The sequence below is a fragment of the Anopheles coustani genome, chromosome 2 (assembly GCF_943734705.1).
Source record: "Anopheles coustani chromosome 2, idAnoCousDA_361_x.2, whole genome shotgun sequence".
Lineage (NCBI taxonomy): Eukaryota > Metazoa > Arthropoda > Insecta > Diptera > Culicidae > Anopheles > Anopheles coustani.
In genome coordinates, this window is record NC_071289.1 from 21,962,883 (window position 1) to 22,034,971 (window position 72,089).

The 72,089-nt window shown below is 45.7% G+C and overlaps 2 protein-coding genes across 2 annotated transcripts; one reads left to right on the top strand and one right to left on the bottom strand.

The window, feature by feature from the left end:
- Positions 1–24,523: 24,523 nt before the first annotated feature.
- Positions 24,524–27,829, bottom strand: LOC131263368 (T-box protein H15-like). The gene is made up of 6 exons (XM_058265556.1): positions 27,562–27,829; positions 27,487–27,528; positions 26,118–26,299; positions 25,872–26,002; positions 25,218–25,748; positions 24,524–25,133 (listed from the first exon to the last, which is right to left on the bottom strand). Exons 1-6 carry the CDS (start codon positions 27,827–27,829, stop codon positions 24,524–24,526), a joined length of 1,764 nt encoding a protein of 587 aa, XP_058121539.1.
- Positions 27,830–43,660: 15,831 nt separating this feature from the next.
- Positions 43,661–45,070, top strand: LOC131264083 (endochitinase-like). The gene is made up of 4 exons (XM_058266371.1): positions 43,661–43,888; positions 43,959–44,471; positions 44,540–44,722; positions 44,786–45,070. Exons 1-4 carry the CDS (start codon positions 43,661–43,663, stop codon positions 45,068–45,070), a joined length of 1,209 nt encoding a protein of 402 aa, XP_058122354.1.
- Positions 45,071–72,089: the final 27,019 nt, after the last annotated feature.

Here is a 72,089-nt window from a genome sequence, read left to right on the forward strand (position 1 = left end):
GTAGTACCCTCGATCGGTTTCAATCTGCGTGAGTAATTTAGTCCGTCAGTTGCATCGGTGTCATAAGTTAAAGAGCCAACATAAATCACGTCCGTGAGTGCGTGTCACGCCGATGTCACTTAGCGCAGCGGACCACTAAAATCCACCTTCCACCCCGCGAGTGAATCCACCAACCACCGGGACGAACGTACTTGTGGAAGAAAACTCCGCCGTCTTTAATTTTTCTCGCAGCTTTTCATTCCATTTCGTTCGGGGAACACGTTACGTCAAAGGTAACGCACTTTCGCTTGTCTTTCGCGTGCGGGAAAGACCTCCCTACACATCCCAGATTCGGTTTGTAAGAATCCGGAAAATCTCATAAATTATCCCGCGCCGTGTCGGGTCTGTGTCCGCGCTGCCACAAGGAAACGTGTGGTGGTGTAAATATGAACAACACATCTAACACATCACTTTGTCGAGTTGTCAAAATTTTCGAGTGAAATTCAGGTGCTCCCAAGGCATGACACCCAGGACAAGCCGAGCTTGTTATGCTGCCAGTACCGATCCGTCTGCAATCCGACTCTGCGTTCCCTTTTCCCCTCCACCGTTGGATCTTCAACCACCGGTTTGACGAAAGAAAAACCTCGACGCCAAGCACAGCAAGAAAAAAAGAAAAACACCAGACTGCCTCATTCGATCAATGAACGAGAAAGACGAAGAAAAGTCATGTAGGAAAACTCCGACCAAAGAAAAACCGGTGAGTGGGAGGTCTGTGGCACCAGTCGGTCGCAGCATCCTTAAAAAAATGCTCCATCAAATTACGAGCATACAAGGTCGAAAGGAGAAAAGTTCATAATTGTTTGGAAAGATAAATCCCTCCGAAATGGAACTCGAAGCGGCCAAATGTTGGCCACCCGATGGCGGCATTCCGTAGGAGTCACCGCCGACGGCGTTACTGGCGACGACGATGTGAATAATTAACTACAAAATTATGTGTCTTAATTACCCTCGTTGGTGTCCTTTTACGTCTGCTTTGGATTGGGGGAAAATGAATGGGGCAACCGATGGGGAAAGGAAGAAAAATTATGTTCTCATTTTTTTGGTTCTAAATAAGTCAATGCTGCGATTCGGAGTTCATTTATGTTAAAGGTGGTTAATTGTCGAAGAAACAATTTCTTGAAATTATACTTCAATTTTTACAAAACTTTTAAACCCTGTTTCAGATTTATGAATTGATTTCTTAGACAATCAGATAAGATCGAATAGAAAGGGATTTTATTTATTTTCATCACAGCCAAGCCTAAACAAATCTTCTACACCTCCTGAGAGCCTGCCAGAGAAGCATTAGACCACACGAAAGCGAAAAAAATCTACAAATCCAACACGACGATCGCTTCGGTGACTGCTTGACACTGACATCCGTGGAATGTGTTTCGCGGCGGCGGATTTACGCACCCGGGAGCGGCAATCTGCGGGCGGCAACCCGCCGTCGACGTCGTTTTCGTCGGGCGAGCGACACGCGAAGGTTTCACTCTGCGCCAGTGTTTCCACTTTTCCTTCCCGACGACAAGCAGCAGGAGATCGCGAACGGGAGGGCGGCTGTGGGTGTGTGTGTGTGTGTGTGGTCTCGCAGGAGCGGCAAGAGCGGGTGGGGTTTTGTTGTCGCGAGTGACTTTGTGACATAATTATTGTTAAAATCTACCACCCAGTTGAACAGTTGTTCAATCTCTTTGCTTTTCCCCCGCTTAATCCGTCCGGCGCGCCGCAATCATTTCCCAATTTTTCGTGGAAGTCTAGTCTCCGATGAGGGCTCCGTGTGCGGCAAATGCCAGGATGGCTTCTGAAATGATATGCCCTTTTGCGAAGTTACTCGCAAACCCCCAGAAGCCACCACGGCGAGGTTTTCCGTCTCTGTTTTCCCTTGGTACGAACTCTCCGGCGAACCCGGTAGCTTCGTTTCGCGAAGGAGAAAGTTATAATTTGTATGTTAACAAGCGCACAAATTTGTGGCAGGAATTACGAGCAGTCGCACAGACACACACACAGGACGCACGGGCGGCCCACGTCCAACGTGTCGCAATTGGAAACGATCCGCCCGACGAGTTGGGCTGGGTGGGTGGTCTTGTGGGAGGGTTCGGCTGTCCGCCTGTCTGCCACTTTACTGTCACTAAGTTGACAACTCTTTACGTGTTGGAACGAGAAGTGCCGGTGAAAAACCGCACGGACGAACCGGTTGCGGTAAGTCCTAGGCCTTTCGGGTTTTTGGGGGCAAGGCAATCGGCAGGATAATGTAATCCGCACTGGGTGGGGAGGGGAAAAGTTCGTCCTCCGAAACGGGCGGGGAGGGGTGTTCGTCTTTTCTATACAAACACACGTTTGTGTTTTTTTCTTCCCGTTCGTTTGCGTTTGTAATGAGAGAATGAATGACAAACATTATAATCCTCGTCGGAGAATAATTTATTGCGGCGTGAAACATTCATTAGCTGTGAATATTCCATTTGGCATGCGTCTGGGAGTGAGTGTGATTTTTACTGTGTGCGGATTTTTCTTTGCTTTTCCACCCCGCCTAATTCAATTTCGCTTGGATTCCGAGCCATTGGATGAATCTTTTCTTTTGAGCGTTAGAGATTTGATTTTAAGGAATGTATATTTTAAGAAGATAAGAAAGAAGCTTACTTTTTTTAAAAATACAATAAATTGGAATTGAACTTTCAATACTAGTAGATGCATTGCCGAGTAAACTAGTTTTAATAAAAATAAACTTTATCAGTTAGACAGAACTTAACAAAAAAACAGACTTTCCACTCCGGATATTTACGAGTTGGATGAGAAGTTATTTTTTAGGAGAGGAGATTTTATTGCACGAAATGTTGATAAGAATTTCCTTCTTGCTAGAATTTTTACCTCTAAGAAATTATTTAATGACAAGAATAAATACTTTTATGCATTCGTTGCTTGAACAATGAAGTAGTGATTTACCCTTAAGCCACTCCTCATGAAATGCTAGAGCCAAAGAAAGTGATCCTCCTTGCATGAAGTATAAGGGTGTAAACTGTCTACTATCAACAATCTTCCCTCTGTCGCCTGAGGTGGATTGATTTCCTTCATCAACAACCGCTACGAACAGTGACGACCGACGGTGGACTCCTTCTCTCTCTATATCTCCACTCGGGAAGCTTAAACGAACCGTGGAAAATAATTTCCTTTCAGGCGAATTAAAATCTACTCAACGAGATCGGTTCATGAGATCCGTTCTTTAGGCAAGGCGACCATTCCAGCGTAGGCGGCTCACCGCGTGTAAGATTGTTCTTTCGCGCACTTCTATCGCTATCCGGATCGATCATCCCGGTGGAGTTCCCTTCGGTGACCTTATCAATCGTCCATCCATCCGAAAGGGAATACGTCCCGGGCGGGAAGTTTGTTTCGAAGCGAAGCCAACGCGACGACGGACCTCAGAATTCAATTAAACTTTCTCGCGCGAACGGACGGAGCCGGTGTGGAGATGGCCTCCCGAAATGAGCTTGGAATGCTGTTGGAGCTGCGATTCGCCACGCCTGTCATTTGCGCTTCATTAGAGCGGCCAACGGCAAGCGTGCTCCCGGGCGAGCGAAATCTCTTCCATCCCCCGATCCGCATCCAAAATCCTCGCGGCCAGCCGAGGACCAAAGGGATCCGGCGGGAATACCGTCGATGATGCGATGGCCTCGAGGAGCCGCCGAGGATTTTGCCGCCTGACACTTTTTCAACATTAATTCCCCGAACACGCCGCGCTCCGGATGATGAAGCTTGATTGCATCGCACACGCACACAGTGGGCGAGGGGAGTTGGGATGCATTTGCATCCTGCTCCTGGAAAAATCCGGCCGAGCAGATGATTGACAGGCTCAAAGGAGCGGCTGAAAGCGCGCATCAGAACTAATTGAAAAATGCTTCAACGAAACCGAGCGATCGTCTGTCCGATTCGCCCTCGGCCCTCGGGTTTCGGTGCGCGGCGGTTGGTCCGGGCTGCGTTCGAGGAGCTGGGAGCGGATTTGCGCGTTCGGTTGTTGCACGCGAAGGCGCTTTGTTCCGGTGTCAAAACATGTCTTGTTTTGCCCGGGCGCGATTGCACCGGCGATTGCGTTGACGCGATGCAACACCACGGCCAGTTGGCCGCCCACGTTGGCCCGGGTCTCGAGGGGATGATATGGGTTTCTTCTGCTCGGATGGATGGTGGAACGAATGAGCAGCAGATTTTCTGATATTAGAAGCAACGAACTTTGGAGAAGTTTACATTCGTAAGATGTTCTACGGAGTTAACTTATTTTGGATGATGTGTCTAAGTATCGTATATGTTAATGGACTACCTTTAATCGACAATTGGAGATAAAAAAAACACAAGTTATTTGAAGGTAGTTGATTCCAATACAAAGGTACATCGATTATGTATTATTTACAAAATATTATGAAGGCCAGTTTTGTGTCTTTACGGCTTTTGACCTGAACTTCAGCACTAGCTGTCAAAAGTACATTTGTTGCCATCTTTTTCAGTGCTTTTGCAGCTTTCACGACCTCCTGATGCTCCGTTCGTTCTTGGTAACATTAAATTTTTATTCAATTGGTAGTAATTGAGAGACATTAAGGGAGCTTAAAAGTAAGTCTTCAAAGAAAGAACAGCGACTTTAGTGTTATCTTCTCGTTAATTGTTAGCCACAATATGACATTTTTTGGCAACTTTATGCCTCCAACGCATTGAATATTTATTGTAGCATGGTTCAAAGGGACATGAAGAACCGAGTTACATCCATGATTTTCGCTTTTCCGAAAATATACTTCACCAGAACTCTGAGCCGTTATTTCTGGGTGGCTAACTTATATCTTCGATATTCCCATGTTTCCTATGATTTTCTTATCTATTTAACCAGTTGAAGTGACTCTTTAGTTCGAAGAACGGAGTCGTTAAGTCATCTTTTCCTTCGGTCTATCGCCTCAGCCTTTGAGGTCCCGCTGCACGGTTTGTGGACGGAACCGAGACATCTGAACCAACCTATCGTAATTTTAATCTTTCTCCATAGACAGATTACTAAACAAAACACCATCCGCTGAGTTCGGCGTACGAAAAATATCTCAAAAACCCTTAAACACGGCAACTCCACGGTAAAGCGGAATGTGAGAACAAACTATCGAACTTAACTGCTTCCTTGTTTTGAATGTGAGAAAAAACTACCGAACTTAACTGCTTTCTTGTTGTCAATTCAAATGATAAATGTGTCAAATTTGTTTTGAAATAATACTTTTGATGTTGTTTTCCAAATAAAGTTGCAAGCGTTCCTCGTACCTAAATACTAAAAATTGCTGAAATCAGTTCAGTTAATAGGTTAAACTTTGATTTATTTGTTAAGAAGATTATTAAGCAGTAAGTTTACATTACTTTAAGCGTAATGATCATCCTCCATGAAAAACACTTTCGAAAATTGTTTCTCCATAAACGAAGCTCCGTGAACCCCAGCTTACTGACAGTCCAACCACGTGGGACGTTAATTTCCCATCGGTTTCACTTTCCAGCTACCTTCGAGCGCAGTCCATTTCCCTTCAAACACTGGCGACAATGAGTGAACCCGTGTGATGTCGGTGAAGATGATGATGAGGCTGTTGATGTGCATGAGCTAACACACCATGAGCGACGCCATTACGCTCTCCGCGCGCTGGACGTCATTCGGGCGACATCATCGTAAAAAGACGATTCGTAATGACAATTAACGATTATAATGTGCGGTATCCGTGGCAGAGTCCGCTCGTCCCCATCGTAGATGTCAGCTACATCCGAGGCCGCATGGCATTTTGTCGCCAAACCCGAAATAATGCAAACGGCCGGCTGACGGTCGTATCTGATGGTCAAACTCGCACCCGATATCATAATTATCCGATAACGATCTTTCCATCCGACCGACTCTCTGCCTCCACTTCAGCGTTCTTTGCTCTTTTCCCTTCGGCGGGGCGGGAACAGGGTCGTTTGAATATTTGTTTCGCCAATTTGACGAATTTTCCCTTTTTTTTCGTTCGCTCCCCTTCATCATCGTCAACCGATCGGGGCTGTAATGGTACCCGTATGTGTCGCGGGCTTGCGAGGTATGGATACCCGTTTTGTAACCGATCGGATGGAGCAATTTTCCGACTTCCTGCAGCAATTTGTCAAACCGTTGAGCGGCTTCCAAGTGGAAGAAGCTTTAATTGAGGGAGGCAAGAAAAGGAGCTAGCGGATGAATTCAAACGATACTTTGTTTGGATAGTAAAAGGATAGGAGATTGCATTTTTAAAAAAGGTCTTCGACGTAAATACACACACATGGCTTTCATTAAAAAAAAATCCTCCTAGTTTCATTTTCCCTCAACTACCTTTTTCGGAAGACTCCAGTTCGGAAGTCAGCAGTCAATCAACGATCCGACGCGAAACACTGATACAAACAAAACACTCAAATTCTTCCCTCCGGCTGCTTCTCCTCTTGCATTTCGTTTTCTCCCTTTCACTTGCTTCCTCTCCCCTCCGTTTGACAATTTACCACCCACATGCGCCAGGGATTGTACAGCACGGCTTAACATCTTAACACGTGTATCAATATATCACGTGACAAACATAACAAGAAGCCCACCGTCGAAGGTTCGGCTGGAAGTAATGATCATTTGAAACTTTCGGCATTCGGCTGCTGATGCTGATGCTCATTAGCCGACTCGGGGGGGTTTTCCATTTCCCATCCACCCGGAAGGCGGTAGGTTGAAGTGTTTGGAAATGGGATGTTTCAAATTTCCAATTTCATTTTCACAGCTCGAACGGGCGGGAATGATTTCACACGAAGATGATAGCTAGGTTTCTTCAGCTCGAACTTGTTCTAATATCATCGACCAAACACCAGCATTCGGATGGTTCGAATTGTTCGACCACAGCAAGCGCCATAACTCATCTGGAAGCGTCAAAACGCAGCAAGTGGTCATTTAACGAAATGGGGAAAAGAAACACATTTCAACGCAAGCCTTTTAATACCTTGGTGGTGTCGAGAGAGTATTAAATAAAAATCGCCGGATTCCCAAAAAGAGGATGTTCTTCTTCCTGTTGTTTTCAAGCAATCCGCCCGGCGGAACCGTTTTGTCCCCAGTTTGTGTTCACAAAAAACACATTTTGAACCAGTTCATGTGGGTTTTGCGTTGGTTCATCTGCCCCGGACCAAATGCACACGGGAAAGGAGATTGGGAATGGAAATCCGCGTCAGTGGCGGATATGGGGAAAAAGATAAAACCAAAATTAAATATTCATAAATGGGCAAAAAGCGCACCACCATTCTACCTCACGCGGCATGGAAAGGACGGAGCGATCGAACGAAACGAAAGAAAAAAACTCAATATGAAACCTCGCGCACAAAAATATTCAAGTGTTCAAACGGGAACGGGGACACCGACGCCGGGAGGATGTGCATTCTGGCGCAGGAACAGGATCCCGGCGAATCATTAATCATTTTGTAATTAAAGAAAACAAACATATATCATCCTCATTAGTTAAAAAACATATTAATAAGAATTATTGATGATGCTCGGCGTTCGATTTCGATCGAATGTGGCACAACGCGGGGCTCGAGGACAGCTGAACCGGAACCCGGGGGCGAATGACAGTTTGGCGCGCACGACGAGTCGGAGAGGAACGCAACCGTTGGCCTCGTCCGCCAGCGATCCGCCAGTGGTTTCAACAGACTTATTAAGAGACGTTGAAAGACTCGTCCAAGAATATCTCTCGGGAAGCGATGAAGGAAAGGGGGGCAACGGATGGCCAAAGCTGCGGATCAGTATTAGGAGCAAATTAGATGATGTATTAGCAACGACAAGGACAGGTCAATACGACTAAGCTGATCATTTTTCATCGACTCGCTGTCTTTGGCAATGATCTATTTCTTGAAAGTAGCTACTTCTCTATTCGATCAAGTGATTCTCAAGCAACGTTCTCATCCTAAAATTATAGTAATCCTTATTGTAAATCGATCAACTAAATATGAGTAATGTTTTATCTGAACAAGATACACAAAACTAATCGATAAGAAATACTGATATTTAAATAATTGCCTAGAAAATCAACTGTCGTATTTAACGAGATAAAAGTCCCACATTTATGACTCGCGAAGAACCATTAATCAATTCAACTTCTTGTCTATGCCAACTTCCTGCACTACAACTCAATAAAACCCGCAGATCCAACCGAAACATATTTGTTTTGTCCATCCTTCGACAAGTTCTCGACAACAAACTACCGGCATTCCGGTTCCAGTCGGTTTTCCGATTCCGACGAAAAGCGTTCCCTGGCGCGAGGCTGGAGTTTCACTATTTCCCGCTGAGAATAGTTGGAGAGGGTATGCAGGTCGAGGAAGTTGGCCTCGGCGCAACAAATGGTTGACGTATCCTTCCCCGAAACGCAGCAGGGTGGCGCGAGCCTTGAAGAAGGACTGGGAGGATACCTGTTTCAATCAACTGTCCTGCGTTACAAAAGGGAGAAAGGAAAAAAATCGTCTGCTTATGTGTTTTTCCCTTTGCGCTTGACGAAGATAAATGATTCGCCAAAAAGATGGTGGTGGGATTTGTTGTGACCGTAGGATTAGAATCTGCTCCTCCGAAGGTTGGTTTGATTTTCACCTCCCACCAAACACCGGTAGTTGAGCTGGCGTTGAAAGTGTCTGTCAGAAAACAGCTGGACAGTTCCTGCCCGCATCCTCACGCGCGGCCACTTACCTCCGGCCAAAGTCGGGAAAGTCTTTCGCATCGTCGAACTCGCCGCTTACCGTTGTCGTCAGTTAGTGCAATAAAAACCGCCATCCATCAGCGCGGCCGGTGCAGTTGTTGTCTCTCGCCGAGGAATTCCTTACCACCCCAAATTAACTCATCTCACCGACGGGCGAAACTATTTCACCACATTCCGAATAATGTTTTTTGGCGTTACGCCGTGCCGTAAGTCCTGCCTCATTTAGCACGAAACCCGAGCCTGGCCTTTTGCTCCGTTCGAGGTCGTGCAATTAGGAGAAAGGCCTCCCCATCTGATGGGGGGAGAAGAACACATAGTTTTAGGGTAGGTAGAAACGGGCGGGGGTGAAATGCAGTGTTGAAATGCACCTCGAAAGATCGCGAATTTTCACGCGGATGCGGCATTTTCGGGTAATTGGCCGTAAAATTCGTCCCGATGTTGTTCCTCCGCGAGGGGGGGGGGGGGAGAAGGAGTGACGGGTTGGATTTGCGAGTCGATGATTGATTGAAGAATGGATTGCAATTCTTCACGCGCACCCTTCCGCTTCTTGCCGAAGGAAATGCCTCAGTCTCGATGTCAATCTGCTCGCCGAGTGAGTTCATCTAACGTATCCAACGTTGCGTTTTTACTTCTCCTCCGGCCAACGTTGTCTTTCAATGTGCAATTCCAAGGTTCATCACTCACGTCTGTCGCACCTTCACGCATCGCTGAGGGTTGCATAAAATCACAAGCCAAAGACGCTCCCACTGCCGTTGTGCCGTTTGTGGAAACGTCTTCGTGCCTTTTTTTCCAACAACAATCTCATTCTCGAGCGTTGGAGCAAATAATTTGCGTGTCCAAGGGCCAACACCAATGCGTGGTACCAGGCAAGAAAAACCTTTCGTGCGGCAGTTCGTAAGGAAAAGCAAGCATTCATCCGCACAATTGCACCGTTTCTTCGATGTCACCATGCGAGGAAACAAAAACCAACGGAAACCCTACGAAACACATCAAACGCGATTTGTGATTGATTTGCTAATTGGAACTGCCTGGTCCCTCCCCCCCACCCCTCTTCTACCACGGTGCATCATCCCCCGCATGCACAAAGCACGAAACGTTTAGCAGCATAAGCAAACCCGACGGAAAATGCTAACAAACTGAACGCAAAAACGCCGGAAGGTCTCGGCGGGCGTGCGCAGTAAAGCGACAAATTGCTTTCAGCCATTGTCTTTTGGTCGTTGTGTGTTTTTTTTGTTCAACTGCCGGCACTTCCTCCCAAGGAATGGGGTGTGAATAAATGTGTTTGTTGGCCTGTGCATCTCCGGATCGATTTGGTTATGTTTGTTTTTGGTTCTTTCTGTGCCGTATAATGTAGTTTTTCTTGCGCAAAGAACCCTCACGGTTGCGAATCTTTTTATGTTGTAAGTTTTTGAAGAGACGGGATTTAATCTGGTTCATGGTATTGGAAATATTTCATTTAAAAAGAACATATTTGAAGCTCTGAATAATGATTAGAAAATCTCTTAGATTAATTTAAAGACCTACTCAAAAAAAAGAAAACATTTTCAATTTACAAAACAATTTCAGACTAAAAAAGAATAAACAAAAAAATAATCTAACCCAATTTAGAACTATAAGGTTGTAAATATAATCGGGAAAAGTATATGGCGAATAAACTTAAAAAAATGCTCTAAATTTGTCGTCACGACCGGCGGCTCTAGAACAACTCCCTCGAGACACAACCTTATCCAGACACAGGCTCATTTATTATCTACTCACTGCCTTCCGGTCAACCTGTTTTCCACGGCACGGCCGACGGAAAAAGCCCCGAGCTGCCGAGGCTAACAATGTTTTGATTCCATTCATTAGTTCCGTTCTAAACGGGGTTTTCAATCCTTCCGTCTTTGTCGCGCTGGTTTTGGAATGGAAAGAAAATCTTCTCGCTTCCCGCTCGAGAATGGGGTTGGAAAAACTTTCAACTCCCTAACCCGAACCGGGATAGAAAGGTTATTCGCTAAACGGCGGTTGAAATGGGCGGAAAATACGTCCTACCCTTGCATTCGTTCCTAGTTCCTGGTTTGGAAGCGTTAGCAAAGGGTAAAGTATGCAACTTTTCCCGACCATTCCCTCACCAACTCGCTCCCTCCCTTTCCCCCTCTTCGCAATCGATGCCGGAGAAATAAGGGAAACAGTTGCGAAGGCAATTCATTTTTAAATAACTTTGTCGCCAAGGGATTCGGACGATTTTCCTCTCCCCCCTCCCCGGTCCGGGCAACTCTGGCAACCCCTTTTTCCGCTGCTCGACGCTGCTGCCACCACCATCATCACCATTGGACGGGAAAGATGGCACGAAAGATCGATGAGCGAGAGACGAGTGCGCCTTCGTCAGCACAAACAACAACAAAAAACAAAAAAAGAGGGACCCGGCCCGGACTGCTGACTCGGTGGAAATGAAGTGATCCATTTGGAATGATGTTATTTAAATGATAATTTCGATGTCAACATTTTATTTTATTGTCTCGTCCGCCCGTCCGGCGCAGCGCGTACCGAAACGCGCAGCCTATCGTAATGGGTTGGGATAAGATAAGGCCGGAGAAGGACAGAAACAGACACCGAAGCCGACCGTGTGTGTGTTTGGATCGGGTTTTGAGTTTCATTCGATCCAAAGTCACAGCCTTCCTGGCGGGCTGACGGTACCCGGGCTGGTCGGTTGATTTCTGTGGTGCCACACAAAAGCACATTACGGACATCTGTTTTTGATTGTGGAAGTTTCGGGGAAAGTTTTCCCAATCCGCAAGCCGTTGTTTTGCAGTTGATGAAAGGCCGTTTCGCCGATTGGACGAGCGTGGTAGGAGACAAGTGTTTCCCGAGGTAGTGCGGGGTAAAATGCTGACCTCGGAGGATGATAGCATCTGGAGGTCATTTGATGAAGCCAAAATCTGCCATCATTAAACGGGAGTGTGGTAGCCTGGATCAACATCTTCCTTCATTCGGAATCGTTTGGAGGTCAATTATATTTCATTGCTATCACTAAGGTAGTGGACCCGTTTAAGATTAATGAACTTTACCTCGGTTGGTTCGAATGGTTGTTAATTTTGTACGTTTTAGGAAAGGGATAGCAAGCGAACTCTATACAGTGATGCCTTTCGTTCCAAGAAAAATCATAGTTCAATTGGATCATTCGATACGATTTAACCCGTTGCTGGAAATTAATGAACACGTCCTACTCGAATCAGAAAATAAGGCAACATAGGCTGACATAGTAAGCGTTCATGTAGCCAATGCCAACAAGCGTTCCATCGTGAGTGAAATATTAATCGCCTCCAAATATGATACCAAATATTGATTGTTGAAAGATAACGCAAATCGTTGCTACCGACCACCTTTCCGTGGGTTTGTTTGAACGTTACGGGGGCTTCCAAATCTAACGCCTTGCCTTTCCGACCGAATGCGTTCGGTAGAAGAATAGTTTAAATACTTCCAATTCCACACGGCTAGGTTTCGAAATCGTTTGCTCCCGATTTCGAAAATGCTCCACCAATGCTGCCAAACCAGTTGGTTTTCCTCCCCAGGAATGTTCCTAACGTTCGTTAGGAGTGTATATTTCTTCATTCGAGCCTGGCACAAACTCAAGCGAACTGGCGTTCGGGTGCTGACCAAGGGTTAAAAGAAAGAAAAAGCCACCCGCCGAGCCGATATTTCATCGCACCAGAAGCAGAAACATTGACCCAGAGAATGCGGTGATGGTGAAGCAACCATCCAACCAACCTAACATGCCAGAGTCATAAATACCCCAAGAGTGAATATCATAAATGACACCGAGCTAACGAAAATAAAATTATGGACTGCAATGCGACTTTAATTTAAATAAGCCAGGTTTGTTGAATGGCGACGATCACGATCGAGCAGATCGGAATTTTTCCGAGAAGGCACACTCTCTGCGTCCAACGCAAGGATCTCGTCCTTGACCGTGCGTCCATCAAAACGTCGTCATTGTTGCGACCGATCCGTCTCCGACGCTCCGCGATCAGCTTGCATCGAAAGCCGACCATTCCAGGAGGCCCACATCATCAACAGGCGTTCGAGAGCACCGGGTTGAGCCTCATCATGGATCATAAAAATGAAAAATAAACTCCAACCTTTCAACGGGACGGCGGGCTCATCGCACGAGGGATTAGATCCGCCACGGACCCCCTGCCGATTCGTTTCGGGAGTCGGCAAAGGGAGTCATCGCACCGAACGGCCGGTTCCACAAGTCGATAAAATTCAATTTTCAAACAACAAAACTCCTCCGAAGCCACCTGAACCTTGCCGGATCCGAAATTCGAGCGATCGAACTGATCGAGCGACTTTTACGCGAGCGCAAGTGAAGAACCTCTAGACAATTTGTTTGACGTTGCAAGTGACGTTTATCAATCTGTCAGACAGGCGGGTCGGCTCGGGGTAGGGGAAGAGCAAGAAAACAAATACACACGAAGAAAAACCGTGTCCCAACGAAGGACCGCGTGGTGTCCATCACGGACGAAGACGCGCGAGCCAGGGAAGAAATAAATGTGCGTTAATAAATTACACCGTTTGTGGAATTGTTTGTTTTTCCACTTGTTTCCACCGGTGACGAGTGTGTGTTTGTTTATACGGGTATGTTGAGCTTCTTGATGCTGAGCATTTTCTTTTCCATTCGGTTCTTCTTTTTTTTCTACCCTCCCGATGCCACGCTCCACCGGGTGATTCGGGTAATCGATCGGATCGCGTCCAGGAATGATTCTCGCTCACCTGATGGATGGCTCTCGTTTGCGCGGAGTGACTCGGTCTTTGTGGTGCTCATGTCCAATTTGGTGCGGATCGTTTTGTTCTCGGAATGAAGCTGAAAAATGGGACCAATTTACGGGAATTTGTTTCACTTGAGTTTGGCAGCATTTGTTATTGATTCCTTTGGTCTTTTTTTTCTTGTTCAGCGCAACCTGTTCCACGGTGGGCGCTCGGGGTCACCTTCGGGGGTCAAAGAGCGCCATCGATTCGGTCCGGTCGGGAGTCGGAAGGGCCGCCTCTGACGAAGGAGGCAGTTCGATGAAAATCTGTAAATGTAGGTGATGAACGCGAGCCTAAAGCAAGACGGCCCCTTCGAAACGACCTTCGACGGTTCGAGATCTTGAACGGGCTCAATAATTCATCATTAATTTCATCATTTCAAAATAATCCTGGCGTTCCTGTGGCGATGTAGAGGGCGTGAAAAGTATTCCGTACATTTCTTCGGCTCTTATTTCAACGTTCGGGATGACACCGTGGCACGCCTTTGGCCTTACAAAAAAGAAGTTTCAGCGCTACTGAAACCATTGGTGTTTCTGTGCAAATTCATTTCTTCCAGTTCCTTCCGCAGAATTCAAGAATATAGTGCAACAAATAAGTTCCTCATAAATAAAATCCGAACAGCAGGTGGTTCACGGTCAACGGCCGTTAGTGTTATTGAATAGTATTTCTTTCTCGCTTTCCTTCAAAGCATTCACTTTACTTTCATGCTGGTTTCTTTCCTGTCGCGTGCTTTGGGGAAGAGTTATCGAATGACATTGCCACACAAATTATTTCGCATGGGGCAATATTTTCTCACCACTTACGGAGGTGGATAATATCGTAGCTTAATCGGATAAACATGTCATCAACAAACCTGGCTGGGGGGTAAAGCAAAGGTGTGCCATAATTTCGGAAAAAGGTGACAGTTTTGTGCATTCGCTGCATGTGACGCTTAAAAAAGGTAACACCATCTAACACAGCGGTATTTCAATGTAAAATATTTAATATGTAATTTGACTTTGCACAGCAAAGTTCTCACTGCATTGAAACAGGAACCACCGTTCTCTTCAAACACAAGAACGTTAACCTAACGTTGGATTAGGAAGTTCTCGAACTTTGCATCATGAAATATTGCTTCGATTTCCGTCACTTTTTGTTGATCCTTTTCATTCACCCATGGCAAAGAATTTTCCCAAGTCATTGTCTCAAGTCAAAAAAAAAAGAAAAACCTTCAACCCACGATCGATCCGGGGAAAATCTGAAAAAAAAAATCAAGGATGGACAAAAAGTCACACCCCAACAAATCAACGTTAAGGAATGTTAAAAAAACAAAAGCCATGGGAATAAAAAAGAAAAACACCAAACTTCATCGCGCTTCATCGCTTCCAAGTCTCATAAATCTTCGCCACTCGAGTTTTCCCTTCGAGTTTTCTCCTTCCTGCTTGTGTTGCGATCGGCACCGACCCACACCGCTCGCTTTGATTTTCGCGAACGACGCCTCACGCCTCTCGCCCCTTCCTGTTTCGGTGCGAACCCACACAAGAAAAGGACACCCACGTCGAATGCACACGGACGAATCGGAATCCGAGCAAGTTAGTCCACATTTGTCACTCGCCCTCGACCTTGCCCGGGGATAAACCTCCCGGCGACTGCCAGCCCGCGTATCCTATTACCGAACTACTTATCATGCCCGACCCGTACGACCTTTTTTTATATAAGGGTTCGTTTTTTATTCCTCGTTGGATAATAAAGCTTAACTAGTATCACAGTTTTACAGGAAAATCAACTACTCCCTTCTCTAGCCCTTACGTTGCCCCCACACAGCATGCACCTACACGGTAGAGCTGTGTGGGGGCGGGCATCTGGCCGTTTAGCCCTACTAACGCACTCCCCAATCGGGGCCTCTCTTTCCATTTATTTCATGGCCTGACTGGCCTCAATGCACTCTTCCTGTGCGATTCGCCCTCTGGAGCTCGTTTTGTCGCTCACGTCGAGCGCGCCGGAGGTTCTCTTCAGCCTCCCGTAAGGCTGCTGCTGCTGCTGGCTGGTTTTCGATAGCCGCGTCGTGCAAATTGAGCGCAGCTACATTTCTTGCCATGGTTGCCGTGTACACTGCTGGAGGCATCCGGTGTCGTCTTCCTCGTAGCCGCCTGATGTTGTCCAGCAGCTGCCGTGCCCGTCTCCTAAAAGCTGTCCTGGCGGGCTCCTCCATCGCCAAGACTCTTCCTCGGAGTGTCGGATCCCGGCCGAAGCGACCCGTTCTTCGGCGCTCCTGAGCCGCCGCGATAGCTTCCGCCCGCACAGTGGCTCGCTGTCTGGCCTCCGCGGTCTCTCGCGCCGCCTCGGCTGCCCGCTCCCTGGTCCATTGTTGCTGCAGCCTGGAGCAGATGATCCTCGCCGCCTCGGCTGCCCGCTCCCAAGCCCCCGGGCTGTGCAGCAGGTACTCATTGAAGTTGTCCGGAGTCGCTGGCTGCATGCCATGGCCAGTCAGGAGCCGTTCGCGTACCTCGTCGAAACGAGGGCACTGGAAGTACACGTGCTCAGCCGACTGGTCCACGCCTGGGCAGTCCGGGCAGCCCGGGGATCGAATGAACTTCTTTGAGGCAAAGAACTGACGGAAAAATCCGTGCCCCGTCAGCACCTGCGAAAGATAGAAATCCACACGTCCATGTTTCCGGGCCACCCAGCGCTCCACGTCCGGGATGACGCGGTGGGCCCATCGGACATATCTGCTCCCTCGATCCGGGTCCTGGGCGAGGTCGTCCCAGGTGTGCTGCCATCTCCGGAACGTCTCGGCCCGCTCCTGCTTCCGAATCGTCGCGGGGGCGTCGGTGGCAGCTCGACGGCGCTCGTGGCATCGGTGATCCTCCTGTATCAGCTCCACAATCGGCAGCAGCCCAGCAACAACGGTGGCAACGTCGTACTTCACCGTACGGAACGTGCTGGCCACCATTTTCGCTGACCGATTGTGGACCCGGTTCAGCTTGCGCCGGTTGCATTGCAGCTCCGTCGCCCTCCACCAAACCGGGGCCGCGTACCGCATCATCGACGTTGCGACACTGGCCAGGGTGCGTCGCCGAATGCTGGACGGTCCGCCGTGGTTCTTAAGCAGAAAACCCAGGGCCCGGCTGATCCGTGTCGCCTTCTCGGTGACCGCCTCAACATGGAAGTTCCATGACAGATGGTCTTCCAGCTGCACACCGAGATAGCGAATGTGGCGTTTGGATCGCAGCACGGAGCCCCCGACGCGAACCGGCACTTTCGGGTGTCCCATCCGGAGGCTACTCACCATGACCATCTCGGTCTTCTGCAGCGCAAGGGACAGCTGGTGTTCCGCCATCCAGCGCTGCACCGCTAAAACAGACCGAGTCGCCAGCGATGACGCCTCCCGCGGTGTTCTGCCCGGGACGGTGAGGACGAGGTCGTCCGCAAAGCCGACCAGCTCTACACCGGGGGGAAGCCGCAACGAAAGGACCCCGTCGTACATCACATTCCACAGCGTTGGCCCAAGGATAGAACCCTGCGGAACTCCGGCGGTAATGTTCTTGGACACCGTCCCGTTGCTCGTCGTGTAGTTCAGGATCCTACCACGGAAGTAATCCCCGATGATGTTCTGCAGCTGCCTGGGGACTCCCTTTTCGCTCAACGCCTCGCCAATTCGGGTCCAGCTGGCGGAGTTGAACGCGTTGCGCACGTCCAACGCAACGACCATGCAGCAACGCCGGTCGCGCTTGTTGGTGCGGTTGAAGGCCATCGCGCGCCCCCCGGCCAACCCGTACGACCTTCGGTTTCCCAGCGTGTCCTGTTTCGTCACGACCGAAAGGAAGTGTTTTCTTTGCCATCCTTTTACGGTTGGCTAGTGTCCTGTTCTGCCGCCCGGGATTTATTTGCTGCCTTTGCGTTGCAGTTTGAGATAGGAAAAACATAGGATGATCTAAAAAGCGAACGACGGAGGAAAATAAAAGTCCTTGAGATTGTGTCCCACACAGATTAGGGACTTTCGAGGAGGGATTTTTCAGTTTTGTTTGGTAAACTTCTTTTCCCAAAGACGAAGTAAGTTTTCTATAAATGTTTCACCTTCGTTAGCACATTTGGAAATGGCCTATTTCAAGGAGTATATAAACAAAATCTCCAAAAAGTGTGACATCTTTTATTCTAACACTCACGTACACATCTTAACGGCACTGGGTTCGTTCATTCCAGAGGTCCCACATTCCAGACCACCTTCGTCCTTCTTCATCATTTTCTGCACCTGCTTTACCTCCCTCTTTCAACCGCTTCAGAAGCACGACGTGCAAGCGCATAAATATTTTCATCTCGTTGGAGTGTAAAATTTTAATAAGATCGCGTTTTTCAACAGCTTCCAACGCGACGCTCTTCCACCCTTCCGTGTTTTGCGGCGAGCATAAATTTGTGAGGCGCGATGATGATCGTATGTTTTTATCACGTTCGTGTGTATGTTTTTTTTTCGCTGTGCTCTAGTTTTCTGGGACTGGGCCACGACACTTCCACTCCCGTTTTAGGCTCAAATACACGCACACACATACATACACAACGGTGAAACACGCGCCCACCCGACGCGGCCTCGATGTTCATGCTTTGGTGGCAACGGAACGCATAAATTATGTCGGTGAAAGAATCCCGGGACTCGGGGACATTCGGTTTCGGTTCGGGGACGGGCCAGGAAAAGATCGTTCCTGCCCTTTTCCGCCGCGCTCTACCACACCTCGATGCACCCGAAAACATGCACACACGCACACTCCAGCTCCTTAGATGGTCTAACATTCCCTTGACGTCACTTTCCGTCCAGTTACCCATGCCCTCTTCCGCTTTCCACATGTGCCACTTGATCGTACCGACCTTTGCGAGGGCCCTCGGAAGATTTGTTTGTTTGTTTTCTTGTCGGAAGGGCAGAATGGATGTGTGTTCTGATTGTCGGGCGAGTATGTTTCCTACCGCCTCCATTCAAAACGTGCGCACAGGCGATAGGAAACGAGCTCGATCTTTTGCGATCGCCGGCGTGGGTGGCACGTCGAGGGTGGTCGTCGAGCGCCCGGGCTCGGAATGTGAGGATCGTGATAATTATGACGTGTTGCGGGATGCGAAAAAGGAGTCATTAGCTCTAAACGGGGCTAGAAAGATCGAAACGGTTTGCTGCAATTGACACATGGTTTGTGACGGTCATGTGGTGCGATGAAGATAAAGTGCCACATTTTAAGGAATCGCTTTTTGACACCAGAGAGTTTGCCTCGGAACATTGTTTTTCCCTTTGAAGTATAAGTGTTTAAATACATTATTTCAATTGTAAAACAATTGTTCTGAAGTTAATTTCAAAAGAAATATTAACTAACCATTTTAACCGTTCAAGTTACTTTGTTACATATTTTAATTATGCATTCAATAAACATTCATGATAAAAAGAATTACAAAACAACATAAAAAAACTGTTTTACGCGTTTTTTCTTTTATGATCTTATTCAAAAAACTAAATTAACAAAGATACTTTGAATAATTTTTCCTCAAAAATAAATGTGAATCTGGAAGAGTTCTTTTCATTTCCATAAACGATGGAAGTATTTATTAAAAGATTATAGATTTAAAAAAGTTATAACCTTTACATTGACATCTTTTATTTGCTTCAACTTCAATACATCTATCAAATAGTAAAAGTAAGTAGTATAAAAACAGTTCTTTTCTTTTTCACTAATTTTGATCTTTTCTGAGTCTGAGTGAATTACAAAAATGTGATTTTTACCGCTTCATGATATGGTGCCACCAAGCATCAAAACGCGCTCGGATCAACTTTTCCCACGCGAAAAATGGAAATTGTAACAAATTAATCCCGAGGTACCGCCCTCACCACGGCCCGGGCCATCGATAAATCAATCTAGGGCCCTCGCACTTCCACCAAGCACCAGCGAAACCAATACGGAATCAATTGAATTCGTTTCATCCCCGGCACCTGACCCGGCGCCTCGCTGATCTCTTCCCATCAATCTGTGCGACCGGGCGAATCGGGGGAAAACGGGAAAGGGGAGGGAAAAACAAACTTAAACCCTCGGCGTTAGGTTTTTTCCCAATCGAAAAGAATTCGCCCGGATTTCTCTCCCGGGAGCCGCATTGTTGCCAACAATCACGTCACTTCTGGTGTGCGTGTTTGTCCGTCTCGCGAGCGCGTGTGGAAAACCGTGAGTTCGAACACCCGGGGCCTTCCGAAAGTAATCACCTCCCGTGGCTTACCGGGGTACGAAGGAAAAATCCGGTGCTGCCGAACAAAAAGAAATCGAGCTCAATTACGAAGTGCCACTTTACCGCTTAATCCTCGCAGAACAAGTGTTAGACATTAGCTAAATTGATATAATTTATCGCTTTCCGTTCGGATGTTTCCTTGGGTTCATTTTTCCTGCGTTACCACCACCCTTGGCTCCCTCGTAATCTGTGTTCGTGTTCGTTTTCCCAATTTTCTCATCTATCGTCGGCCGTTGTCCTTGTGCCCGTCCCTTCCCGGTATCATTTCACGCCTGTTACGGCGGACCTGAGTCTCATTCCCCTTGCGCTGGCAGGTCTCGTTACCGAGGGGTGCCGATTGTTTCCCGCTGGTTTTGGTGTGATTTTTGGCTTTTCCGCAACCTAAAACAGTTGATTTAGGCGGGTTTCACTTGCCGTTGGATTTTCTGGACCCTCTTTGCTGTTTACTTTTCTCAAGGATTCACTTAATGACTTTACACCATACATTTCTGGTTGCGATGTTTTTGGTATATTGTTTATTTGGTTTGGCATTATGTAGAATTTTTAGTTTATTTCTATTTTGTTTAGTATTAGCTTGTATTAGTTTTTAAACATAACATCTTTCGACAAACAATTTTTGAAGTTATCTCATTATCGATTTTTATGTTATTTTTATGTAGTTCACGTTCCAGTTTTAAAAATAGTTTTCAAATATGCCAAAATAACAAAAACTATTCAACAACGGTTAAAAAAGAGCAAATTGTGCGAAACAAACTAATCAAATCACGCTCTCATTCCGCGCGAACGATTTCGGGCCATCATCGCGTCCGGGAGTGAGGATAGTTTTTCGCCTTCCGATATGGCGACGTAGACAAACGACGTTCGGCGTTCTTAGCCTTCGTTCCAACGTGCGCCTTTTTCGGGCGTCGACTTTTGTCACTTCATAGCATCCAATTTGCTGGCCGGGTGCTAAAATGCACTTACCGAACCGCGAACGCCACGCACACAATCAAATTCCGTTCGACGGACTCGCACAGGAAAATGCGCTCCCCGATAAAATCTCGATTTCAGCAAATTCAACGCTGCGAGCGCGTGTTCCCGGCAAGAGGATAAATTCGTTGCGGACAAAAAACCCAACCCGGGCCGGGGCTGATAAATTGAAGCCTTTCCACGGTGCTCTGGATCTCGGGATCTCCGGATGCGTCCTTACGCACCGTGGCCGTTAGGGCTCGTGGCTCGTTTTCGCTTTCGCGACGACAACCGGCAGCGAGGGCAATTCACGCCGCTGCAGACGACTGGACCGTGGTATTGGCCACGTCATCATAAAATTGCATTCCTCCACCTCGTAAAAGGCGGCGAGCGTAGAAGGACCTTCCAGGGCTGGTTTTCCCACCCTCCCCTCCGTCCTCGTCACAGTTCGGTACGTTTTCCACGGCCGCGTGAAAGCGAGTTTCGCCACCCTTTGGAACGGATTCTTCCGGCTCGCCTGCTCGGAACCGGATTTTCCCTGGTCGTTGCGGGAAAATGCGCCAATCACCGCAACGCGGCGGAAAAAGCAAAGTGGTACATCTCACGCCTGCGAAATTTATGAGAATCAGCGCTCTGCTTCGCCTTCGGTTTCGCACCCCGAATGGCGAATGGTGGCAACTCTTGCCGTGGTGCGTTTTTTTTTTTGGGTGCAAAGATGAATCTTTTCCTCCTAGAGGTAGAGAAAGTTTTCTTTCAAATCAATTCTAAGCGAATGGAAATTTTACAAATTAATGCTGAACATTTTAAAAATCATAATTTATTAGTCTCATTCGGTACAATTGTTCTAACAAATTTGAAAGAAAATTTTCACTACCTCTAGGAGGAAAATACGTTGTATAAAAGTAATCGTTTTGCAAAATCTTATGAACAAAACAGGCTTACTTTTAAACTCTTACAGATCATACGTACATTAATTTTAAATTCTTTAAAATGAGGAAAACTCTTCTCTATCGATGATTCCAATACTTTACCGTTACCCGTTAAGATAAATCCGTCACAACACATCCTGGTGGAATAATTCTCCAGCTCTCACGCCAACCCAAAAACGTTCCCGACCGGGCAAATACTTGCACCAGAATAAACAAGTTCACAAGATTCCAATTTATATTTTTGTCGCCTCAACGGTATTATCATCAGCGCGAGTTTTGTTTCTCTCGTTGTGTTCTTCTGCTCCTTCACACTCACACACACTGTGTTTCTCTCTGGTCGCCAGTGCCGCCATTTTCTGCTGCATCGTGTCCAGGGTTTCGCGAAACCAGCACGCAATCCCTCTAATGCACCGTGGAGGAAAACAATGCCAGCAATCAGGTCGCGTTTTGTGCGTTCGGGAACGTACGGTCGTTTTTAGATAGAATTGGCAAATCCCGCTTTTGCCGAGTGAAACGATAACACTTTTACGCTCGTAAAATTTTATTAATTGAATAATTGGCTCCGTTCGCTAGACTCGCTTCGAATCCCGCCCGGGATGCGATTTTGGAGTGCGTCTAGTGAAAATCAAATGCTTTAGTAATGGAAACCATCCTCGAAATGACTCGAAAAATTAACGCAATTTCAAACGGTGGTCTTATTTGATATCGATCGCCGAAATGTTCATGCCGGGGGATGAAGGAGGACATCCACACACTTATCGGTAACGACTGCTGGACATCGTGTTAGCCGCAGCGATGATGACGATGATCTCTTCTTTTTCCTATCACTCAAGACCTTTTCCTAAACAGGAATGAATAAATGCCGAGTGTGTCACACGCCCTCCGCAAAAAGGATACGTAAACAGAACGCACGGACACACGCATCAGATCGACGGATGCACGCGTCAAGGGCAACGCCTGGCCAATTATCTCGCCAACTACTTCACGCCGAGATCTCCGAGGTTTCATAAATCGGCAAGGACATGCCCTTCCGCAGCCCGGCATGCACTGGATGCGACACGTGACCGGACAAATTGCAGATAAGTATGCCCTCGCACTCCCGCGGATCGAGCCCTACCAGCCCTTCCCAGCCGACGATGTTGCGGATCTGCTGATTCGTCCTTTGGACGGACCGATGCGACCCTGACGAAATCGAACGAGCCTTCGCCGAGGAAAGGTGAATCGAATTGGAATTATCTGTCCTTTCGCTCGTTTGCGAAGGAGAAATAGCTTCACGCTAAAAATTAGCCTCGAATGGCCCGACAGGCCGACCTCGACACATGGAGCCCATAAAAGCGGGCCACGAGCCGAAGACGGGTCGCTGCCACGTGCCACCGCGGGTGAGGTTTTATGGGGGGCGAATTGTCCTTTCTACGGTGAAGGGAGGGACAGGTTCGTCGCAGGCAGTTTTAAAATTAATGTCTCTTCCCGGTTTATGTTATCTATTTCTCCCGAGGGAAAGTAATTTGCCCAGGGATGAACCCGGGGAAGGTTAAACGCTTCCAAACGACGCTCATCTCCGTGGTCATCAAGGACGAAAAGGACGCAAGGACACCGGAAAAACAGCCCGGTTCCTTCGTTCAGGGTTATATAAAACTCGAGCTCGGCATAAGGACGATCAACACAAGGTTAGAATAGGATGGGCCAGCTTTCTTCAAAAAAATTGATTGTGCATAATTACCATAAGGACCTTGACTCGGCGTGTTTCCAAAACTGTAAATCGACTCACTCTGATATTCCTCAAACAGCGAGTAGCTAATGAGTATACTGCACTGGATTGGGCAAATAAAATCATCTTGAATGTCACACACGTCCGACGGAAAGGTGATTGTTTTAATTGCTCAGAAGCTCAGTGGGTGATAAAGTTATCGAGAAAGCGTTAAACACAGTGAAAATAAACCATTAAAAGTTATAGCCGAAGAAATTGTGGAATTCGAAGAATCAAACCGGAATCTTTGTTCGAACCGTACATGAAATAGAAAATTTGAAATAAGTCCTTGAACGAATGTTTTGTTAAAACTCCATTCAGTAACTACCTTTAGATGGTTAAACATGGCGAATCAAATATGTGGTTTGTAGTAACAACTAGAAAAACAAATTTGAGAATTTGGGTATTTAAAGTTTACATACATATAAATCAATTCGTCTACTTTTTTATATTTCAATGCAATTATGTTCTTGATTAACTAAATTGTGGATTTAGATTTTAATTGTAATAAATACTAAAATATTGAAAACAGTGCCTTATGCAATAAAACATTGGTGAAAATCAAAGAATGTAAACACATTTTGCAAAAATAATACATTATTTGGTCAAGGCAGCAGGTCATATCATTCACGACCAAATCCCACATTTCTTTTGCTTTCTTTCATTGTAATAGTAACCATCTAAAATCAATTACGATAAATAGAAACGCGTAAACTTTTCTTGTTCTATGATTTTTAAATAATGATTTTTATTTATCCATATGATGATGCGCGTGATTTTCCTTTGCTGATTAACGTGCACCTGAACGTGCCTATATGTACAGAGTACGGAGGAGCTGTATGTACAACATTGAACTACAACACATTCTACCGTCGCCGTCTTCGCGCTCGGTTTTCATAAAGAAAACGCGCGATCGAACGGGTTCTGGCGGCGTTAGGTTTGGTTTTTACTAAAATAATAATTATAATAAACAACCACTATAAACGAACTCACTAAACTCAACTGAAGCCTCTCTAGTGTCTGTGTGTGTATGTGTGCACAATACTAATACTAATACACTCCGAAGGGACTCGGACACTATCACGTGTGCATTTTGCTGCTCGGACACTTTCGACCTTGCACCAGCGCTTCTTCACTCTCTCTATCGCCCTCTAATGCGAAGGAGATCGTGAGGATCCGGGCGAACCGGAGCGTGTGGCGGGCGAGTGGTGCGGGTGGCCGGGGTTTGGTGGTGGCGCGGGTGAGGAAGGATGCTGCGGGATTTGGTAGGGCGTGAAGCGGGCGAACGACTTTGGTCGCACCTCGGGAGATACCGATGGTCCGGACGATTGCGTCGCGGAAGGTGACGAACTCGGACCGGAACCGTTGGCGGCGGCTGCAGCGGCGGCAGCGGCGGCGGCGGCGGCCGCTACTCCCTGCATGGCCGGGGTGTGGGCCGGTGGGGGTGCCACGTTCGGGAGGAATCCGGGTGGCAGCTGGGTCGGCCACTGGCTCTGCCAGAGTGGGCCAAAGTTGAGCCCGAAGTTCGGACGCTGGTGGTAGAGCTGTTGGAGCATGAGCTCGCTGTAGGCGGCCTGAGGGTTGCCCCAGAGGTGCAGCTGCTGGCGGGCTTTCTCCAGGAGCACGGAAGGATCTCCGGACTGCATCGAGGGTGGTAGACCGCCGCCTCCGGCCCCGCCGAGCTGTGCCATCACCTGATCCGGAAAGAGGCGCAACGGCGAACGTAGATGTTGCTCCAACAGGAAGGACTCCATCGGATCACTGTACGAGAAATTAACAAAAGATAGTATGGACCCGGTTAAACAGAAGCCCTTTAGAAAGAACCCAAGAGTTCCCCAAACTTACCGATCAAAGTCGTTCAGCCGTGATGAGTCCCGGAACCCTTTGGCGAACGGGTTTGAGTCGATCTTGAGCTTCGTGATCAGCTGGTTCTGGTACGCCGTCACCGCCGTGAAGATCGTCTCCGGAAACACGAACGTCTTGTGGTCGAGTTCCTGCAGCTCAGCAGGGCTCGTAGGAACCGACTGGTTAGGTCCGATGCGCACCAGATGAATGCGAGGTTGGTAGCGATGCATCGAGTTCAGCACAATCTGGCCCGTCTTGTCCATCTCGTTGTTGGTGAGCTTGATCTTCTCGAAGGAAATCACTTGCCGCCGGAGTGCGTCCGGCCCGAGGGGAGTATCGGGATGAGAGTAAAGCCGAGCCGGTGGAGGTGGATCTGCCTTTCCGGCCACTAGCCAGGCCGAGCGATGGTAGGCATACCGATATCGCCTGTTGTCGAGTGGAATGATGTCTAGGAGGACCGCGTACCGGTCGGCCGCCGTCTGATGACGCATCGGACCTGAGAAGGATACGCGAACAGTGGGGAACATCCGACTGCAGAGGAGAAAACACCAACCATCAGATATTAGAACTCTTGATATAGCACAAACTACCAAATTTGTTATTCTTCAAAATCTTTTAAGATATTTAGAGACTACTATAGTCTACAACACCTACCGTCCAGTTTTGGTGATGATCATCTCGGTTCCAAGCTCGTTGAACTTATCCCACAGCTCCTTCGTCTCCAGATGACACTGCACCGGTCGCAAATCGTCCGAGTTACAGGATCCAACGATTTTCGGCGCTTTCTGCAGATGGCAAAGAACAAAATCACCCGTGAGTCAAAGCAACGTTTCATCCAGCTCGTGTCTATCTTTAACTTCAATCAAGAGTTCGCCTCTAATAGACGTCACCTCTACCTACCTGCGCAATTTCCGGCGACAGACGATCCTCATCCGAGACGCTAGCCGGTGTCGATGCCGTCCTCGAGTGGGTTTCGCGTGCCTGCTCTGTGCTTTCCTCCGAATCGCTACAGTCCTCCACGTTCACGTTGATCTCCTCTTCGGCCACCTCCGACGAACGCTCCGGTGTGCGCGAGCGGGGTCCTATACGGAGGCAGGAAAGCCGAACCCGGGGTTAGCATTTGTGGTCACCGGATTGTTATTGATAGAAAACGACATAACCGCTCGAATGATCGATTCGGAGGAACGGCCCGCGATCACCCAGCCCGTTGCCTTCCGTTTCGAGGCTTGAAATACATTTCTCCCTTCCTAGTGGTTTTGCTGCGTGTTATCCGACCCCACGACGTCCGAATGACCTTCTCTAATAGGAGTTTCTGTTTTATGGTTATTGGCAAGGGCGACCAAAGGCGAGCATGTGTTGAAGCTTGTTCGTCACTGCTGGCAGTCTCTATCAATCACGTGAATGTTTATTTAGGTTCGTCGTAATCGAAGAAGCTTTAAATTGGGATCGGGTTGCTCTCTTTTTACTAGTATGTTGATTTTCTCGTATACACATACGAAGAAGCATTCAACACAGAGAAATAATTTCATTTTTGAGAGATAAAATAAAACTCTATTATCCAAATTAGTATCTACATAAATTTATGGTTTGAGGAAAATCTAAACTTTGAGGTGTTCATTCTTTGTGTTTGACATAAAACTTTTTCTCATGTCACTCAAATCTGTTAAAGGTATACATGTTTATAGTAGATTTTCAAAATATTATCAATGAAACATATTCAATCAAATCTACAAAACCTTCAATTATTATTGTCTGTGGAAGGAGAGGTAATGCGAGGTGCTTAGAACTTTATTTAAAAGACACTAACCGACTTCCTCTTCTCTAAAACATAGTTTCTTTTAATCCTTATTTGGTAAATAATTTGTCTTAGATAGAAAATTATCAAATAGAAACAGAATAATACCAATCAAATGTATTTTCATATCAGATATAAGAACATGATGAAAATGTCTTTACAATTCCTTACAGGAAATGCACTATAATTTTGTGTAGTCAAAAATTATCCTCAAGTTCAGCAACATTTTGTTACTAGGAATCCGAGCAGATATTCTAAGGTTAACCTTCGTATGGCGTTGGGTTTCTTTTTCGCGTGTTGCAGAAATACCCGTCGGCTTTTGGAGTCTCTACGCTGGAGTCCGTTCAAAAATGTTCCGAGCTTTTCTAGCGAGTGTGATCGATCGATTCACATCCCAAACGTTTTCCCTGCTTCCCTTTTTCCAGCCCCTTCGAGGGCCGTTGGAGGAAATTCACAAGCGGAAGGATTACTTACGGTAATTGCTTTCTTCGATCCTGGTGTTGGCCGCCGCCGCCGCTGCCGCTGCGGAAGCCGCCGTTCCCGTGTCACTGTTGTTACTGTTTCCATTGTTGCTGTTGTTGTTGTTGTTGTTGTTGGGATTACTGTTGCCCTGGGCCATGATGGCCGCGATCGAGAAGTTCGTTGCACTTTTGACCGCCGTGAGGGCGGCCGCCGCCTGCACTGCCGCCACCATGGCTGCGGCCTGCGAGTGCGGATGCTGCGGGTGCAGGGGATGGTGGTGCGGGTGCGGTGCCGGCGGGGGCTGCAGCAGATGGTGCGGGTTGTGATTGTTGCCGTGGGCCGCTTCCAGAAGCATTCTCGCCCAAGATGCGTTCACGATGAGCTCGTGTCCTTCGCTTTGGTTTATGATTAGTTTAGTTGCTCGACAACACACACACACGGAAGATTTATTTGCAACTGTTGAGACTGCGTTCACTTTTATCTTATGCACACGCTCTATTTTTTTGCCAAAAGAGCTATTCACCTTCAATTATTGTCGCAATCATTTGCACCAAGTTTTCTTGAAAATCTTCACCACCACTTGTTTCGAATTAATTCACTTTCACGTCACTTCAATTTAAGGACCTTGTCCTAGCAAGGGCACCGATTCGTAAAACGGAGACTCAATCCGCACAGTCGACTAAAGTGTCTGCGTTCCGATGGACTGCTAGTTCGAGCGACGGTTTCCCAAGACTGCGACTTCCGACTTGTCTCCAGCGAGTCTCGAGCGTATGCAGTCGGGCGCCCCGTGGAAAATGCAAACACCAACACCAGCTCGCCCACAAACGATGCACCCTATCTCTATCATTCACCGTCGAGGACACAAACACAAGTTCACAAAGCCCACCTTCCAAGCCTTCGAGACGAGGTTACGCAGCAGAGCCGTGCCTTGCTAAGGGGGGAAAAACGCGTACGAACGGACTGACAACCAGTTCGAGACTAAACTTCATTCATCATCGCGAGGCGTTCAAAACCTTCGACGACACCCTGGTTATGCTGGTGGGACCCTTGCGTGCGAAAAGGGAACGGTCGGATACGGGCGGGAAAAGGAACAGTAGAGGATGGTTTTGGTGTTTTTTTTTCGTTTTCTTCCTCCTTCGAAGGTGTGGTACACAAACAACACACTCGCACAAGAGTGTTGTGGCTTTTGAACGGATGAGGGAAAATGGGAAAACATGTGCGAAAGACTGAAGTAGCAGTGTTATGTTGAGAAGCACTCACACACCCTCACGGAGCGCGAACGTAAAGTAGGGGAATTCGATGCACCGGATTGGAGTAAATAAAGGCCGCCGTCGGAAACTGGTTTTCCCGGCTCCGCCCCGTGAAACAGAAATGGCGAGTGAAGAGATGGAAGACAAGGAAACGCTTTATTTATTTCTTTACTATTTATCTGCTCTCTTCTGGCGATCTTTGTTTCCTTTTCTCTCCTCACTTGTCTCGCTCTTTCTAATGGGCTGAGAGGCGGCTTATTGAAACTCACCACATTTTGTTCTAGTGTATCCTAGCGAAGTGCGACTCTTGTCGGGACGAGTGAGAAGCAACTTCCGTGTGAGTGTAGAGGGAGCGACGACGGGCGTAATGAGATCGAGGAAATGGATGGAAACGCGTGAGGAAAAGCACACACCAAGCGAGGGAAGACAATTTGCGAAAGGACCTTCGCACGCAATGTGGTGGGTTGCTTAAAAAGCAATTTATTTCTCATCCTGCCGAACCCGATCCCTTTACCGAGCTCGTTTGGATGTCGTTGTCGTTTTCATCGGTTTTATTTTATGATGGCCTGCTTGTTCTTTTTCCTTTCTCGCTCACTTGTTTGAAGGGTGTGAAGGGTGTGCCTCGAGTGGGGCAGGGTTTTTCCTCCCATCACGTCTTTTTCCTTCATTAGTTCATCATCTCATCAGCAGCTCACACACTCTCCCTTCTCGAGCGGACGGTCGTGAACATTATTCACATTTCGAAGCCGTTTGCAGCAGCTCGTTTTGTTGGCATCTTTATTTTCAAGTTTTTCATTTGTTAAAAATGAAATTCTCCTACTATTTCTTAGTTTCCATTCTCTCAGTTTCTTTTCTTCCAACCGTCCATGGTGTCCTTCTGTTCTGTTATGACTTTTTTTTATATTTTTTTGACAAGCAAAACGTACACATGCATCGGTTTCGTTGAAAAGATCCTTCAACGTGTTATTTTTTCCTTCGTTTCAGCCAATCCCTCTCGTCCTCCGATTCGATACGCTTCCCGCAACGGGTGATCCGTGCCCTGCGGTGTTTCGCTCCTGCCGAGTGTTTCCTGATACTCTCGCCGACTTCAGACGCAGGTTCAATAAAACGTTCCACCGAAGACGTTGGCTTCGATGCGGCCAACTATTTGTGGCTTGCCAGGCCGGGGTTTTTAGAAAGGATGACGGCACCAGGGAGTGGCAACACATGGTGCCCCGGAAAAAGATATGACCGAGGAAAACTGGCCCGTATGAAAATATTTACCGACAACTGTTTGTTTCTATTTCAAAGCCCATTTCGTTACGCTGTTGTTGTTTTTGCCGTTCGAACAAATATTATGTGCCCTTTTCATATTGTCATATCTCGACTTTTCGATCGATCGATTTTACTACTTCCTTCTTTTTTCTTTTGTTCGACAAAAGCCTGCTGAAAGTTGATTTAATATTAATATTTGTCCACCGAAAGGCCCCGGGGCGATCCCGGGTGGTGATTGAGTAATGACTTTATTCCGCCGAGGAATGCGAGAAGACGTTAAAAACACGAATGAAATAAAGCCAAGGAAAGCCGTTCTCGGAGACAAACGAGTTTCCCGCACGGTTATAACTGATTGAATATCATCAACACATCGTCCCTGCCGCGTGAGCGCAAGCGATTCAGGTCCTTCCGTGAGCTGCCTGTTCGGTAATTATCGGCGAAAAAATAAGCTCTTCCCGCTACCGAACGAGCGCCCGCTGAAACCTTCCTCTACTGTGCAACGTGTGAAAAATAATGTTGCAAGGTTGGCTTAACTATGGCCGTCGTGGTGCAGGGTGGAAAAACGAGTTCCACAGCGTCGTTACGACGTAAGCATCCAACGACAGCTCTCCAAGGTAGCGAGCAAATGGATAACGTACATGATGGAACACGCTGGAAAATGCTCACCGGACACAAAGAGCACTGCACTATGTAACTAACACCAGCACTTGGGGAGTGAAGTAATGTGTAAGAAAAAACCTGCCCGTAATTGGCTTACTCAATCATGGAATTGATATATTTTTTAATAAATTGCCCTTCGATTGCTTCGGGCAGTTGTTACCTTGCGTGACAGAGAGTAATGCAGAATTTAATAAGATATATAAAATAAACACAATATTTAGTTATTCAAAAGGTTTGCTTCGGTGCTACAAATATGTCTTTATAAATAAGCCTTGTGAATATTTATAAACGTTTAATGGACTCGTTTATTTCCCACCGAAAGGTTTTCCTATCAGTTTTAATATTTTGAATGTATGATAAACAAAACTATATCACGTCAAATAGTTTAGAAAATGTTTCGTCCACAGTAAACATTCATTTTTACAAAACAGCAATTAAAGCTGCACCGTAGAAGAGATAATTACTGCTGGGTTAGATGATTTTCCACGCCTTTCATTTAAAATTAAACACCCCTACCCGAATCATTGGAACGAAAGCGGCATCTTTAACGTTTCGACGAAAAATCCTTAATTGCAACGAACACCGACTAATCTCGAGTGCTTCCTAAACGAAAGAAAAAAAAAGGGCCATCGGAAGAGTTACTTTATGGTCTCACGGAAAAGAAAGGTCGACCTGCGAAGGAATGAAGTGGTTTAGGAAAGTAAAACTCCACACAACAAAGCCCAAAGCCCCCGCCGAAATGCGGGTTCCGATGTTCGCAATCTTTGATCTGGAAATTATTGGCTTCTGGTTGGAAAATAAAACAAAACGCACCGCAAACAGCAACATCGCCCGTAAAGATAAGGGAAGGTTTCCTAATTTCTTTTTAATAATCTCGATACCCATCGTGGCCCGAACGTTTTGCGATATCGATCGGGTTTGGGTTTTTCGGGGTGAGTGGAAAACGACGCCGGCCGGAAGCCATCAACGGGCTCCGGGAGACCGCGTGTCCACCGATTTTGCAGAAGTCGGCGGCTTTCAGAGAGTCAGCGAGGGTTGCCGTTTGAAAGACGCACCTAGGATGATGTGTTTCGTTCACGCCGCTCGCGGAGATCGACGGCTTCAAGGATGCTTTGAGGTTCATTTCACACGATCATAAATCGACCAGCATCCATCGCTGTCTCCTTTACTCTCGCTTGTCGTGAAAACCTGTCAGTAGGATGCACTTTTCATCGTCGCTGCCCGTCGTCGCAACGCCTCGAGATTCGTCCAGCGGCGGCCAGAGAAAGGAGCACCGTTAAGAGACACGAAAAAGCGCGATCACCTCCGAAGGGATCGCGACCGATTCGGAAGGGCGCGAGTTCGGGGAGGGAAAAAACATTCGCCTGCCCTGTAATTAGCGAGCCGCCGATCGCCGATCGGATCGATGAAGGGGCGAGCTGAGGGTTTGCTTCTTTTTTCCACGCTGTTTTTTCTTTCGGTTTCGGATGCGCTCGACATCGCCGTGGGTCGTTCTCACCTTTCGCCGGGGCCTCTGGATCGACTTTGTTTCGATGGCCAGCTTCGTTCGGTGGTGCTCTTTCATCCATCCCGCGGGAGCCGTGCTGCCCTTGAACAAAAAAAAAAACAAAAGAAAAACTCCCGCAAAAGGAAACAAAACCTCAGAAGCCACAAGGAACAAAACAAAAGACGACAGCATAAAAATGAACGCGATCGCGAACCTTCAAAAATTCTCATGCTTTACACGTTTAGAACGTTCGTTCTCTTTGGTGCCTACTTTTTCTTGCGCGTTCTATATTCCTGTTCTCACTCACCTTCGGCGGGGCGATTACAGATTAACGAAAATCGGTTGAAGATTTTTTTCACACCTCACCCGAGCGGCAAATTAATGTCTTCCGTCGCGAGGGCTGACATAATGGAACGCTTGATCGGCCCGACTGCGAGCCTGTTTTGGGGTCATGATCGCGGAAGTAGACCACTAGCCTATCCGATTAGGTGTTGACATTTTAGTTCTAGGAATGGATTGAAAGCATGAAGAAAAGTAATATGAACCTGAAAGACCCGCTCTTGATGACAAATTGCTCGAAAATGTGTAAGAAAGACTGGTGAAATCTCGCGAAAGTATCTATTATAGGTTGGTTTCAGGTTACATACGCAAAGCAGTGTTTGCAATGTTATTTATAGGATTACTTCTTCTAAGGTGAGAATCAAATTACTCACCGGACTATAGAGGTTTAGCTTTTTTTATTTTAATCACCAGATCAGAGAAAGTAGTGAAGTGAAACTAAAAAATAGACAAGCAGTGTCGGGTTAAATATTGTATGCAACGTTGTTTGACACATTATTTGTATAACACCATTTAAGTATTTTTGGCCAAATATGATCGAATCAAATGTTTATTACATACATCAATTTCCAAGCTTAATTGTATGTCATTCTTCATCAAATTGATACTCGTTGATTTACAAATTTTAGTTCAAACGACCTTATTAAGGAACCCACATGTTTTATCACATGATAATTCTATTCAATTTTTATGCAATCTTTTTGTGGCTCATTTAGGATAAAATAAAACAATGTTTTAAATTGTATTTTATATCGAAAGACAATTTTGAACCTTTTTTCCAATAGAAACTGGAAAGATTAAGCAAACATGAGAATGAGACACGTGAAAATATGGTGCTCAAGCACATAAATAACGCTAATAAATTTCGAATAAAGATTCTGTGAGCCATTCAAATATAAAAGACCACCGTTGAATGAAATTAAATTGTGCTATTTTATGGCTAGAATCATGTGGTAATTGTGCTTGATTGTTCGGCGCGAAGTGACATCACCAACAGCGTCTACGGGAGGAACTGCATTCCGCATCTTCGCCGAAGAAGTGGTTCGTCGATCGTTGATGACCACGACGAGGTCCCCAGTTTGCAGCAACGATTATACCCCTCCAACACCCCAGCGCAAACAGCAACACCATTTATCACCCAAACAAACGAACGAACGAATGAACAGGCGCAAGGCACTGACGGCCAACGTCTGCGGGTCTCGACCACTTGCCTGCTGCCGAAGAACCCGTGAGATAAGAACCCAACCGGCCTGCGACGAACCGGCGAGGGCCGGCGATCGCTATCCATCCGGAGGCCGGTGACTCAGCGACGTCTACCTGGATAGACGAAGATGGTGAAGAATGGATACGGTACCGCGGCACCGGACTGCGCGGCTTATCTCGGAAACATTTGTTTACAACCGCATTGACAACGATTACGGCTACCGGTTTCCTCTTCGCGGAACGCAACGGAAGAGTCATCGGGCGAGCGCGAGCGAGAGGGCGCTTTGGAAGGAGCGTTCCTGCAACGTTGATCAAAGACAACATTAATCTTAGCGCGTTCCGGTGAGGGCTTACCTGCTCCGTTCCGCAGCGCCACAACGGTTTTTGTCGGAGGAAATCGCACACGGGGCAAGGGTTATCGCGCTCGTTTGCACTGCGAAAGGCCATTAATATCGGCGGGAAACCGTCCAACCGGCCTATGCGGTTTGCCATATTACGCTCCGAAACCAGAAGAATGTTCGATCGTGTTGCATCGGTGACGAGAGGTGGAACTGAATGGAGGATCGCTTCCATCGAGGAAGTGAAGAAAAGGTGATTGTCGACGAAAATTTAGAGGAACAATATTGTCGTGTTTCAAAACTAAAGGTTCAAACAAAATGTTCCATATGATTTTCTATGAAAAGAGTGAAAGTCAAGTTGAAAATGTTAAAACATTTAAGGTACCACCATTTAAGGTAATCCTTATCAAATTGTTTCTGATAAAATTAGCAAACAAAACACGAACCTCGCTAAAGCTGAAAATTAAAACCGGGAGATTTGGTGGTTTTTGGCTCTTATTAGACGAGGACTTTTATTGTCAGGCTATGGTAGGACATTTGACATAAAAATTCTGACCACTCGAATAATATCCCAAAGTTCTACCAAATTGTTTTTGCAAAGAAGTAAGGCATGCTAGATTTCGATTTTAAAACAGGTTCCGTACCTAAAATAATCCCATCAACGGACGAGTTTTGCATCAAACGAAAAAGGGGGTTAAAGAGAAAGTAGAAAAAACCACCAATAATTCGGCTGTAGCAATCAATATTTCACAGTAAAAACATTATGTTTAACAATAATAGCGTAACCCATATATGGGTGACGTGTTACGGAACGTGTTAAGGAAGGAATGTTTCTGCCAAACGCTATTTGACAGTGAAAGTCTGTGCGTAGATGACAGTTAAAGTTCTCATCTAATAAGGATGTTTTCGTCTAAGAAACGTCAACAAATAGAACTTAATGTCATCTCGTGCCGAATGACTCGAAACTCATTTTGACATCAGGCCATTTCACTCACTTTCTCGGGCGAGTGCAACCTATCAAATGTCGAACAGTCCACACCAGCAGGACATTTGAGCACCGGGAAAACATCAAAGCGCACGCACCGCTTTTGCGAAACGACCTCGTCCTCGTCCTGTGCTGAAAGTGTGCAGTCACACGACGCAACGCGCCTGTTCGCGAGCGAGCGAGTGCACATAATTAACGCATAATTTGAATAAATTGTGAACATAAAAATGTCGATCCTTGATTACCCTTCATTACACGCTATAAAATCGAGCTTCTTATCGCGGCCGGCCGATCGGCCCCAAATCGCCGCCCCTCGATGCACTTTCGTGCCCGTGTTTTATTACTGCCCTCGTTCTCGCCAGCCTTACCAATGTCCTGCAGGCGATCCATCCCGGTTGCCTTCCGTGCAGGGCTGCCGTGCGTTTTTCTCTACTCCCATCGGCATCGTATCGGCTATGTATCGCTTTTGTTCCGCTCGCACATCAAAAAGCACACCCTTTCGATGTTTTCTGCTCGTCCCGCCGACACCATCGACAGCCCCCCGGCCCCGATCAACTCCCGGTTCCGGTGGCGGATCCCGTCCTGTCACGGTGTTTTGCGGTGCAAAATGGCGGAGCAAAGCAGTGGATCTCCCTCCGCGTGGTGAGCGAATTTTAATTGCGTTCTCATTAATGCGTCGCTCTGGGACCCGTGATGGCCGATACCGTCCCGTATTGCCTTCTTCTTGGACACAAAACTTTGTTTATTATTTTTTTTTGATTAATTTATTCATCCGTAGAAAAGTCTCCCTCACCCCGTTCTCGCTCGGTTGACCGGATTTTTTCGGGTTCATGTCTCTACACGGAGACACGGCATGCCGCAAAGGAAGCGTCCGTGGCCTCGAACACACGGAACGAGCGACAAGCGATACGGTTTATAGAAAAACGATTAGCCCGCTAGGGTCCTGGCGGGAGTCCTGGGTAGTCCGCGGGAAGCGAAGGGGTAGTGTAATTAAGTTAACATCTCAACATATCATAAATCATCGCCATCCAATGCGTCCAACGCCGGAGCGCCATCCACCGATCGGCTCCGGTTGTGGCGGGTTGTTTTTCTTCGTTCCTTCCCGTCGAATGTTCGGGGCGAGTGGAATTAGCGTTTGAAAAGCGGAGGACAGGTTAAATTAACACCATTCCACCGGTGAGCGCCAGGCCGAGGCCCGGGGCGTGGAGGATTTCTTTCGAAAAGTGTCCCGTTTCTTTCAACCAACCGAACCCCTTCGCTCGAACGGAACTCGATTTGCTATGCTGTGAGTTTTTTTTCTTCCAATATTTAATTTATCTCTAGTTTCAAACATTTCGTAGTGAGACATGAACGAAAGCTTTCTACACTTGCGCCGCGAACAGGTACCGGGTCGTGGAAGCGCCAGCAAGGCGCCTTAGTTCAGGCGGCAACCATTAAGCAGCGCTTCTTCTGACCCGTATACACACGTGCTTTTATGTTTCGTTTCTTTGGGTTTTCCGTTTGAATGATGATACTTTTTGCTACGGCGGCTTAGAGGATAAAGGCAATGATGAGAGGATGATGATGAATGAAAATATTTTAAAAAAAAAAACCCCACCAAACGCTGGTAACGAGCAAGTAATTGAGCGTCATCTGCAAGCTTTGTGGCTGATGAGGAAGATTTATCGGTGGATTTCATGCCGGGAAGTTTAAATTCAATTCATTTTGTTGAGTTCATCTCCTACGCTGGGTAGCAGGTGGAGCTCCTTTCCGTTCCTTTAAGAAAAATCGAGTTTAAAGACGTATAAAAAGTCATTTTTAAAAAGGTTTTTGCACAAACCTTATAAAAATAAAAGCAAGGTTTTGCTCAAACATAAATTTTTAAAAAACTTTCATTTAAAACAACGAAACGCTTTTGCATTCCCTTCGAGAATGTATAACGCCCTGCAAAATGCACCAAAAGAGCAACCGCCATCCAAAAGCCCCGCAAGTGCTTTCCACTTTTTAATTGAAAGTAAATAAAAACATAATTGATCAGATTACAATTCCCATCCGGCTGCTTCCGTGTTCTCATTAACAATTTAATTGAAAATGTAAAATTGAAATCAACTTCCCAGCCCGCTGGGAGTATTTGCATATGTGTGAGAGTGCTTGCGTCTGGGCTGGAAATGTCCCAGTCCTTTTCCCCGGTTTTTTGCGCACGTTAGTTCGTTCGTTAATTTCATTGACTGTCGTGTCATTGCAGCGCGCAGAGGCTTTTAAGTGTATGGCGAAAAATCCGAACCGAATCCCGATTGCACATTATCGACCCAATATGCTGCCGAGGCTGGGAAAACGCATCGCAAGCACCAAGTGGGAGCTTGTGTTCCCAATTTGAATCACTCGACACACGGTCGCGTCGTTGTGCCTTTGGGTGAAGATTATTTTGTAATTATTTTGCGCTGGCATCTTTTCTGTTTGCTTTACTGGCCCGGTGGATGCGGGGGTTTTCCGGCACGCAAAACGCGAGCAAAGGTTCATTATGGTGCCGCTTATCCACCGGAAGCCCGAAATTCCTCACACACTCACACACATACGCGTGTACGGATTGGTGCGAAAGTTATCGGATGATGATAACGATAATTCACTGAGCTCAAGCCTTCGGGGCAGAGAAATGGTACGAAGCACAATCGGTTATACGGTTTGTGATGCCGTAAGGGATGGGACGCGGGAGGATGGAGGAAGATTTAATGAGTTCCATTATTATTCCCGGCGGTTACATTTTCCGACGGTTTTCCAAACGCGACCCGTCGAGCGTCGTTCCGGATGGAAAGTGTTCGGTCGTTGCATCGTAGTGCAGTTGCATTGGTATGCATTTTCCATTGCACTATTAGTCAACTGGTTTGTTTTGTACATGCACTATATGAAATACATGGTACACAAACTTACATTTGGTATATGACCTTTAAGAATAAGCTTGAAAAGTTTTAGTTTAACGGACGTCAAAATGGCAACGGCATATTTTAAACAAATGATTTCGACTTCAAAAATTAGTCCTGCAATTTTAGTGTTGAAAAGTACTAATTATTGCCACCTCTTCCCCTTTACTTACCACCGCATATGCCTCCCCAAATAAGACTCATCAAATTTCAGCCTCACTTCACTAATTGGCCGCAGAAATGCATGTCTCCCGTTCGTAGCCTCGAGCGAAATTGCAATAAAAAAGGCCATCTCTATTCCCTACCTTATCGATGTCGGGCATTTATTAATTAAAAGTTGGTAAAAACGAGGTTGTTTTAAAACGCCGGAAAAGGCATTCCTCGGTACGGCGAAGCCCTAAAGGCTCGCAATGAGAGTAATAGCGTAATAAGATTAAAGGCGCATCGAAAACAGTTAAAGTTGCCACGCGGAACGTTCGCCGACGACGGAGCGGTTTTATTTGCCTTTATTCAATTAGATTTGCATGAGAAAACAAACAGTTGGACGAAAAAAAGAACTAAAACCTACACCAAACCACGAGCGCCGACTTCAAAGGTAAAAAACAGGTGAAACCGCTGCTCGCAGTCGAGAGATAATGGATTTTCGAAAGGTTTTTGATGGAGAAGTCTAACCCAGAGAAATAAAAATATTAATAAAAAAAACCAACAGACCCGAAGACGATGATCAAAACTGAACCATCGGCTCATTATGCTATCGTTTTTGGAGAAGCGCGGAAAAACGCCGACAAGCGCATATGCCCGGTGGGTTGCAGGTGCAGTTTTTAATTTTTCCCTAAAGACACCTTCGTTAGCGTTGGGCCAGTTTGGGGTTTTTGTTCCCATTCGATTCGATCGACTACTCTAATCCAACGGAATGGGTGAAGAAGTGGTGGATTAATAATAACAGTGCATTATAATGATGATCGTGTAATATGGACGATGCAAAGGGAGGGAAAACAAGACACATTGACGAAGGAAATGGTGATGTTTTCTAGTTATTTGAAGGCACTTTTTAATGATTGCCTTTTCCCTCTGTGAATATTAATTGTATTGACCCATTAACACTGAATGCTTGTAAGAATTAATGAAAAATACAATTTTCAACATAGTTCTTTAAACGATGCATCCATTCCGTTTCATTCACGTTCGGAACCGCCCGGGTTCATCTCGGCGTCGTGCATCTACTTGTCGATACATCTCCAAACGAGAGCCTTAAGCGTGGTTGCGCCAAAGAGGCGCAGAAAACGAGCATAAAACGAGCCGCGGACGGTTGCACCCCATTCGCGACAAGTTAAGGGCAACAACAACCCGGGCATATTCGGGCCTTTGCCTTTGTCGGCATACCGGACCACGCCCTTGTTGAGACTAACCGGCGTTTCAACATTTCATCCAGAACGGGGGGAAAGCAGCTTCCCATCCCGTCTTTGCCAAGAGAGGTTCAACCCAACTGTTCGATGCATCCCCAGTGTCTTGCTTTTACATATCGTTGAACCAAAAGAAAAATCATAAGAAATTGTGGAGGAAGGTAGCGGGTTGCGGAAAAAAGTGAACTCAAAGGCGATCAATCGCTGGCAAATGATGTTTTTTACTTGTGTTTGGCTGACCCGCGCTGAAGGTGGAATCTCCACCCCAAAATCGGATGGATGGTGCGATATTTGGGAGGGGATGGAAGGCAATGATCAATTTGCGATTTTCCTCTGATTTTCTCTCTCCCCCCCCTCCCGATTAACAAACCCCCCCACTTCCAAGCTTCCGAGGTCGATTAAAATGTGGAGGAAAAATGGGTACACGAAAAAGGGTCCACTCGAGATGAAAAACAAAATAAAACTTAAAAAAAAACACCAAACCGAACGAAGCGTCAAAGGGAAAAAGCAAAAGCGAGCAAAAGTTCACGATCACGTTCACCTTCGCGCGAGCGGCAATCGCGCCTTTGAGGTCGGGCCGGCATCGAACAAAGCGCGCCGAGAGACCGAAAAGCGTTCCGATCGCGGCGCGCGAAGCGAACCAATGATTGGCTAATGATATCGAGCGGATCATTATTTATGCCTTTTGTTGCGCAAGCTCGCGCACACGCACGCACCCCGCGCTGGTCAGCCCTTCCATTTTCCCCTCCTCACGGATCCTTATGCCCTTAAGGTTTCGTTTTCGTGTTTGTTCTCTGTCTCTTTTGCCCGCTCGCTCAGGGTTGGACTCGCGATCTTCTCACGATCTCACAACTTCACACATCGCGCTTCGCTTCGGCATCGGTTTCTCCCCAGGGGCCAAAGGGTGGTGCGGTGGCGGGGGCAAGTCTCTACTGCGTCAAGTGAACCTACACACACACACACACGTATGGCAAGAGCGGGTGTAATGTTTCGGAATCAAAGCATAATTAATAGTTTTAGACCACCGATTAGGGCAAAACGGTTGCGCCCCGTTCGCTTCGGCAAAGGATCGCTCGAAAGGAGCGTGGCCTGAAGGGGGTACCCGGGACCGGCGGAACGGGGAGGGGAAACAAAAATACAACCTATTAGCGGGCGTGATTACAGGCCGGCGTTGCGGTTTCGTCTTAACACCTTACCGAAATGAAGGCAGATAAATCGAACCCATCCCGATTCGGTCTCATCCCCTGGAGCCCTCCTGTTTTTTTTTTCCCTCGTCGGCTTTCTTGCCAGTTGCATAAAAGGATGCACGAGGTTCGGTCCGCACCGGTCGGAAGACTGTCCAATTTATTCAGCCCTTTTTGTGCGGTGCGTTCCCATGTCCTCGATAGGATATCGGAAGGATCAGCTCTCGGACAAAGAGGTGCATTTGAATGCACGAACCCACGCGGTTTGTGGTTGGGCATCCTTTCGGGCATCCGGCATCCGGACTCCGGTTCGTCCGAGTGACAACAGATGCCCTTACGTTCGGTGTTCGGCCAAACCACAAACAGCGGATTGTAGCCTCGTTCTCGCACGGTTTCAGGGGTTTTCGGTGCGAACTCCGGAACGCCTTCGGCTAATGACCATGATAATTCGTGCGCCGGAAGCTGGGTGAGGAACGTAATGAGCCGATCCCGGCATCTGTTTCCCGTCGAACGTTCCGATTAGGAGCGAGTCCCAATAGTTGGAGATTAAAGAAAAATCTTTCACGAAAAACACGCACAAACACTCCGTTCCAATTTATTTCAACCGTAACGAGCAACGAACCTTTCCCACATTAATATCACGTTTCGTCAAATAAATCGAGCCTGGTTAACAAACGATAAACGCGCCATTTTTTGTCTATTTCGGGGGTAAAAAAATAACCATACACAAGAATGGCTTCGAACTTGTTCGCATTATCATCCACGTCCGCGAAAATCGTTCGCCTCGCCGGCCACATCTGTGACTAATGATGATTGAAAGGATTTTATGAATTTGTTTGTTTGTTTTGTCGGTCACCCAACCACACTCCGTTTTTCCCTCCACCGTGTGCACAATATTTCACCGTTCGGCCACGTCTGCCGGTGGGCAAAAAACCTAAAGCCACCCAACCCTTCGCACACCACTGAAGTGCAGTACGGAAAGTTGTGGTGCAACGAGAAGGAACGCCGGATCGACGAACGAACGGGAGCCGGCTTTTGTGCAAATTTATTGTCACATAAATGCAATCGGAAAGGAATATGAAAAACAATAAATAAAACGATGTGCCAGGGTTAAAATATTCAAATCCATCCATCTTTCACGTCCCGCCTCGGTCCGGGGAAAACTCTCCCGCACAAGGGAAAATCGCAGCTGCTTTGTGCGAGCGTTTATCTTTCGATGATTCAATTTGGGACCATGGCCCGTGTGGTTATTTTTGTCCCACTGTCTGTGTGTATGTGTGCCTTCAACAGACAGACTACCGCTAAGCTGTACGAGCTGTACCGGAGGCGAACGATTGATTGTGGAAAATTTTCATTCCGCCGGTGAAAATGTCACCAAACCGGTCGGCTCCGGTTGGACACCATTTATCGCCGCGCGTCGATGTTACAGAGCAAATCGAACAAAATTCGGCACGGCTGCGAATGTGAGCGGGCGTACAAATGAGTGCCATTATTTTTCGACAACAACGCTTTCAGGATCGGTATTTTCATTTCCGGCGGGCGCGATTTATTCCTTTTCTATAAACGACGAACCCTTGCGGATGGAAACGACAAGCGCGCGTAGGAAAATGTGTCGATGGAAGTGGAATTCGAAGGACCGATAAACAATTGGAGGACGTAAGAGAACCAGGTCCAGGTGGTACGTCGTTGGGATCGTAAGAAATGTAGAAATCGATTGACAATTCTGCATGTACCGTATTGCGAATGGAGACGCCTGGTCGATTGTGGTGGAAAATCGATCGGCTCGTCGAGTGGGGGGAAATATAGCTTCTGTTGAAGAAAATATACCTTAGTGATGAAAATATGGAGAAGAATTTACTTGCTCTACACTTAAAACCATTTTCAAAAATATAGCATCCAAAATAAATTTCTAAAATAAAGTTAAATGAAATAATTTCAACAATACACATAAATGAGACAAATATATAAACATAATAAATCCTCGTCACCACAATCGCGTAAGCTACTGTAGATTAAATGCAGTGAGTAAGGATAAGTTTTAAAATCGCACAAATCCGCCACAGCCCTCCTTTGGTCCAAAATGCGTCGAATGCCCACGAATTCGTCCGTCCAAAGCTGAACGATACTCGGACCGACGTTCGCAACGTGTTCGTGTCTAACAAATGATTATTGGTTTTACTTAACGATTTGGTGATAAAAGTTCGAATAAATTTACCAAACGACCATCGACTTGCGACGATGACGACGACGACAACGCCGAGCAGATTGCGTTTCGTTGGTCATTTCGATGGTTTTTCGGATGCCTTCCGATGCATCCCTCGAGGGGGAAGGATACGGTACGGTCGTTCTAAAACTGCGCGTCGGTCCCGTTCCACTCCGGAACAATCCGTTGACGGAATCCGAGCCAGATTACCGGAGGCCCGTTTGCGAAAGAAACCTTACGTTTGATACGGTGCTCGGAGGAAAGGGAAAAGGACTAATGATCATCCGAAAAATGCACGCCGGGCAGCACACCATTTGTTTTAGACACGTCCGGCGCTGTATTAGGCCTGGCAGAGGATGAGATGCGATTGTGGAGTACGTGCGAGCGCGTTTTGCTGCAGTCGGGTTGAAGAAAAGTTGTAATTGTTTCTGCAAGCGTTTGCGCGAAACTCGCTGGAGAGTAATAAACAATTTGCCACGCTTTGTGGAAATTTATTGGTGAATCCGTGGAACACAGAACAATCTCGGTTGTTTCGATGGATTTTCCTACAAATGGCCATATTGCTCAACCATGATAGTGAAGTCATAAACGGCACAAGTGCGAAGTTTGTAATAGATTACAATTGATAATGTTATATTGGTATCTGCCCTTAGTAAAGAACATATTTTTGTTTGCGAAATAGAAAAACATCGTATAAACTGTTCAGATTCTCCGAATTGTTTTCCAAACCTGGAATGAACCCATGTTTACCACCCTCGAGGGGATTCCTCAAAGTCGTGTGAAAGAAACCAGTTTAGGCTCGCCGGAATGTTTACAAACCCATAAAATTCCCGCTGACGTCTGAAGCGCTTTATTAGCAGATTGGATAAAACAGGTTTCGCAGAAGATCGTACAAGTCCAGTGTTTTGTGGTTTGCCTTCAGACGTTCGTCCAGTTAGTGTTGGGTGTTCTGTCGGTTCTGAATGTTTGTCCCGTTGTTGCAAAATGTCTCGTTATAAAATAGTGCTTTTGTTTGTTGTGTTGTGCTGTGGAATTGATTTGGCAAAGTGTAACGTTGGGAAGCGTTTGATCTGTTACTTTTCGAGCGACTCGCCTAAAACGAAGGGATACGGAAGGTACACGGCGAACGAGGTCCCGGTGGAGTTGTGCAGCGATGTGATCTACCGTGGGTTAGGGTTTCCCGAGTGGACGCGTGGGTCTTACCAGTTCAACGTACGTAGTTGGAACTAAGACTATGTAAGTCATATGTGTATATACTAAATACTTCTTTCTTCGACGACAGAATGAGGAATTGCAGCGACTTGGATCATACATGTACACAATCAAAGGAAGATCGTCGACTGTGCGCAACATCGTCACTGTGTTGGAACGTGGTCAGGAGGCCTTGTCCTACTCCATAATGTCGGAGGTTCCCGAACGTCGAGGGGCATTTACGCGGGCCATCCTTCGTCTACTGGATCAGTACGGTCTCGACGGGGTGGAGATCGCCTGGGAGTGGCCCGGCACGATGGTGAAGTTTGGTGGTATCTCCAGCGATCGAGAATCAGTGATAGCTCTATTGACAGACTTGCGTTCAGCGTTGAGAAGTCGTAACAAAGAGTTGTTCTTCTTCGGGGCCGTATATCCCAAGGTGCTCAGAGAGTCCTACCGGGTGACCAGTATCTGCCAGGTGGTGGACTATGTGACGTTGTTCACCTTCGACATGCGTCCACACACGAACAACGTGGCCGATGTGCACGCACCGATGCGCAATAGGTCTTTCGAAACGGAACCGAATCGGGCCAAGACCAATGTGGTACGTAGGGACTCTTCTTTCTAGGGAAGCCATACAAGATTTTACTTCACGCATTCATCTTCGCTTAGGTTGATGGAGTTGATACCTGGATCGATTTCGGATGCCCTCCGAAGAAGATGATCCTTGGAATAGGATTGTTTGGGCAAGCTTTCACCCTGGCAAACCCCGCTCAGTACAACGTGGGTGCTCCGGCAGTTGGGCCCGGAGAGGAAGGCCAGTATTACTACGGTGGCTACTATCCGTACTATGAGGTAGAAACTTAGGAAAACGTGTCTTAAACATGTCAACATGAAACAAACTTATTCCATTTCCAGCTTTGCCTTCTGATTCGAAGCGGATGGACCCTGTTCTATGACTCCGTGGGACAGATGCCCTTCGCTGTGCGTGGAAATCAATGGATGGGCTACGAGGACACCAACTCCATCGCGGCGAAACTGGACCTCGTGAAGGAGAAGCGCCTTGGTGGTGTGGTGCTACAGTACGTGGACTACGATGATTTCTGGGGATTCTGCGGAAGTCGCAACCCTTTGACCAGCTTTATCTATCAGCGTTTGCGGCAGATTCCGTCCGACATTGGGTTTGCAATTGAGTGGAGCTAAAAGAACTTCGACAATATTGCTCACAAAATATAACGGTAGAAGGTGATACTTTTGTAATACTTGGTTTGATTTCGAAAATAAACGTGCAGTTCGGAAACAAGTAATGAATTCTTACTTTGTTTATTTTACACAAAACCTAATTGAATCCATTTTGAGCTTCAATATTATTTATTGTGAACTTTATCGATGAGCGACGTTGTACAAAATCTGGAAATCACTTCATCGAATACAGTTATTTCTTAACTTCACCACATTTCCGTCATCATCATCGTAAGTTAAACTTTTATGAATGAACACTCCAATGCAGCAACACCTAAGCCGATTTTAAATTCGTTCAAAACGAAGCGAAAGGAAAGGGTAATGTTATTCCTAAAGAAGCCAGACAAACAGCTCAACTCGCCCGACACTTCAGAAGCACCCTGAGGAGTTTCATCTTTACTCCCAAAAATTCTTCCTTTTCGGAGGAGTGCCTCATCGCCATTCACCCGTCGACACCACAAAGCAAACCCACTCGCGCCCCGGGGTGCTCACCAACGCCCACTTCCGGTCGGCGGTTAATCTCATTATCGAAACTGTTCTCCCCCATCCTTGAGGCGATCGTGAGGTGACAAAAATGTTAATCCTCCCGGCGTGGAGATTTGTACAAGGTGGTCACCTTTTCGAAAACCCTTCCTCCGCCAAGTCCACTGATCGTCCCCTTGACGCGTTTTGCTCTCTTTCTGTCCTCTTCTCACCTCCAAATGCGCACTTGTCGAAGTGTGAATTTCATTCTCGATCCTTTCGTCGTTGACTTTACCCGCGCTTCGGAGGGAAACCGGGTTGAGTTTACGAAATTTAGTTATTTCCTAAACGACCCCACCGAAACCAAATGAACCCGAAACCCAAAATCTGTTAGCTTTCAAACGATCGACCGACCGAGAGGAGTGTCCGAGAGAAAACTCACCGCGTTCGATGATAATGTTAATGGCATTAAAAATAATAGCCCCGGCAACACGACCCAAAACAACAACAAATCGGTGCCCACTCGAATTTTTCCCTCCTCCCTCCATCCTTCTATCCTCTTCTCCCGCTATGGAGCCTAATACTCAACAGCCCCCGTTGCAGGTAAATTATTTATGAATGGATTAAAATATCCGAATAGAAAACGATCTCGACGACTGTTCGGAGGGTGATCGAAATTTAAATAATCCGTCCGCTCGGTTTTTGATTAAGCAACGGCAGCGCAAAAGACTCGACCCGATTTAGTTTTTGGGGGAGCAGTTTTTGGGCTAGGACTCCAGGTGGTGGAACCTTTTTCCTCCGCTTTTTCTGTCGTTGAAATGCGTCGATCGTAGCCCACGTCGTAGCACCTCGTCTTACCGACACCGCGGGCTTTTTCGATGCCTTATGGCTTTCTTTATCATTTATTTATGAATTGATATTTTATTTTAATGTCATATTTTCTTGACCGTTTTTCATAATTCCCCACCCTTTCGTATCGGGTGAGGGGGATATGATCACCTACCCGGGTCGGCTCGCGGGTCGGCATGTTTGGGGGTGTTGAATTATATCTTCCGTTTAACGTTTGGACACATTTTCGTACACCCTTCAGTTCCGAAGCGGCATCGATCGAGCGAGCATTAGCTGTGGTTTGGAAAAATATTCGAAAAACATAATCATGCCGTTATTTAATGCCACTATGTTTTTCATTTTGTGCAGCTATTTTCACATTTCTTATAGCAGCTTTTAAATAACGTTTGCTGAGCCATAATATCAGGGTCGATAAATTAAATAAATAGAACATATTTTCAATTTGAAGCATGATTTCTCAAGTACTTGTACTTTTAAATGTTAAAGATTATCTACCGTGTGCCTTTACATGAGATTCGATTAGTGATCCGTCTTCAAATGTCATTCCTTCGCTATCAATCTTTTCCAATGCAAAATAAAATAATGCCAGTCGTTCGACTGTGCTTATTAAATTATAATTCATAATTTTCTCAATCGCTCGACCGCCCTGCGCTCGCGTGACAGTTTTGATTTCCGTCTCTCTTTTTCCCTCATGTTCGTTAAGTATTTCTGGTTCCTTCGCTTCGGGGAGCAACTAAATCATCCTGCGCTTGTCGTGTCTTGTGAGAGGCTTGTGGAGTTGACTCAAACGACCCGCTGTGACAAAACCTCGAGCCTCGGGAGGTGAACTTTCGGGAGTGGATTTCATTCACCAACCCCGCAGCCCGAAGCAGGAAACAAAAACCGATCGAACGCACCGCGGGAGGTATTATCACTAGAATTAGACGTTTTCTCGAACCCCCCCCAGCCTCCCTCCGTCCCTCGAGGGCCGAAATATGTCCTCTCGATCATGTTCGGTGCGTTTCTTGCCCTTTCCATTTACCACCACCGAACATTGGCTAGTCGGCTATCGTTGGCGATCCGGGAGCTACATTCCGATAAAAATCGATAATCATTCATTAATAACTGATCGGTCAACGTGCGCAGGAAAGCGAGCTACCAACACCACCGTTACGAGTCGTCGGTTTGATGCTCCGACCAAGCCACACCTCTGGCGATGGTATGCGATCCGGGCACGCTCTAGTGTTGGTTGGTGTCCCTCCGCCGATCGACATCAGCTGATAATTACCCCTTTTTCACAATTCATCTCGCATCGCTCTCGATCCTGCACGACCGAAGCTCATGCAACATACCAACTGTTTGATCCATTGCACCTCTTGAGGTTGATTGGTGGGAGGGTAAAGGGCTGAGGGCCGTTCGGGGGAGATAAATATGGCAAGATCGTGGTCCAATATTTTACCATCGATGGACACACAATCAATCATTTTCGCTGCAACTCCGCCCCGGTGGTCTTTCGATCGATTGTGCGTTTCGTCATTTCAATGCTGCAAAAGGACGTCTGAAAAGGTGATGGTGGAGAGGTGTGCTAAGGGTGCACACAACTACACCAACTGAAATGTTTTGAAACACGCTAGCATGATCGATGCTTTTTGCCAGTTTTTCACCTCAAAAACTTTGATGCATTGCCTTTAAGATGGATATTTTCTTATTTTTTTATTTGTTAACAAACTAGTTCTCTCTAATTTTGATTTCACAACAGAAAAGCGCTGAAGTTTGGATTGGAGTATAATTTCTGATATAATTTTGTTTAGATAAGACAATAAAAAATATGAAAATGGTATCTAAAACCCGCCAAAACCTCGTTTATTTTTTCAATTGGTTTTCATCCAATTGAATAATGTTATGTTCGTGATGTTTTAAAATAATTTAGCCTTTCTTTCAAAAACTTTAGAAACCAAGAAGGACAAAGAAAATGCCACCGATTTTTAAATGGTAATATTTGGATAGGAAAACAATAATTTCATGTTCATAAATCTAAAACATGACTTTAATACGCTAACATTCATCCTTGTTTTTATTTTACCTCTTTGCTGGACAAGTTCTACCATTTTGTCATATGAATTAGCCTCTCCAGAGTATCACCCGGTAAACGACAGTGATTAAGCAAACGCTCCACCATTTGCTTGCCCTCTAATTTGACAGGAAAAACGTACCAACAAATGTAAATGCGGCTCCTTCCTGGAGGAAATCCCCATCCACAGGCAGGCAAGCTCCACCAAAGCCTAACGAGGTCATCACGTGGAGGACGGGTGGTCGAGGGGAAGGGTGAGTGTCAGGGATAATTGTCTAATTGTCATTGAATGAAACTATCCTTTCCCGACCACTTCCAAAATAGGCACTGATCTAAATGAGCTGATAGGAGCTCTAGAAACCTCGAAAAAAAAACCTCGATGTTCCATACACAAAGCACAAACGGTTTTGGTTCGGGGGAAAAAAACATACAGTGGAAATGAGAGTTCCGAACAAACAAAAACAACAACAAAAAACAACCTTTCCGAGTTATTCACAGCGCTGGTGCTGTTTAACCAACAAAAATTAGACCCAAAGTCAAATTATCGTTTTCAACATAATTAACTCAACTAATCGCCATTGCGCTGCTTTGTCGATGTGCTTTTTTCACCGGAAAGGGCAAGGGGTGATGTAGTAGGATGCGGGTTGAAGAGAGTATTTTTAGGAGAAAACGGAGGAAATTTTCTTGCCAACTTTTAGGTCGCGTTGGGCCCTTACATTGGCACGAAGAAAAGGTCAATTATGGGTAGTAGTCTCTAGGGCCATCCTCCATGTTATCTTCCATTTTCCTTGTACTCAGCTGCCCGTTTTCGTGTGCGACTCTAACGGCGGAACATCATCATTAACCTGCGCATCACGAAAGGGCACATTTGCATATATACATACACATACACACACAACACGCATGGTGGTGACATCCGGCGTCAAAAGTAGAACCGGCGTTACGGAGCCTCACTCCGGTAATTCGCCACGGAAGCAGCGAAAGCAGGTGTCATTAAAATTTTCACGTTATAACTTACTTAATTGGGCATCCATTCCTACTCCCCCTCGCTTCCTCCCTCCTCTCAAAGGGGAGGCCACAGATTGTCAGGTTGATGAATGTGCCTCCAAGGACATCAGCTTCCGGTGGTTGGCCGTCCTCCATTCGTCACCATTTCTGCTTGGTTGTGATTTATTTGGCCACGGTTTCACGGTGGGGTGGTTTTTTTTCTCCCCTCATCTTCCCTCCCCCGACCGAAGGTGACACATGAAGAAAACCAACCCGGGGCGGGAAAAGCGTCACAGGAAGCGCACACTAATTATCGTCAATTTCCGTGGTCGGTAAGCGCAAATAAGTCGCCGCTCCCTTGGCTACCGGATGTCACCTCGAGCTCAACTGTCATTCGTTCGTCATTTTCTTCGGCGCCATTAGGGGGAGTTATGGCGGCTTCGTTTTACCTTATTTTTCCCCCACAACACCAAATCAAGGAGGAGCTGTTTGGAAAAACGAGCGTTTGGAAGCCACCTGTGACGCGCAGGGGTTGAAAAAAGCAACCCCAAAACGAACGCTCGAAGCGCATTCGAGGGCAGTTTATGGGACGAGCTTAGAATGTTCATCCATTTGTTTGGTCACGTTTGTGTGTGAAGTTTCTGAGAATTTTCCACTCCCGCGGTATCGCGTCCCGGTAATCTTAATTATGACATGCAAACCAGCAAAGTGCTCTCCAGAGAATCCAGCTAAGCTAAGGCCCGGCTTTTCATGTTCTTTCGTTCTATTTTTCTCTCAATTCGTCGCCATTTCTGGTTACTTGGTTCGCTGCATACACCGAGGGGGAGGTGGACACACGCTTCCGAATGACACTCGGCCACAAAATGGATGCCCGACCGTCCCCACTTTACCACCCACTTGGCAACCACAACAAGACAAATAAGCCCCAACGCTTTTCATTTTTGTTTTCCTTCGCTGCCCCGCTTGATAGCTTATCGTGGTTCTATTTTGTTTGCTTTCGCGAAGCCATTTTGGACGCCATCATGCAACGGTGTAAGAGCCGCCCGACGGGGAAAACTGTCCGCGGGGTAGGGTGGTAAATGAGCCAAGTTCGGAAAACGAGACAGTTTTCCTTTTTTTTCACGTCCCCAGTTTACCCATTCGATTCGCGGTCGAACGCTTTGTTTTGTTTTAATTTGACGATTTGCTTTCTCTGTTCAAAATCAAATAAGAATCGTGTTTGTTTTTAAACCCCACCTTATCTAAGAACGGTTCATTTTGTTTCATTCGTTTTTTTTATGTTGTATTTTTTCTATATTGGGTTTGTTTTTCCCTCCACCAAAGCAATTGTTTTGGCGAGTGACTCGAATTTCCCTTCTGTCGATTGGCGCGATCCGTCACTGCGCTTAGCGTAGCGTGTAATTGAAGATTTTTATTTGGCCGAGGATTTAGACTTTTAGTGCCTTCCCAACAAGGCGATAGGACGGGGGGGTTTCCACGAGTTCATTTTCCACGTACCTTTCGGGCCCGATTTTCTCCCCCGTTGACGACTGTCTTTTCGTACCGTTTGGTTTATGTCTTTCCATTTCCCTTCACTCATTGTCATGTACTTGGTGTCCTTTCTACAATCGGAGGCTTTTGTGAAGAAGAGAAAAGGAGAAAACGCTGGAAAACGTGACCCCTAAGGCTTGAACGGGTTAAGTTTGTTTTTTTTGTTCATTTCCCAGTCTAAGTATTTGTTTTCTCGTTATTCATTCGCCATTCAAATATTTTACCGTTCCCCACTCGGAGGGCTAATTAGATTCTGCGGAAACCGATCTCAAAAGGTTGATACGTTTCAATTGTTTTTTTCACCGATAAGTCGTTAAAAAATGCAATATGGTTAAAACGATACAAATGATCATTTTCCGCTTCAGACCGCCTGTTTTCCATTGTGTTTGTTTTTTCTGGTTGTTTATTTCGCATTCGGGCACTCTAATGCAATCGTGCATCGAATAATGAGCTCGGTTTGTTCATTTATTTATCTCGCCGTCTAATTCATTGGCTTGTTACGGGACAAGCAAATTGATGTTGGTTTTCGGTTCCTTTGTACTAAGCACGATGGACGAAAGGGTGGAGTTTTTCCTTCCAATCATCGTAAACATGCGGCTTCCTACAAAGGAAATTGCGGCGAGTGGTTTTCGAAAAACAAACATCTTCAGTCACATGCAAATACGTCAGATGGAGCTCGTTTTTGCAATTCAATTTCCTTTTACCTTTCTCATCGATCCATTCCACAGTGGGTGATTCTAAATCGCATGTTGCAGCGGACTTCATCCAACTAAACTGGTCGATAGAAATGTATATGTCTGAGTAAATAATTGATATCCACCTCATCGCTGGTGAACGGATTGACCAATGTCGACAGGATATCCAACCGAACGTTATTGGTGCATTATTTATGCGCACGCGGTTTGACTTACGATTAGGGTGGACGATAATTTGGTGACGCAAGTCGGTGCACTAAACAAACATAATATCACCTCTAAACGCCGCTGATTGCATGTTGTTGGTTCGGGTGAAAAGCTGGGGAAAACTTCAAACAAACAACGACACAGATAACGCCACCGTTGAAATGATGGAGCCTTCGTTCCGTCAACTTTATGATTGCTATCCGGCCGAACTGGTTAAGTTGGTAGAAAAGGATGGCGGATGCCTTGGGAACGTGATTTGTCGACCTACCGGAGCCGCATTAGAGCGTAATGTGAACTATAATTTCGCTAATGGGTCCTATGTGGCCACCCATGGTGATGGGGAGGATGCAAACTATCGATTCGTGAGTCTGAAAATTTGCTGAAAATGATAAGGTGGGGTAAAATATGAAATGACAAAAATAAAACAAAAATTAAAAGCAGCGAACACGAGAAGTAATTTGTTTGAAATATTCCATAAAACAATCGTTTATGGATAACACAATGATAAATACATTTAAGCATCATGCAAACATTTAGATTCGAATCATTGAGATCAACGATCCAGCTGAAAAACTATAGACATGAGCAAAACAAACATTAGACAAACATCTAAAGTCCAGACGCTAGATTGAAACCATTTCCAGTCTTCCAGGAAGGAAGCACTCGACACTAATAATGAAAAGAAACATGAAAGTTAGTACAAACTAACTAAAACGCGTTTTCCTGTTGACTCTAGAAAAACAAACCTTAACATAACGGCGTTTCGAATCGTTTCCTCAATTGCATTGCGTAGTACGGAAGCAACTGCTTTGATTCTGAGCGATAGTACTTTCGCTTGATGAATCTCTTAGGAATAGGAGTCTCTTTTTCCACCCTTTCAATCTGGTAGATGATCTTCGCTTAAGCTAAAGCTAAAGGCAGTCCGGAAAAGATCAATCATGCGCACACGGTCCACGGGTGGATCGTTTCGGTCAAAATTGAAACAAACCAGGTACCGTTTAACGGCATCTCGAAGGGATAAAAAGATGCTCTTATTGCGTTTCTGTTGCGTTATCGGCAATGCGAGAGGAAACAGCTTGGTAAGTGGAAGTGGAAAATGGGGGAACTGAAAGCCGGCAGATTACTTCCTGCTGCTACTGGTGCTGGGCAAGTCGATTGCCAGCTAGCGATCGACGAAGGGTCTCGTGTCGACGATTGCACTTGACTTTTAGTCGCTCGCGCCGCGGCTTAAAAAGGGCACTTAAGGGCCACATGCTTCTGGTTTGGTTTTTGTCGTGGCGGAACGTGTTTTCTTTTGAGGTTGCTGGCTCAAGATCAAATTTCCCCGTTGCCGTGTTTCTGCCATATGGATTACTATCTTCAATCAAACCGTTGTGGCTTTTTGATAGATTCTTTAATCACCGACTCGGAGGAAGATTAAAATTGAGTCAAGGCAGACTCGCTCGCTTGACCCGACTGATCCGCTTCCCTTCCCGCAAACCGGTAGTTGTGAGGTGTTTGCAGTGGCGTGAACTAATTTGTCAGACGAAGAAGCGAAGAGGCATTCGCGTCTCGGAAGTCCCGCTACGCCACGGCATGTTTGGTCGGCAAATTATTTCTGGCTGTTCATTTTTGCCACACAAACATATAATTTCCCCTGCCCAAATCAACATCAAATGGACCGCAAGCGGGCTGGGGAAAAAAGAAAAAAAAGGCGCAGACCTGGCAAAAACACATGTCAATTATTGATCGAGCCCAATAAATAATATTTGTTTGTGCCTGAACTTGCGCAAACAGGAGGCACCCAAACGCGGGCCAAGCGCTTGCTGGGTAGCGAGGTCCAAGGGAAGTGGTCGGTTTGTCCGACTCCATAGACAAACACACCACCATGTCCACACGGCTGGAGGGTTCACGGCGAGACGGCAGAGGGCAGTCTAATTGCTGGCGGGTCGGTCCAAAAGCCTACCTGAAATAATTACCCACCCGGTACGGTGTGGACCATTTGCGATCGGTACCAATTATTCGACACCTGAATAAAATGTGTCCCAAAATAGGGACCCTCGAGGGACCTGTAGAGAAGGAGGAGGCGGGTGCTAGGCAAAATTATCTAGCCGGACCCATCTGCCGGACTCACACTCTCGTGCGCGTTCCCTCTAATCTCCGAAAGCAAACGAAAGCAAATGGGTGAGCCTCTCCCACTTTTCCTTTTCACTTCTTTTTTCTTTCTGTTGTGGTTTCTAATCCATATAATTAGAAATAATTTTTTGTTTATATTGATTACCGTTTCCTTGACCAGATAGCGATCGCGGCGGACAAGTGGCGCATTATGTCGAGGTTTCGGTTGCATGCCGTCTAGGACTTATGCTCCGGGGCGACCCAGTTCACCTGTTTCCGCGTGCAGCTTCCCGTTAGAACTGACCGCGATTGATCGCTTTTTGATGAAGCCACACGTCGATGGACGTAAGCTGTTTTCTTCGCCAGTGTGTTTCTTCCCCCTCCAGTCCAAACGGGGAGCAAAGTTATGCTTATGCTTGTGGGGAAGATAGATAAATCATCCCGATGCGAGTCCCGAAGCGAGTTAATCGATCGCTGGCAAAGGGAACCGTGGCAGCTGGAAGATTGTTTTGCAATCAAACAGTTTTTTTCGTATCCAGCAAATTCGTTTACACGCCGTGAATTGGGTTCAAAAGTAATTGCAGGCACCAAAAGCACCAGTTCGAAGAGATTTAAAAAGTTCTTTGAGTTGAAAAATGATTATAAATCGTTCTAAACCTGAAGTTTACTGGACACAAGCTTGTGAAAATCCGTTTCAGAAACGCACCAAAGAAGAACTCAATTTAACTAATATCTACTCAAATTGAGATACGTATGTTAATATCAACAAGGTAATCAATCTTTTAGATGTCTGCAAAAAACAACAAAAAAAGTACAAGCTACTCGGCGCTCGGGGAAATTGTTTTCCACCACCCGCTTGTTGAAAGGGTCAAAAATACATCAGTAATAGCTTCTGCCATATGTCGCCCGACCCGGTCGAAGTCGTCTCAAAACGACGACAAAATGCTAAATCAACACAACGCAGGCGGCACAATTTTTCCACCAACGTCGAACGGGGGCCTGTTTTGCATTTCATTTTACCATTACTTCCACCGTTTGTTGTTGTTTTCTTTTCCTTTTTCCGTTTTGTACTGCCGTGATCAGCGGCACAAATTGTGTGATTTTTCCCCGGGATGCGCGCAGTATTTGACACGCTAACCGAGATACCGGAGCTGGGAGATGAAGTTTGGGTATTCGGAACGGGAACAAATACGAGCGGCTTGCGCCAAAACACATGGGAGCAGCGATTTTCCACCCCATACGCTATTTTCCCGTCACAATTCATCGCTTTTCCGCCACGCACGCACACGTACGCGGACAGGTCCCGCGAGGGTCGGTCCGGCACAGCATCATCACCCTTCAGTGCGGATGGAAAAGGCCCTCGCGGCGAAAATCTTTCACTGCGTGAAATGAGATGATGGTGTTTTGTATATTTTTTCCCCTAATGTGCCTCTTGGAGTAAAAGAGCGGGCGAGAGAGTTTTCCTACAGTTTTCTTTTCTCTTTCATATTCTACACTTTGACTTTGTCGAGTTTATTTATGTAGCTAATACACCGGATCAAATCATCTCCAAACAAACAATGTAACAGATTGGACAGGTTTAGCTTCACAACAGGATGCTGCTGGTTTTGTTTACATTTGCTCTGGTGTGTGCTTATTGTATTATATTATGCTTTTCAGAAGAATGAATCCATAACACAAGATTTAAAGTACACACATAAAAGTGTACTGAAACTCGATTATTTATAGTAGTTTTGAAAGGAACGTCATAGTATTTCAATTCATCAAGAGTTATACAGCAAAATGTATCCTTGTTTGCTTCTCATCGCATCTCATAATGCTATTTCTCATCTTCATTGTTCACTGACATTGTTTGCTCATCGATGTTTCGAGTGAACTGGTTATGTTTCGATCATTTATTATCCTTTTCTTCAGAGGTGTTTTCGTGGTTCTCTTTTCGTTGTTCAACACTCTCTTATCTGTGCTTGATTTTTTATCTTACAATTTCGCAATGTTTTCCACCAACTTGTGAGGATAGTTGAGATGTTGAGGAATGAGCGTGGGGAACAAAAAAAAAAATGCACCCATCAATCGAATAGTTTGAAATTTTTTCCACAAATGTTTTGAATTCGTGACTCACAAACTCGAGTGTGTGGTTTGACAATGTTTGAATCGATGTTGGTGACAGGTTCAGAAGAGAATGGAGATAATCAATCATGAGATGAAACAGGGCACAACTGTGCCAAGATTCATCCCGTATACTTCCGGTTGAACATTGTCTCAGACTCACTCTCGATCCAATTTAGAATGTATGTAATTATGCTCCCCAAAAAGTGTGAGAGCGAGAGCTAGCGAAAGAGGGAGCGAGTTTGCGCAGCTGTTTGGAGCACAGAAATTCCGTGCTGTCGTGCAAGCCACGCCTTCTCGCTAAAATGGCAGCAGCTTCCATTCTCCCGGCACCAAACCCCCTAACATTCCCAAAGCCCCACCATCGAACATAGAAGAAAAACTCGTTACTGCATCTCTTCGATGCACGCTGCTGGTGGTTGTGCTGGTGGCCAATTTTCCACCGAACCCGCCGCACGGTGGTATTGGTAAACGGATGGCTCCACATAAACCTCCACATAAGACGAGGAGTTGGAGGTGCCGGATCGTCGAATGCCTGAGCCGTTGATAGTTTGCACTGGTCACTTTAGTCACTTGGCAGGAAGAAGTGATGAAATCGATTTCCTTCCCCACCGCCCCTTGGGTCCCTCTCCCACGTTTCTCGTTCCTTTGGCCAAGTCTTGCAGCTCCGAGGTGGACAAAAAATAAACTGCTTGTGTGCGTTTTTTTTAGTCCGGGCTCCAAAATGGGATCCATGGAGCTAGGATTTCATCGGGTTGCATCGCAACCTCGCAGGATGTTTAGTTACACCCACCCAAACTGGTGTTAGTGTGTGTGTGTGCAGCACTTGTTAGTGGCCCAAAGGTTGGGAGGGCCGGGAGTGGCCCGGAAAGGGAGGCTGTAAAATTTCATCACCTTTTTAAGGCGAAAACTAGTTCGTGCGAGGATTAGCAGCCCGTCCTGGGCCTCGGTTAGATTCTGGTGATTTTGTGGTTTTCGACCGGTTTAACTTCTTTCTTTCTTTTTCCTTAGAGGTTTGACTTGGCTGGGTGATGGTTTTATTAGGCACCTAAGCATATGGATTTGTTTTCTGTTACACATGGCGCCTCTGTTGGAATGTTGAGAAGATAGCTGGTGAACACTTTGTACTTTTTTTAAAAATGTTTTTTAGTGATATACACATCCACTTGTGTTAAGATTCTTACACTTTCTTCTCGGAACAGTGTATTATATCATTTTCTTGAGAACCGACGGTATAACAATATTCCACCGAAATATTGTAATGTACTTAAAGCTATCAACAAGGCATGTCCACGGCACTCCGAATCGCATCGCCCCGGGGGAGTTTTCTGGCCCCATTTTCCCCGCGGTCGCCTTTGGGGACGAAAATATTTCCATGCATATTTTCTCGCGCACCAAAAACCTTCCACACCACGACAAAATTGCGAGCCGGTGTTGCCCGTGGTGTGGTTTCCTTTGTCTAACATTTATCATTATGCTAAACAGTGTTGCTGCGGCTTCCTTTGCGGATGGTTTGCCCATAAAAGCCACTTCGCTGATGATCTGCACACCGTTTTTCCGCACCGAAAGGGACTTGGCACGAGGTGGGATGATTCTTGCGCGAAATTAGTACTCTCTAGCTGGCCAGCTGGTACACAGAGGCACATACGCACGGGCACAAATACATCCACAGGTCGAAAGCGTCCTTTTTGTGTGCTCTTTGCATATACACACACACAAACACTCACACCCACAGAGGTGGTGATGCTGGTGAGAAGAGTTCCGTTCCGAGGATCCGTATCGTGGCCGACGACGCTGACGAGGATGCTGTTGCTGTGTTCGGCGGCGACCGGTGCTGTGTGCGGAGAAAATCGTCGCTTTCCACCGTCCAATTTTCCGAACCGGCTAATGGCATCCAACATGGCGACTCACGACAACGCCGACGCTGAACGACGACGACGATGGAGGTTGATTGTTAATGTGATTAAAATGTAAATTTTATTGCTTAGTAAATTAGACATTTTCCCAGCATTTGGAACAGCATCCTAGACAGCGGGACAGCGGGGGGGAGCTGTTTAGGGCCTGCACCAACACGTCTCGACGGCGATGGCCGGCCATCGTTTTCGGGGCGAAGCGAAAGCTGTTGAAATGGCGAATTTATTCAATGTGAACGTCTTCACTTACGTGTGAATTTGAGATATGGTTTCGGAACGGTTCTTTCGTCCCGGTTTGCGAGTTGTGCGCTTCGTGGTCGGGATCGTTTTATTTATTTTTTCACCTCCTCCTCCGGTGATCGTGGCCTTCCCCGAATGGTACTGAGGATCGTCCGCTTGGTGAAGAGTGGAGCTCCGAATGGGGAATGGGGCTAATTATGGCACTTGAAAATTATCTCTGGCTTGCGAAAATATGCTTCACAATCCACGACCGTGGATGAACTGATATATAGTGATTTTTCAAATATTCCAAACTGTTACTAGTTGAATTCATGCAAACAAGTTGGATGATTTTTGATTTTTCTTCTTTGGTTTATAAGAAAACTCAATCTTTTTGCGGTTTCAAAAATTTACATCTCGCAACGTCGAACTGCAATCACATGATGAAACGATTCTTCTCACGTGCCGCCCGTTTGAGCGGAACTCAAGTGCCACGGCGTTCGACGACGTTCGTTCTATTTTAAACTCAATCACACCCGTCGGAGAATGCACTTCTAGATCGGGGCATCAGCACGGTTCCGATGGCCAGTTTGCGCCGTCGTCTGGCTTTCGTCTCTTCAGTTTCACCAAATTATCGCCCTCGAGTGGAGGAAATTCAATCCTCACACTTTTATCAAAGGCGAGGAAAAATTCGTTTCGCATGAAAACTGCTTAGCTGTCGTAAGTTTGGCGTGGGGATTTTGATTTTGCGTATTTGTATAAAAGGTTAAGCATGTATTTTGTTTATTTCTTGCTTGAAAACACATTGTCCAGATACTCAATTAAATTTTTTTCACCGATAATTAAATGCAGAAGATTTAAAAAAACTAAAAGAATGAGGAAAATTACACCTGCATCTTGTTATTCAAATTTCCATATCATTTGAAAAATGTTCGAATTTAATTATCAACTACCTCAGCAACAAATCTACCCTTCACCCAATAATGATATCATTGACGAAATAATTTTCTATTAGCATCGAAATGCCGGACGTTCATACTGAATTTCGACAACCACATCCCACTCCTGAAAGGTTTAACCCGAAAATGATCGGTCAAATTGTTTTTTGGACACAATTTCAATTTTTGGCCGTCAGCTATACTCCACGTTTCCCTCCCGCCCGGCTTCCTGCGGTTGGGTGCAATTTTCGTTGATGATGGTTTTCCACGATGATGATCCGTTCCGTTGCACCCCGGCGCCCCCCAGCCTGGTTGCGGGGTCCTGTTGCAGGCTTCTGATCGCTGCCGAATTAGTTGCGCAAGCCGGTGTGGTCTCGGTTCGACTAGCATAGTGACAATTAACAATTATAATATGTTGTGGTGCCGCTGGCGGTGCGAACATGGACCCGGGGGAGCTGGTTTTCCCTTCTATTGGTATCCTGTACACAGCGCAAGAGCTGCAACGAGGTATGTGCGTCTGTGTGCGGTGGCAGGAAACGGTAACCGTCTGATTACAATAATTATCTGATAACGATCTCGATGTCGATGTGAGTACGCGTGAGATTTCAGTGTACAAACGAGTGTACAAACAAGAACCACATGAGAATGTTATTTAACACTACGAATCTAGTGTTTATAAATTATTTAAGAGTTTTGAAAGTGAACTTTTCCATCTTACGAATAAAGTATGTTTCCACAAGAAATGTGAAACGGTTTGAAAGGAGGTCGGAAGGTGGCGAGATCGTTTCCGGCCGTCCAAGCGTTTCCCGATTTCCATCCGGATATTGACAGATGGCGTACGATTTAGCCGGCGAAGGAAATGGTTATAACATTTTAACAGATTTCCTATGCGAAGAAAATGTACTCACGGAAATACGGACCGAGTGTGGCTTTCAAGCACTGCCCGAGAACCGCAACTAATCGCTAGACGAAAGGGCATTCAAAATTCATCAACCAAACGGTGGTTGAAAACCTTTCGCTGAGCAGGACGAAACCCTGGCCTTAACCGACGGAAAAACACAAACACCCGGAGAAAAACACATGTTCATCGATAATGAGCATGAAATCGAACATATTTTCAACCGCATGGGACAGAGCGAGAGAGCGAGAGAGAAAGATGGAGAGAAAGAGAGCGTGGAAAATCGGAGTGGATTTTGGAAATCTGTTTACCAGTTAGCACTCACTGCGTCTGTCACGAGGTCCGTAAACCGATATTTTAAACCCGCGCCTTGCGTTTCGGAAACCGGCTCGAACGTCGTTCGTCTTGGAAACGTCTTGGATTCGTTCCCATTGCGGGGCGCACTATTGGGTCTATTTCACGCCAAAGTCGAAAATTTGATTAATCGTTGTGCCCCGCCGATCGAGTTCCATGAAAGGCCGGGGTGGTAAGACGAGCGTTGGCTGGCGTCACTCTTCACTCGGTGCCCGTTAATTATCCGCTCAAATCAACACTGCGCCATTTGCGTGCCGTATTTGCCAGACTTTTCCTTCCACTTCCAGTGCCAAGAATATCAATCCGCGCCCTGGATGGAGATTTTATTGAGTGAAGATTTCCCCGAACGGAGTTGGTTGGAGATCTGTTGGCTTTGAAGACTGTTGAAGGATAAATGGTGATTTTTGTTTGACGCTGAGGAAGGACATGTTGACCGGTTTGCCATTATTCAAAATCAACTTTAAACACCGAATTCGTTTGCCAAAAGATTGAATGTGGAATTTTAATGAGCGATGCAAATTAAGTACCATCGATTTGAGGAAAAGCAGCTGTGCCTTTAATCTTGTATGCTCAAATTAATGCACCGTATCTCAATAAACAATCCTCCTGCAGACCACACATCCGATGCATAAATCAATGGTTCCGAATCTTGAAATAAAAATGGGAATGGCTTCATTAACTTGCCGCTGATAAAAAAGAAAAAACCTTCCACGCGATAAGGTGAAAGCAGGGCCTCCATTTCATCGAACCTTTGCCTTTCCTTAGAAACATAACAAAAAAAAACCAGATCCCCTTCAACACATCTGGCGCAAAGGAGTGGCATCATCATCAACGCGACGATATTTATAAACACGTTAACATCAAACGTAAATCTATCACGGGAAAACACTCGGGTTCGGGATCGGGGTTTGCTTCGGTTGTGCGGGCGAAAATATTAAAAAAAACCAGACCCCCAGAGGAAGGAAAAGCCCGGAGTGCTCCCAGATGGATGAGCCGAAAAGGAAACCGAACGCCACACCCGAACCTTATCCCATTTCATAATTGTGTGTATCATCGTGTGCCCATCGTGGATCATGCATATGAATGAGCGATTTTCTAATGGGCACATAAAAACATGATACACGCGCAAACAAACGCCGCCGCGAATGGAAATAATCATTCCCGTTTTCACTCTCTCTCTCTCTCCTTTTGGCTTTTCCCGAAAAGAGATGCATCACATCGCGCCCGATTGGCGTTGGTGGCCCCCTTTTTTTTCGTGTTCCTATTCCCGCTTTGTGGTGGTCGGGTTTTCCAGCGACTGCTTCCGGTGACTCCCGGGTCGGTGCGTAGGTTCAGGGGTCTTAGATTTTCCTCCAGCCCGCACGCGGCCCCGGCCCGGAAAAGTAATAAAGATATGACTCCCTTCGCGTGCGCCACTCGAAAGCCAACGAAACCGCGGCGGAAGATCAGACAAACGGATTCGGATGACTTTGTAACGCATGCCATGCTTCCTCCCTGTCTGCCAAGCGCGCCTCCTCGTTAGTTTTTAAACCTATTCCTAGTTCTTCATACACACAAACACACTGAGAACGCGGGAGGGCGATCGTTGCGGATCGTAAAAATATGTTTTATTTTATTATTGTTTCCTTTCTTGATGTTTTGTTTTTATGATATTTTATGAACTTTTTTTCTTCCAGTGTAAATTTTTAATTCACCGTTCGGAACTTTCGGGCTTTCCTTTATCCGAAGTTCGAGCTGGTGTTGTGTATTTATTTCCTTTCGGTTGTTAGTCATAGCGTTACCACTCCGTGTAGCAGTTTGTTGTTTGGTTGGATGGTTATGGCTGTCGGTCGGGATTTGTTATGATGTTCTTGTGCGATTTCGGGCTGCAAGCTGAACGTTGTTGTTCGACTGGCGGCGGTTGTTTTTCCTTCCATCCATCCATTGTCAGCTCGGAATCTCTCTTCCCTTCCTTTGTGAGCGCTTTTCCTTTCCCATGGCTTTCATCAAACAAATGAAATGTCTTAATCAGCAGAAAAATGCTCTCACTCACGATCGGCCTGTGATTGTGCGCTCGGTGTGAGTACATGGAAAACGATGTTGTCGAGACAGCTGAAAGCCGAGCCCAACCGAGCACGCGTGCGGAAAAACTACTGGCAAAGAAAAGCCGCCCCGATACGCTACCCGCGCGGATCCCGTTTTATATCGACTTAAAACTTTTATACGGCCGTTTTATTGACGGCGATGGGAAATAAAATGTACGTTGACGGCTCGCACAGCCATTTTGCCGCCCGCGGAACGGAACTCCCGGGCGCTTCCGCTGGCCAACGGGATGGGTCGGTCGTGCCGCGGACGTAAAACAACTTATCTAATGAGATGATAAAGTTTGCCTAGGCCGTTGTTGTTCGGGCGGGCGGCAAATGGCATCGGTGCTACTGTTTCGAATTAGGTTGGGAGTCGTTAGGCTGAGGAAGGTATAATTGGTCGCAAGTTTGGTAGTAAACAGCAGTTTCTTCCAATTGAAAACTATAGGCGGCGCGAACTTTCGTTCGTATGTTGTTAGGGCTTTGAATTTTAAACTCAGTTACAACTTTGTAACAGATATGAGTAAAAGGTTGGGAGGAAAACAGGGCGGATCGAGAGTATTAAGGTTCCAACATGATCCCGATTAAATCTTTAAGTTAATAACGTTTAAAAATATATGAGATAAAAACTAACACAATGTTTACGCCACAAATTATTCCAAAATTGATTGAAAGCAAACGAATATCGTTCGTCTAAGTCTAATAAATTTTCAATATAAATATTTTGAGACGAACCGTGCTAAAGCCTGTCTCATAGTAAATTGAGCCAAAGAAAGCGCGCTACTGTGGCGCCTCTAGTGGCGTCAGCCGGAAACTAATATTTTTAGTAGTATTAGTAACTTGTAACAATGAAGATGTGAAAGTTTCAGACCTGTACTATTGTTTTTCGCTAAATGCCGTATTTTGAAAATTGAACGACCAAAAATAAATCCGCACAAATAACTGTAGCGCCGGTGGAAAGATTGACAAGGCCTGGAATCCATAATAAAAGCAAAGAAAAATTAAAAGTATTTTTCTTTTGTACAGTTATACATAAGGTTTGTTATAAAAATAGGTTTTTACTTTTTGCGTGTTCCCTGTTCTTATAAATTCACATACTTTTTTTTTCCGATTTTTCGACCTGCCATTATTCTACGGTTGTCTTAGAGTGGTACAGGGCCAATAAGATTCACTTTGTACCAAAACCAAATTTCCCAGAGTTTCGCCTCATCGAAAAACACTGGGCAGTCTCAAAACTTCGTCTTAGACAAACTGGTGGAATAGTTACAGATGTTCTTGGCAAGAGGAAATGAACGGAGGCTGCGAAAACGGTGTCCCATTCCACGACATGGGCGTTAATGCAGGAAACAAAAACAAAATACGTGAATTTAAAAAAACAGGGAACACGTAAATAGTAAAACCCTATTTTTATAACAAACTTTATGTAAAACTGTACCAGAGAAAAATACTTTTCATTTTTTTTGTTTTTTGTTTTAATGGGTTCCCGGTCTTTTCAATTTGCTCAGTTGCCTTGGTGCTATAGTTATTTGTGCGGATTTATTTTTGGTCGTTCAATTTCCAAAATACGGCATTTAGCGAAAAACAATAGTACAGGTCTGAAACTTTCACAACATCATTGTTACTAGTTACTAATACTACTAAAAATATTAGTTTCCGGCTGACGCCACTAGAGGCGCCACAGTAGCGCGCTTTCTTTGGCTCAATTTACTATGAGACAGGCTTTACTTTCTTAATAAGTGTCCCTTTGTTGAAAAGTAGAATAAATGCAAATCAAAGTTGCACGAAAAAAAATCGTTAGTAGAACCACAATTTGGTAAGGTAACCCAACAACAAATATGGAGTAAATAAAACAACATTTTTTGGAAAAAAAAGTAAGACTTATACGAGACTTAAGACTCGTATGTTACTTACATATCGCTTGATTGGTGTAAAATTATTTTTATCATTCTATGTTTGTATCCTGATTAAACGTAACCTCTACGAATTTATTTGTTTTTATTTATCCTAGCTTCTTCAGCACTCTAACATTCTTAATCAATCAACCTCTGATTTTCTGTTGCCATTTCTCGTTTGTTTTCCAACACCGGCCACAAAACACCGATGCCACCTACATTGGGACCGCCCGGAAGGAAAAGCGAGTCTGACAGCAGAAACAACAACGACGTTATACGCCCAATGTATTATACAACCGAGTGGCTGTCAGAGGCAACATAATAAGCATTCCACCCACCAAAAAAGGAAAGAACAGAAACGCGACTAAACGAGCAGCGAAAGACGAACGCAACCGCCAAGTGGTGCACTTTCCCTAGCTCGCCCGCTCCTTCGCTCGCCAGGTTTTTCCATGAAACGCATCTGCATACGCGTTCGACTGTCATTCGAGTAGCATATGGCCTGCTTGCCGAGGGTACTTCATGGTGGAAGGTCGGGTCGATTTCGTTCCCCATGTGCAGCGAAATTGAAACAAATTCGAACGCTTCCTGCACGGGCGCTTCTGGAGTATAATTTATTGGTTGTTTTCTTTTCTTTCTTCTTTTTTCTTTTTTTCCTAAGCTCCTTAGTCGCGGTCGCGAGGCTATGATTTACTTCTGCCCGAGCTCGGGTTTGGCCGCCAGCCAGCCACATGATTGATATCATAACAAGCCCGGAAAGGCTCTAATGAGCGAAAGAACGGAGACGAAATGTTGGCTGACACCGAGAGCATAACAAACAAGATAACAAGATCCTGCGCGGGGCGAGGGGAAGGGGAGAACAAAACGTGCCCATCGTTTTCCTCGTCGCGCGGTGGGAGTGTCAAAAAATGTGTTTCTAGACGAATGTCGTTTGAAATGGGACAAAACGGGCAAGAAAAAAGGACCGGCTGGAGTATGCGGTGATCTACTTCACTTCCCGGGAAAAAGCCAAGTGACAATCGGCTGCTGGGTGAGCGTGGAAAAACGGAAAACCCCCAAACGGTTGGCTCAACCTTCGTCAGGAAAATTTATGCCTTTGTTTGCAACTGATGCATGCGCAGAGGATGCTGATTGCGAGTTTTGTGGCGAGGAGCGTTTGAGGGAGGAGGCGGCCATAGGAGGGAGGGGTAAAAAGTGAAAAACAAAATCTCAAATAAAAAAGTCTTCATCGAGCCCGGGGGTGGGACAGTCTTATTAAAATTTCACACTCCAGCGAAATAAACATATTTATGTAACGACTCCACACCATACCAACCGGGACTTGCACGTTTCTCCATTTTAATGCTCCGTGTTGGTGGTTCCGGAGTTCACGAGGTGCCGTGTTGGCACCGTTAAAAATCCTGTGAATTGACTTCTTTACCTTTTTCACTGTGGAAACACGATGTTTCCGAGGGCGTCCAAAAATGCATACTTGATAGATTTTTAAAAAAATTTAAATTGTACAACTGTATCAGTATTTTTTTATTATTAAGAACATCTATATCTATAAAATTCTTGTGTCACGGTGTTAGTGTTCAAACTCCTCCTAAACGACTGAACCATTTAAACTCAAACTTTGGACACACGTTCCTTAGGTATGAGAATAGGTTTTTAACTATGTCTCATATCTGTAAATTTTATACTTTTTTAATTAATTACAATTTTCTATCGTCATACATTGGTTTGTTTGTTTTGTTTACATTCAGCAATGACACATAAAGTGAACTACAACAAGTATAAACGGACACAGCAACATGCCTTTTGACATACTGTGGTGGTGAGTTTAATACAAAAGTGGTGAATTTAATTCAAACAAGTCGTTTCATATAAGTGACGATAGTAAAATCTTTGTTAATTTTTGGTAATAATAACTAATGTTGTTAATTGGTGGTAGTAGAATATGTGTTCAAATTATTGTTGCTTAGAGCATTGATAAAACCTTCTCATTTACCAGAGTTGTGAAAACGTATTTCAGTATAGTTACTACAGCGAGGCTATGAACTCGCGAGTAGGGACGAGCATGCTTATTCGTCACGTTTACATGCAATCCAACGTGGCGTAAGTTTTACTGTTACCAGGACAAAATACGGCGCATAGTCATGATAGAACAAAACGTGTGTTCAAACATTAATGTCGCTGAATTTAGTCCGACAAGCTATGATTAGTATCGAGGATCGTTGCATGGTAATTACAAATTTACCGCTAAGTTATTGTTATGTTTTAGGTTCGCCGAATCGAAGTGCATTTAATTTGATGGACACTGAAATAAGTCGTGAACTGCAGCATAATATTGCAGTCATGTTGGATATCGTTTCTCACAACGTATCAATGTTGACTGATGAACAAGCATATGTTTACGAACGCATTATCATGGCAGTATCAACGGGACAAAGTGGTATCTTTTTTTGGATGCCCCAGTCCGAACTGGCAAAACATTTCTCATATCGCTCTTGCTTTCCAAAATACGAGCAAACAATGACATTGCAATACCAGTTGCTGGAACACAAAAGCCGTATGAAACAACAAAAATCAATCACTCATGGCCTAGGTCATGCAACAGTGAAAAATAATTATCTGGGAAGAATGCACCATGGCAAAGAAGCATTCTCTTGAGGCGCTGTACAGAACACTCAAAGACGTGAAGTGTAATAAAGATTGTTCCAGTAATACAGTAGGTCCCTGCAGTACGCTATTCTCGATATACGCGAATTCGCAATACGCAATTTTTTACAACTGACAGCCCATAGGGTTGCTCGACTTCTATTATTCAGTTTTACTTTGTTTTGGTAGAATGAAGTTTTTAATATGCACTTTTTAACCGAGATATAATGAAACAATGGAAAAAATGGAACACTTATTAGTTATTTGGATAAAAGATATGTTAAATAAGCGGTTCCCTCTCAGTGTCAACTCTTCAATATGAAGTATAAACTATATGGCAGAGGAAATCCCCAATACGCGAATCGATATACGCTATTGCGTTCGGTCCCAAACATTCGCGTACTGCGGAGACCAACTGTACTGTGTTTCTCCTCTCAGGTGATTTCAGGCAAACTCTTCACGTAGTGCCACGATCCACCTATGCTGATAAGATCACCTGAACTTGCCTTACTCATCGGTGTTGTGGAGCAATATTGAAAAACTTTAACTAAGCATAAACAGGCACGTCCAAATGCTACAGGATCCATCAGCTTTTACTTTCTCCAAACAGTTATTAGACATCGGCAATACACGTTAGCAGATTCTTAAAAAGCTCTAATAGAAACCCAATTTAGAAAACTAATATGTACGTCATACATGGCTTACCAGGCGTACATAAAACATCGTTCATTCAATTGGTCTGCTTGATTATTAACAAAATAAGGATGATAATCATTAGCAGCCTCACTATAAGCTTTTTACGACGTAAAAAGTGTAAATACAATGAAATTAATGTACTTAAGAAATATAATGTGACCGTTAAACCAATTTTTAACAACATCAAACGGGTCAGCTAGTAGTTTATAAAAGATAACTTACATCATCAAAATAAAAATAAAAATATAATGGTTCGAACAAAATAAATCACTCCTCACGTTTTCCCAATGTGTGTAGGAGATAAAACAAATAAAAAAGGAACCGCATCGAGTAACAAACACATCGCGAAGCAAACACAAACAGATCGTAAAACATTCCCCAAATACCGCCGCTCTTCGCACGTGGAAGGATGCTTGAAGATCGTCCTGGGTGGGCATCGTGGGCCGCGCAAGAAAGATCGCTTCCGAAACGCACCATCAAACCGAAACCGGCGCACCGAACGGTTCATTTCCGCAGCCGCCAGTCCGTAGATGCAAGTGCTCAGGGAGTGTCACGTTTCTGGAGGACCTCGAAAAAAGTCTCCTGGTCCTGTTTCCTGTTGGGAGGACTCGAACCGTGGTTGCCTATCGAAGGATGTCCTTACGCGCGTAATGTGATCTTCGTGCCATCGTGGTTTTGGTGATGGAGGCTTTTTTGTGGTGAACCATTGTTGGTCAGCCGCTGGAAATTAGAACATTCCATAATCTCGTCTTCCGTTCGGCTCGATTTCCTCGACACGACGCGTCACCCGCGCAACCTTTCCAGCTTCGTGTGCGTGTAAATAATTTATGTTCTCTTTTCGCACCGCACCGTGTCGATTTATGGTCGGGCGAAAATGTGTCGAATGTGGCGCGTAAACCCTCCGCGAGCCCACACCGTTTATGGCCCCCTTTCTCACTACCACACGGATGCCTTCCGAAATGACCCTCAACACCACCGAAAATTAGCAGCGCGGATTTCGTACGGGTCCGCAGCATCGCCGCACACGCCGGCGATAGGAAATGTGTGAGAATCATAAATTTATGCTTCCTTATTTTTGCTGCCCCTTTCCCCCCCGAGCTGGTCTTCCCCATACGAAAGGGCTTTTATTTTTCCTATCCTTCCCGGGCTTAGCGCCGTCCGGCGGCCGGAAAACACGTGTCGGCAAAGGACGTAAAATTTTATCATCCGAAAATGTTCCAATAACGTGCCTCGGAGCAGCGTGAAAATGAAAGGGTAAACCGTGGATCGATTCCGTTTTTTCCACCGGCCGTCTTTTGGCGATGGCCGGCAGGTGTGATCGGTTCGTTGTGCAGTCCGTAGGGTGAGCCGGTGCTTCCATACACGGACGACTTTACGGTGGATGTTGACCGAGTTGGAGGGTCGTCCAATCGAAATGGTTTATAGGAATCGTTAATTTCAGATACTTCGGCATTGGAAAAACTCAAAGATATGGCCAAAGAATTTTTGGGATGTTTTTCTATTTACAATATAAAAGCTATTTTTCCTCAAACACTTCAACAATTTTCATCCCCAACAAAACGTCACCAAGCTTCGTGAGAAAACAATTTCAATTTATAATATTGAATTCTCTCCTGGATTGGCAATCAAAGGCCAATGCGCTCGCTCGATAATGTTTAATGACTTCAACCAACCGCCCGTGAATGTCCCTTGAGATGGACGAGCTCAGTATCGAATTAGAAACCCTTACATGAGATACCATGCGGAGGAAAAACTTGCCCAAAATAAGCCGGGTATAATTTATCGACTTTCGCTGCTCGATTTGTGGTCGATTGTTATTTCGCCGGAATTGGTTTGTGCGAAAACCTTTTCTCTCCCCGGCAAATCGCACACTTTGCGCAACCCTCCCCGGAGGCGACGACGGATTTTCCGCCAGCCTACCGAACGGCATCAGCGGAGGGAAAATTTGCACGGTTCGTTCCGGGAGCGGTCGCTTCGGTAATCGAATCAAATTCATTGCATTGCGAACTGCGTTCGAGCCTTGGTGGGCTCGTAAAACCAAACTCGATATTGGCGCTATAAGTTGCCGGGAGTGGAAACTGGAAGGAAAACTCGAACGGCACTTGATTTGGCGGCCGCGCGCGTCTGTTGGTCCATTGGGAGAAATGGCGTGGTCGTAAAAATAAAAACTCCCCGAAAAGCGCATGATCTCGCGTTTTCGCTTTCAATTTGCGCAGAGCGAAGAAACATTTCTAGGACTCGCCTTTTTTTCCATCCGTATGTTTTTTTTTTCCCAAAGCGTTAGCTAATTCTCCTCCAATTCTTCTATCGACAGAACTTTTTATCGGACTTTCATTTAATTTCTTTCCGAAGAAAAAACAACCAACCAGCCAGCCTTATTGCACAATCCGTGCCCTCGCTCTGGGGACTCTGGACGGCGTGAAATGAGCAGTGACCATCCCCCCGGGGGTTGGGGGGGTTTTTCCTTATTCGATTTCGATTACTTTATAGCCCGGATAAATCGAATAGTTTATAGGCTCGATTGACTCGCTGTTTAATAAGACATGCGAGCAGTCGAAGGCCTCCAAAACGCACGAAACCGAAGACGATAAAGTTCATTTCTAATTGAATCTTTTGTGCTGAAGGACCGGGGCGTGCCTTCTTTACGCCCATCAAAAAAAATGCACTCGCTTAGCGATTGGCATAAAATGAGGCACCAAATTGTAACCCAACATCAATAAATGACGAGGAAGGAGCGCGTGAGGGTTGTCTTAGACGTGCCATAAAGGGAATGAATTGTGCTATCGTCGTATTACAAGCAGGAAAAGTAATCAAAGAAGGACTTTACTTACTTAAAATAAGACAATTATTCTCCCAATCGACTCTTTTCAAGCAAATGAGTAGTGTAACTAACAAGATGACAGTAAACTATCGAGTATGATAACTCAATTTTACCCGAACAACATTCTTTCATTCAATGGTGGATAATGATTAAGCGATGAGAGAACTGGCCGTTGTCGCAGCTGGATGTCGTTTGCACGCAGTGTCGCATGAACTAATGCAAATACTTTGTAATACATTGTCGAACTCGACGAGGTTGAGCATGTGAACAACATAAGCCCATTCTCAAGTCGATCGGTTCCGTTTGACGAAAATATTTCTCGTAAGATTTCCAACCGAATGGAAAAGGCGGATGCGTCAGCAAAAGAAAAAAAAGCAGAACCTCAAGGAAAACGGCACAGAATTCTTCACTTTTTTTCCACACGCAAAACGCGACCCGTAAATCTTGTCGGTCGCTGTCATTAAATATGGCGATAATTTTTAATTAGTGGGTAATATCCGCTCCTTTGGTTCGCCCGGCGACGCACACATGCGAGGACGTTTTTGCGCGAGGCCAGACTTTTTAACGCGACAACTCCGCTGTTGTTTCGTGTTCGTTTGCGCGGTCACCCTACCCGGTTTTATGCTTCAAGGAAAGCATAAACTCTCCCCCTAACCCACCGGTGCTTGCCTCTCATTTGTCCTCTTTTATCACTTCCGACCATAACCTTCGACAATGCGTTCGCTGGAGGCCGCTGTCGGATGCCATAACATGTGTTCCGCAGGCCACGATCGTGAGAAAACGGATCACCCAGAACCTGCAGCGTGTCATGTGCTTTCTTTCTTTCTTTTCTCGTAATTTTGTGCTTGTGTGTGTTTGTTGAAGCGCAAAGATCGTCACTCGTTCGTCACTCGTCGACCATCGGCGTTTGTTCTGTCACTGTGGCATTGATTTAAAGGATGATCGGACGAGGTCCTGGGAACTAACCCGATCGACCTCAACCATCACCTCAGGTGTTTTTCAGCGTCCCTTCCTAATCTATCATCAAAAGTGACAACCCGAATCCTTCGGATCATCGTTTTCCCCGCTTGTTTTCTTCGGTCGAAAAGGGAAATCCGTAAACCGTCGATCGGTCGCTTTGTTTCCTACTTTACTTTTCACTTCTCATCGCGCGAAGGAAGTTTTTTTTTTGATGAGGGAAATTATGAAATCAATCCGTCAATCAAACTGTTGACTTCAAAGCGGGTGGCATTCGCGCCGTAGCGCACGGAATCTTCTTAATTTGACGGCCGGGCGAAGCAACTGGAGGGGAAATTTTATCACCCTTCGAACCAACGAAATGGGAAGATGTACCGGTAGAGAGTGGTAGAATTGAACACGTCGTGGTAAAACAGGTGATTGTAGATAATAAATAAATTGGAAACGGGTTCTTGAGTCTTCTTCTGGAAATGAAGAAGTATAAGGTGTTTAAAGAAAAGGCAAAACAAAAATTTTATGTAAACTCTCATCCGTTTATTCGTCCATGGAAACGCATGCTCAAGTTCGAGTTTCCTTACAAATGTTTCAATTGTTTTCGCACTAATTTATAGA

Excerpts from the sequence above, each read along its gene's own strand:
- LOC131263368 (XM_058265556.1), bottom strand. The coding sequence starts at position 27,829 with ATGCTTCTGGAAGCGGCCCACGGCAACAATCACAACCCGCACCATCTG. Across the intron at positions 26,300-27,486 it reads GATCGAAGAAAGCAATTACC|GACCCCGCTCGCGCACACCG; the intron begins GTAAGTAATCCT and ends GCCTCCGTATAG. Across the intron at positions 25,749-25,871 it reads ATCATCACCAAAACTGGACG|TCGGATGTTCCCCACTGTTC; the intron begins GTAGGTGTTGTA and ends TCTCCTCTGCAG.
- LOC131264083 (XM_058266371.1), top strand. The coding sequence starts at position 43,661 with ATGTCTCGTTATAAAATAGTGCTTTTGTTTGTTGTGTTGTGCTGTGGA. Across the intron at positions 43,889-43,958 it reads GTGGGTCTTACCAGTTCAAC|AATGAGGAATTGCAGCGACT; the intron begins GTACGTAGTTGG and ends CTTCGACGACAG. Across the intron at positions 44,472-44,539 it reads ATCGGGCCAAGACCAATGTG|GTTGATGGAGTTGATACCTG; the intron begins GTACGTAGGGAC and ends ATCTTCGCTTAG.